At 36.9% G+C, this 72,089-nt stretch overlaps 1 protein-coding gene and 2 pseudogenes across 1 annotated transcript; all 3 read left to right on the top strand.

Annotated features, from left to right (window-relative positions):
* Positions 1–26,234: 26,234 nt before the first annotated feature.
* LOC123849027 (U4 spliceosomal RNA) lies at positions 26,235–26,389 on the top strand (annotated as a pseudogene).
* A 1,818-nt stretch (positions 26,390–28,207) lies between these two features.
* On the top strand, positions 28,208–36,367 carry PABPC4L (poly(A) binding protein cytoplasmic 4 like). Its single transcript, XM_045880445.3, has one exon. It carries the CDS (start codon positions 29,065–29,067, stop codon positions 30,175–30,177), a length of 1,113 nt encoding a protein of 370 aa, XP_045736401.1. The 5' UTR covers positions 28,208–29,064; the 3' UTR covers positions 30,178–36,367.
* Positions 36,368–65,368: 29,001 nt separating this feature from the next.
* Positions 65,369–67,081, top strand: LOC123847536 (alpha-enolase-like; annotated as a pseudogene).
* The last annotated feature ends 5,008 nt before the right edge of the window (positions 67,082–72,089 follow it).

Genomic DNA, 72,089 nt, shown 5'->3' with positions numbered 1-72,089 from the left:
TATACTGTATATTCTACTGAGCACCTTAATTTAGTGCAGTGACTTGCAATAGAATGCCTTTACTCCAAAGTACTTATTTCAAAAATCAATTAGCACTTCCTCTTTTTAGTCTCAATTGATAAGCTAAACAAGAAAATCCATCTTGACACTGCATATCTACACAATGTTTTATTATCTCAAATTATGTTACCTACTTTTTTTTTTTAAGATTTTATTTATTTATTTGACAGAGACAGAGATAGCAAGAGCAGGAACACAGCAGGGGGAGAGGGAGAGGGAGAAGCAGGCTTCCCGCGGAGCAGGGAGCCTGTTGTGGGGCTTGATCCCAGGACCTTGGGATCATGACCCGAGCCGAAGGCAGACGCTTAACGACTGAGCCACCCAGGCGCCCCTATGTTACCTACTTTTATTCTCTATCTTATTCATACTGTAGTCACTAAATTTAGCTTTTTGTATATTGGTACTATTTATAAAATTCAAACAACACTCAAAAGCTACAAATGTTAAATGCTATAGCCCTGAAAACATTCCTAAGAAAGTTCTTTTTTTTTTTTTTAAAGATTTTATTTATTTATCTGAGAGAGAGAATGGGAGACAGAGAGCATGAGAGGGGAGAGGGTCAGAGGGAGAAGCAGACCCCCCGCCGAGCAGGAAGCCCAATGCGGGACTCGATCCCGGGACTCCAGGATCATGACCTGAGCCAAAGGCAGTCGCTTAACCAACTGAGCCACCCAGGTGCCCAAGAAAGTTCTTAATATGCTTTGAAAACTGACAGTATTACCATGGACAAAGGAAAAGCTTCTCAGATCACACATTGAAGTAGAAAATATCTACCCATAATTATTAGATGTTTCTGAAGAAGGCAATAAAATTTTGTTTACTTATATTATGCCTGTGTATGAAGAGTTATTATTTTTACACAGTTTCTGCTCTTTTTAGACATATTTTCCTCTCTTTTTATTACTTTCCCTTTTACATTCAGCAAAACAAATGACAACTAATTCCAAATTAATATCAAGTTTCACTTGTAATAATTTCCCTGTTCCCATCCTCAATGGATGGGCCAAACCTTAAACAATTTCCTTTTATTTTAATAATATTTTATTTTATTTTATTTTATTTTCAAATGTATAAAGAAAATGCAACAATAGTGTATGGAGCTCCCAGATACCCTTTACTCAGATTCACTAATTCTTATACTTTGCAACATTAATTTTGTCTTTGTCTCTCTCTCTCTCTCTCTCTCTCTCTCTCTCTATATATATATACACACATTTTATTTTTTTCTTAACTATTTGGGATTAAGTTGGGAATCTTATACTCCTCTATTTCTCAATAGTTCACATGTATTTTATAAGAACAAGCAGATTCTCATATATAGATGCATGATAAAAGTCCAGAAATTTTTTTTTAAAGTCCAGAAATTTAATATCAATACAATATTATCTAATCCACAGTGCATATTCCCAAAGTACCCGTGACAAATTACTAATTAATTGTGATGGGGAAAGAGCAACTTGACAGTGGAGAAACCTGACATGAACTACCCTAGAGAAGTGATTAAAATTAACATCACTAATAGTGCAACAAATTGTGCACAAATCTGACATTATGTGCTTCCTGAAATAATGATGTGCTATCACTTCTTGGAAATTCTGCCAGAAATGCAGCCTGAATCTAAATATGAGGATATATCAAACAAACCCAAATTGAGAGGCATTCTGCCTAAAAATTTGCTGTGTCTGTCAAACATGTCAAGATCATGAAGACAAGGAATAGGTAGCAAATTGTTCCAGATTAAACACTTACTATTAATTAAGTAGTAATTCTCTTAAGGGCAAATATGCTACTTCAGTTTTCCCTTTATTTATCCATATATTATTGGCTACTTCCTCCTCTCACTCTTTTATTTTGGCATACTTTTTTATTCTTGTTTCTTTTAATGGTCATCTTTATTAATTTAAATATAACACTTTTATATTCCTGTTTTGATTTATGTAAATGTTAGAGAATATTGATTCTCAAATATAAAAGAGGAGGGCATTTAGATAGTTAATATTCCTTTTTTCTCTCTATATGTGTTAGTTGTATTACTCTTTTTTTTTATCTTTTTAATTTAGGTCACATTTACATTCTGTTCTGTAGCTATAATTCAGTTTATCAGGATTGTTCTATGTGTTACCTCTAAAAATTAAACATTGATAAATAGCATTTATAGTAGTATGATTATATAAACATTATTCATTATAAAAACTAATTAATGTAATTGGATCAACTGCCATCTGCTTTCTCCTGGGAGTTTTTCCAAGCTTTTTTATATGTTCTTATTTTCTATGCCTCGTGGTTTTATTATTTTATTTACTTATTTCTTCTTTGGATATTTTCTATGACTTCCATATGACCTTTTAAGAGTGGAGTTGTTATATGTAACGAGTCTGATGGTTTGAACCAGAATCTTTTTTTTTTTTAAGATTTTATTTATCTGACAGAGAGAGAGAGACAGCAAGAGAGGGAACACAAGCAGGGGGAGTGGGAGAAGGAGAAACAGGCTTCCCACAGAGCAGGGAGCCCAATGCGGGGCTTGATCGCGGGACCCTGGGATCATGACCTGAGCCCAAGGCAGACGCTTAAAGACTGAGCCACCCAGGCGCCCCTAGAATCACTCTTTATATGCATTATGTTATTCAATTTTCTCAAAAATTCAATGATTCAATTATAAAGAAGTGGGAGCTTATACTGTGGTATTCTTTATAAAATAATTCCTATTTTGCCTTTATAACTTTAACACCTTCATCAGTTATGCCCTACCTGATAATCAAGAAAGAAAATGATAATGTAATTAGAAATATATTCATTTAATATATTTCTTATGAAAAATAATGGGGAACGTCAAATACCTGCAAGATATCTAAAATACCAAGGAATTTATTGAGAATTCCTGACACTGGGTCTAATATTCCTAATGAAATCAATAGACTTTATCAACCTATTTTTTTTCACTAACTGATATAGACATGGACTATATCTATTTCTTCCCTCAAGTTGTTGTTATCAACTTTTAAAGTCATTAAGATTTTCAAACAAAACAAAAGGCAGATAGTGAAAAAGTTAAAGAGTGAGAAAGCAACGGAGGGCAAGAGTAAGGGCAACTGGAGTGAATACAGAGATAGGTAGATAGTTATTAGACATGGATCTGTATGTCCAGTGGTTCACCACAGTTTCACTAAGATGTTAAACTTCAATATGGGTTTGATGTGAGAGCTGGTGGCACTCATCCAAGTGTCTGGTAGAGATCTCCTGGGATTATGACTGAATTAACATCATGCAGAGATGGATACCTTTATAACTTTTGAAGGTGAGAGGATCCTTATTCAGAGCATCATTGCATCTTGTTAGAACTAAGTTGTTAGTAGATGGAAGTGTGAATATGTGTGCATGGATGCCTGTGGATACTGAACAGCAGGGGATGGCCTGGGTCCTCCTCTTCCTGTTGTCCCAGCAGTAGCAATCAGGATTCACCATTGAACTTACTTTGTTACTCCTCGAATCAGCCTCATCATGTCTTCTGAGTGTTTCATGGATGTAAAATAATTTCATTTAAACAATTTCATTTAAACCAATAAAGATAACCATTAAAAGAAACAAGAATAACAAAGTGTGCCAAAATTAAAAAGTGTGAGGTGTAGCCAATTAATAGTACATTGATAACTAAGGGAGAAAACTGAAGTATCCTATTGGCACTTATAAGAATTACCACTTAACCAACTGTAGGTTAGTACTGTACTTTCAGAGGCCTGAGCCTCAACCCCATGGGAACTCTTCTCCAAAGAACTATTATTGCATTTCTGTAAAACTATTCAAACAGCAATACTTAATGATGATTTTTTTCAAAATTTTTCCATTATGGAGATTTTTAAGAATATCAATGACTCAGTAATAGTATCACCTTAGCAATTCTAAATTTTTTGAGAGTGGTTTGTCTCCAAGAGAGGTATTTAACTCAGTTGAAAGACTTTAAAACCAGTTACTCAAAGGCAAAAGGTCGCATGGAGACAAATACTTCAGTCATAAAAACAAAGGTCAAACATCAAATTGAATTTGTATTAAATCTGTAACAACAGTGGTTTAAATGTTGATCTATTTCATTCTGGGGCATGTTGAAAATTCACATATTAAAGTATTTTTGTGGAAGATAAATGAAAAAAAAAAGAGTTATGTTTCTGAAACTCAAGTTTAGAAACTTCCAGTGTAAAAGGAAACTTATAACAAACTTCTTATTTCTCTTTGGCTTCTTTTATCTACTCTAATTCCTTGTCAACTATCTTGCAACAAGGATATTTATGTCTCATTTTGAGTGGATTGCTCTGCAAATAGTTACTGCACACAGAAGCAAACATAGTTTGGTGATATTAAATTAATATTTTATTTTGTTCCTCGTTCTGTGAAAATATTGCTAAATAAAATCTTAAGTGAAAAAATCACTAAAACCACTTTAAAAATTGAAAATAAGTATATTATTATTTAACTTACAGACTGGCACTGTTTACATACTAAAGTAAATATTTCTACACCTCTCAAAAATTCCATCTATACTGCTGAATATGTCAAATGTAGGCATCTATAACCTAATCAATTCTAGAAAAAAATATTTCAACAGTAAGTACTTAGTTTTGCAAAGTTGATTGAATTTTGAAGTACCAGTTTGGTTGCATTAAGCATAAAAAGCTCATCTAAGAGCAAGCTAAACTCTTTAAAACTGGAAAGAAACGTATTTCAGTAACTATACTTCATGTCATTCCACAGAAGATATGATGTGGTTTAAAAAATGCATAATATATATATATATATATATATATATATATATTATATATATTTTTTTAAGATTTTATTTGTTTATTTGACAGAGAGAGACACAGTGAGAGAGGGAACACAGCAGGGGGAGTGGGAGAGGGAGAAGCAGGCTTCCTGCCGAGCAGGGAGCCCGACTGACATGGGGCTTAATCCCAGGACCCTGGGATCATGACCTGAGCAGAAGGCAGACGCTTAACAGCTGAGCCACCCAGGTGCCCCACGTGGAAAATATTTTTAAAGAAACATTAAAATGTAAAGGAATTTCAGGTGAAAGAAAATAGAGATAGAAATCTGGGAAAACTAAGGATAAGTTTAGCACATAAGAAACCATAGCATTTTGTCCTAAATGGTTTGCTAGAGATAGGCCAGTTATTTATTTCAATTTTATGATTCTTTGAGCCTTTCTTTCTGTCTAGTATAGGCTGAGGATATCACCTCCAGACTCCAAAGATCTGAAAAGCATGTTACCTGAAACAGTTATACCCATCCTACACAACTCATATCCTAGTTTCACCTCTTACATTTTAGACAGTTACCTAGCATAAATGGAACAAAATCAATAACCGTTTGGTGTTTTAGAAGATCGTCTAAATTTTAAGCTAGTGTAGATAAATAAGATTATATAAATATTTGCAGTTGAAATTGTAAAGTTATCCTATTTTCTGGATTGCCTTTTTTCTCTTCGGACATAAATGAACTCAAGAGAAAAGTTAGAAAATGAAGATTCATGCTTGAATATTATACAGGATATATTGAATAGGACTTTCCTCCCACCCCATCCCTCACTCCAGTATATCAAAATGCATCTTTAGAACACGTTTTTAAACTTTTAAGAATAAAAAATACAAAAAACACTCTCTCAATGTTATATTCCTCATTCAGTTAATAAATATTATGTCCTAAAACTTGTTTTTGTTTTTTTTTTTTGTTTTTAATATTTAGGATAGAGGGGGAGAAAAGAATGTGGAGATTCAGATGTATAAAGTTGTTGAACAAAATAGAATATCAACATTATTAACATACCATATAAAAGCACAACAATACTCAAAAATACAAGAGTTGCCTATTATAGGGAAGTGGAGAATGCAGTTTGGATTCCACACAAAAATGGAGCTTCCTTGTGTTTTCCCCCTCCACCATCCATCCACCAAACCCAATGAAGTCTAAATTATAGGATTCTCTTGTTGCAAAAATTGTATCTGAGTAGAAGACACTTATCTGGACAGCTGCGTGGGGGACTGAAGGAGCTAATAAATTTAGCAGAGCAGAAAGAACAAAAGAGGAAAAGAGGAAAAGAGGTTGGACCTGTCAGAATCCTAGCAAGTTTCACAGAATTAGATAACAAAGGATTTCTGGTGGCCCTGGAGAGAAAGAAACAGTTTGAGCTGTTTCTGCTATTTAGATTTATTACAAATTTCTTTCTTTTTTTTTAAGATTTTATTTATTTATCTGAGATAAAGAGAGCACAGAGGGAGAGTGAGAGAGAGAGAAGCAGACTCCCTGCTGAGCAGAGAGCCCCACGCTGAGACCCTGAGATCATGACCTGATCCAAAGGCAGACACTTATGGACTGAGCCACCCAGGCACCCCTACAAATTACTTCCTATAGGTATACACACACTTCATGGGATATGTGTCAGTGGATGTCACTTTCTCACCAATTTCACAATCAGATCAAGAATTTCTCCTTCCATAAGAGGGAGCAAGGAAGTGTGTAGACGAGGAATAGAACATATCTAGGCCAATATGAACTCTCCTGAGGAGTGGAATCTAAGCCCGCTATTCTCTAAAATAATGAAAGATGGAGGCAATAATTGTCCCCCACCCCTACCTTCACACAGAACAGCATGATCCTTTCATCAATTAAGTATATTATGTTTATTGGAATGAGGGAACAATATTATAAGTTCCTTTTGATGTTATGTATATGTCATATTCTGAGGCATTGGGGGAAAATATTTTTAAAACACATTTAACCTTTACTTATTTCTTTTTTTTTAAAGATTTTATTTATTTATTTGACAGAGAGAGAGCACAAGTAGGCAGAGCTGCAGGCAGAGGGAGAGGGAGAAGCAGGCTCTCTGCTGAGCGGGGGAAGCCCCATGTGGGGCTCGATCCCAGGACCCTGGGATCATGACCTGAATCGAAGGCAGACGCTTTACCAACTGAGCCACCCAGGTGCCCCTAACCTTTACTTATTTCAAATAAAACTTAAGCATTTTAAAATGTCACTCAACTTAAAAATAAAATTTCACTTGATTATTAAGTAAGGCTCTAAAATACCATATTGTGACAAAAATTATTTATTTTAGCAGACCTGTTCCAAAGCAGAATATCAATTTTTTAAGTGATGTTGACAAAGTGTTCCATCTGGAACTTCATTTTGTAGTTAACCTTGAAGTTAGGTAATATACAGGTGGGACTTACCATGGAACAAGACAAGCATGGACATCCTGGGGCATGAGTTCTTATCCTGGTCCTGTAAAAACCTGGCTAAACTATGTGATATAAGGCATTTTGCTTTGCTTTACATTTAAAAAAATAATGAGTTGAAGATGATCTCCAAAGTCATCTACAATTTCAATATGTGGGTTGAGACATGTGTCTTAATCATTTTGATTATTAAAAAAAATACTTGATAATCGTACTTGTTAATGTTTTAATTTTTTTCTTAATTTTTTCCAAGAATTAAGAAAGATATAAAATAAAAATGAAATTGTCTTCTTTCTAGATCTCTATTCTCAGAATTCTATAAAGCAAAGAGACTGGGATAAGAAGAATGGTAGTGTGTGAAACATTACTGTAACAAAAATTTAATTAATTAATGATTTCTGGCATCTTATAAAATGTAAAGCTTTTGAGTCAATATTAATTAAAACTCCTGTTTGCGATGGAAAATCGTAGAGAATGGGACCGATGTGAAACAAACCCCCTTCTTACATCAAGTGCAGGGGAAGGGAGTATTGAGTTCATTGAATTGTAGTCACATAGTGTGGCCATTATGGTAGACATAATGCATTCTGCTTTTCAAAGATGCTCTGAAATCTAACTCTATTTGATCTGGAGATTTGGAGGTGACAAGCCATAGTCAAATTATGCTGGGCATAAATGCCATGGCAACTTTCCCCAGGCAAATTCAGCCAGACGCTGAGAATACTTTTTTCCTGGAAGCAAGAGAAGGGGAATGGGCTTCATGTTACAATTTGACTTTCTTTCTCCAAAGTCCCAAATAATAGGCTTATTTCCTATCTGAAAATCCTGGTTTGAGTGACAGATAAATTAATGTGTTTGTGTTCTTTGTGTTTGTATTTGGTGGGTTTACCCATAATCTTAGTTTCTCTTTTAAAATGAAGACCCTTAAGGTGACTGAAGTTAAGGATGGTTCTCTTTTGACTGCATTCTAATATACAATATTGTGCATGTAACAAGTTTTTCAAGAATCTCCTGGTCACATAAAATCATTTTCTAGTGATTATTAGAATAATCAATGCTAGATGAGCACAGACAAAACTCAATGTCTACATACTCTACCATTTTCATAAAGCAGGAGGGAATAAAAGACTTTATATATTCTGTCAAATGGGTGTCTGAACTAAAATCCTTCTAAGACTAAAAGGATAAAGGGCGCCTGGGTGGCTCAGTCGTTAAGCGTCTGCCTTCAGCTCAGGTCATGATCCCGGAGTCCTAGGATCGAGCCCCGCATCGGGCTCCCTGCTCAGCGGGAAATCTGCTTCTCCCTCTCCCACTCCCCCTGCTTGTGTTCCGTCTCTTGCTGTGTATCTCTCTGTCAAATAAATAAATAAAGTCTTAAAAAAAAAAAAAAAAGACTAAGAGGATAAATAATGGTACACTAGTTTTTCCCAACAAACCCAGTCTTTTCCATACTCTCAGTTCTCTTATCTCCTTGGTCTCCTGACCATGTCCCAATAGTTGTAGCTTTGATGAAATCTCCGTAGATTACCTGGGTCCCTCAGGGTCATTTCAGCTGCACCTTGGCATTGTTTTCCCCACCCAGTTTCTCCGTCTCCCATGAAATTCATAATTAGAAGTGTTGCAGGACAAATAGACATATTGATGAGATTAGCTCACTTTAATTTTCAGTAGAGAACCCCTACTCCCTCTGTTCTGCCTACCAGCCGCTCCACAGGTTGTTAGATATTGTATTCAAATGCCACGTGGCTAGATTTTCAGTGAGAGCATGTAGAGAGAGGAAATACTTTTTAAAAGAAATATATAGATGTATTGAATGTTTCATATATGCCAACCATATTGTATGAGTTAGGAAATGCTAGCAGCAACTCAGTGTTACAAATTAAGAGAGACCTAAAGAAAGAAATGACTTGCCTGTGATGACATGGCTCACAAATGCCATAAACTAAGGATTTTCAGAGCTCCAAGGAGTCAGTGGTTGAGAAAAACAGAGTTAATTCACCTATCCCTGGTATTCCATAGACATTTTAAACCTGGCTATTTGAACTAAAACTTTATAATTTAGGAAAAAAAATAATTAAGTTGTTTGGGAAATCATAGATTTTAATTGCCACAGTTTCATCACCCTCCCAAATAAATTACTTCTAACTTTTTATGTTTCAATTAGTCTTTCGGCCCTTAATGTCTTCATTAAATAAATATCAGATGGCTAAAAATAAACAATTTCAGCTGAGTGGGTTGGGAAGAATGCTGGAGAAGAAGAGATTTCTACAGCATTAAGAAAAATAATATTTGGAATTTATAATTTCTTTCCTAGCCAGTGTTAATTTATGTAAGTCAATAAGTCAGATACATTTACGTGTTTTTGCTACAGGGAAGAAACTCTCACTTTCTTATTTATTTGAAACAAGTTGCTTACGATTATTTTCAACTTATAATATACCATAGTTTATAGACTTAATATTTTAGAGCAGATATTCTTACATGGGAAATCTAAGTGTTATGCTTCAGAAACCTCTTCTTACCAACAGATTTGTAATACATTAACCAATAAAAACTATGTCTTTATTTATTTTGATTAACTGATACTGTTTATCCAATTTGCTGAATATAAAGATATTGCATTAGTAAATTAGCAATTTATCTGCTCACTTAAGCGACAATATTTCTTAGACATTCACTTTACCTAGATCATTCAAGTAAGCACTGGCTGTGATTATAACAGATGAAAACAAATGAAGTTTCTATTACCATTTGAGAATGAGTAATAGGTACTAATAAGGAAGTAATACGCATTAATATTTTATTGAAACTTATTTATTTAGATATTTATATGTCTGTTTCCCTCCTTCCATTATGCTGTATTCACCTGTAGATAAGACCTGTATCTAGCATCACTTCCACCCCCCAGCATTTAATACAGTGCTTGGCAAGTACCAAGCAAATGTTTGTTGAAAGCATGTCTGAGTTGATTACTACCATTTTACATATGTATTAAAAATCACCTGAAATAGCACATCCTCAAATAAAGGAGGATTTGACTTTCAGATACACTTGTACATTCCCTACATTTTTTTACTCTCTTCAACATAAAAAATATAAACACAAACATTTAGCTATATATAATCCATAAATATCTGTGCATAAATATATATATATATATATACATACATACATTTGTAAAGAGTTTCAGTCTTCTAAACCCAGAGTTTATACTTGAGACAAGAATTATACTAATTGCCCTTGCAAAAATTGAGCAGAATATTTACTCAAGTAATCTGAAGATATTTAAATGCAGGTCCTGGGAATTATAGATATTGGCATTCCTCCCTGGTATATGTGAAAGTGAAGAAAACAAGTGGAAATAAAATTTTGCTGCCGTATTTTAATTTTAACAATAGTTATTAATGTTGCTTTTATCAATCTTTAAAAGAAAATATTTCTATGAATATGCATCTGTAGTTTACTGAAAAGACTATGGACAAAGAAAAAACATAGCAAGGAACTAACAATAAACAACAATATGTACTGATTACCTAAAACTCTCTTTAAAATATCTTTCTACTGTAATTACTCAAACAACCAACAGACATGACAGTCTTATACAGAGTTTAAACGTTTACATATTTTGAGCATTGATTCTAATATTTTAATGTCTCCATAAAATTATAAAGTATACCATAAATAATAAAGTAGGAATAAATCTTACTGATCATCTATTCCAACCTCCTATGAAGTAATCCCCTTTATCACACTTCTGTTGTGTATTCATATAGCTTCTGCTTGAATACTTAAACTTATTACTACAAAAAAAAACTAATTTTCATTTTTAAACTCCTCTAATTTTTAATGAATCCCCAAATTATGCTAAATTGCTCCTTATCTAAAGTCACTAGTCCTGCCCTTTAACATAAACAGATTAAGTTGGAACTCAGTTTCTCAAAATGATTATGAGATTCTCCATGAACTTCCTGTTTTCCAAGCTAAATTTCCTTGTTCCTCCAAATATGTCTTATGAAAAACCCTATTTTTAGCTTGTTCTACTCTTACTTATAAGTAAGGCATGAAGACTATTTAATGTTTCTTAGTAGAAAAATAAAAAAGCAATTTTGTCACCATTTAGTGCTAAACAAAGGGCAAATATCAACTATAATAACTAGACTGTGATTTCCAAAACAGCACTTTTTTAATAGCACTTGTGAGCTTCATAAGAGGCACATGAATTGTTATTACAGAAAACACTTAATATCACTTAGATAAGACATAAAATATGGTTCACAGACAGAGGAAGGAGAGGTAACATTAAGGTTGTTAGAGAAAGGGAAATATGATAGGAATGACCAGGGAATTTTTCTTTGGGAGTTAAATTACTGAGTTTTACATCTTCACCACAAATTGCATTGCAGTATGCAGGATGAGGTAAGTCTATGATCAAGAAATGGATTTTGTCTGTGTGTGTGAAGCAAGTGGAAATAAACACCACTCAAAATGAATACTCTAATGGCCATAAAAGGATTAAAGTACCAATAAAACAAGAAGTACTTACTAATAATCAATAAAGGAAGACAAAATAAATTGTGGTTTACTAGAGAAAAAGTAAAAGGTTGAAATTTTTTAAGACAAATTATATTGGTGAGAGAAAAAATAGAGGGTTGTTGAGGACATTTTAAAATCCACATGACATTTAAAAAAAAAAAATCAATGAAAACTCCAGTTCAATGAAAGGTTGTCATAGCTTAGAAGGTCTGCCAACAGAAATTGTGTATCTAAGTCTTCTAACTACTCAGTTCTCCTGCAGTGTAAGCGTGGCTGAATGTCTGCCCTTGCCTAATTTTCATGTTATATGTGGAATGGGCATGAAGATTTTGGTAAGATTGAATCTAAGGGAATGGTGTGCAAAGTATTTTGGGCTAGAGAGTGTGAGGTGCGTAGAGAGTGATGTCTTCAGAGCAAGGGAAATCCTTCAGTGGCTCACCGGTGTATGGAGTAAGACGCCAGTCAAGTAATGGGGGCCAGAGGATTAAAAAGTATTAAAGAGCCATAGAAAGGGTTGTAGGCAAATAGGTAAACTAAATGAGTATTTGAGTCAGAGCCTACTGACTAATACTGACTACAGTGTAAAGGAGAGCTACCAGAGGAAACCAGAGACAGAGTAGACACCCTCACCTCACTACCTTTCCAGAAACAGCCTCAGAAAGGCCATTCAACAGTGTCTGAAGTAAAAGGTTTACTTCTACAACATTTCTCGTTAATGAAGCCAAGAACTGACCATAGAGTCAGGCAGTCTAGATTTGTATCCATATGACCTTAGGCAAGTTATTAAAAGTTATTGTGCTATCATCTTCATCTATAAATGGAGCTAAGAATAATATCTACCACATACTGTCATAAAAGTTAAATGAAATAATTCACGCTTATAATAGAATATGGCTCATATCAAGCACTCAGTAATTGTTGGCTTTCATTATTATATCAGATAATTTTGCATTCATACATATGTCACAACTTCTCCTTCACTAATGGAAAAATCAATTCCAGAAAAAAATTCATAAAGATGATTAGCCTTACATCACCAGAGAAATAACCTTTTCCTCAGGTTGACCTAATAGGATTACAAGTGCGTTTATTTTATTTCTGGAACATAGCCATTTTTTCAATATCATGTTTTCTCTCTCATTCTGTTTTCTTCTGATCATCTCCCCCGAAAATTTCCTGAGTAGAGACTTTTTGTGGTTCATCTAAAATTAGCCTGTATCTCTTCTGGGGACAGAACACCTGAGAGGATTTTAGCTGTGTCGGTGTGAAAATTCCAGAGGGTCAAGGAGATCCCTGTGGGGCTTATTAGCTCAAAGTCCCTGTCTATCAAAGTGGCACATCTTCCCAGAATCCCCTGATACCTTATCCATGGTCTGTTGATGCACTTGTCTTCATTGTCTCTTTGACACACTGTCTGTTAGGAACTCACACAATATGGTCTTGCAAATTATTTAATTAGTTAGCTGAGGGGAGGAAAAGAATCGGTAGCAAGATATAAAGGGAGAAATACCAGGAGTAGAGGCATAGAGAATGAAAACAGAATATTGTAAATGGCTCCTGGATTGAGTCAACAAGTGGGAATACAAATTCGAGTGATAATGGAAATGGAAAATTTCTTGAAGCTTTGTTTTTATTGGCTTTTGTTTTCAAAATGCCTACTAGACTAAATTAGTTACTGTTAAAAAATTAGAAATGGACAACATAGAGATTATAGTCAACAATAATATATTATAAGCTCCAAGGTTGCTAGGAAACTAGATCTTAATTGTTCTCACTACAAGAAAGACATGATAGAGGTATTAACTAATGCTACCATGGTAATCATATTGCAGTATATAAATATATCATCAAATCAACATGTTGTGGTACACATTAAGTTTACACAATATTATATTCAATTAAATCTCAATGAAAAATTAGAGACACAAGTATGTTCACTGAGACATCAAAAATATATTTAAAGTTAAAGCTACATAAGCAATGGAAAGAACATGAATTTGGTAATTAAAGACACATAGATTAAAATCCTCACATTCTTCTATCCCAATTACAGTAGTCTCCTCTAATCTGTGGGGGATACATTTCAAGACCCTCAGTAGATGCCTGAAACTGCAGATAGGACTAAATTCTATTTATACTGTGTTTTTCCTATACATATATACATATGATAAAGTTTAAATTATAAATTAGGCACAGCAAGAGGTTAACAATAGCTAATAATAAAACAATCATAACAATTATAACAATATATTGTAATAAAAATTAAATGAATGTGGTTTTTCGCTTTGTCAAAATATCTTATTATACTGTACTCATCCTTCTTGTGATGATGTGAGCTAATAAAATGCCTCCATGATGAGAAGAAGTTAACTGAATGACATAGACATTGCGATGTAATATTTGGCTACTATTGACCTTCTGATGATAAGTCAGAAGAAGGATCAGCTGCCTCAAAACTGTGGTTGATGGCAGGTAACTGAAACCCGGGAAAGGGAAACTTCAGATAAGAAGGGACTACTGTACTGGACAACTTATGTAATGTTTCTGCATCTGATATCCAAATCTAAAACAGTGGGAAATATATCTCCCCTTTGGGACTATTGTCAGAAATGAATAGGCAAGAATATATAAAACTGATAGTAATGAAATAATATTTTTCTTTATATTGTAACTGTTGGTTGAGCTCTTAGTCTGTGCTCAATACTTTATATACAAATGTACATTTTGGGGGGCATAGATGATGTGCAACAGATAGTGGCTTTTATTAGTTAAATACTAAAATTTTATTAGAGTAATTTTAGGAAAAAAATTTTAATTCAGATTACATACCAGTTTGATCTCTGGTATATATAACAACTTTAAGCTATTTTAACTCCCAATGCCACTGTCTTAAGCCCAGGTCATCACTAGTAATTATCCAAATGAGGCTCTCTGTTGCTTTAAGCCCTTGTTCTTCCTATCCTCATCCGTGGTGGAGCAGTTTCCTTAAGAATGAAACATTAAAGTCATATTATGTTACTTTAAAAAAATATTATGACAAATGACAGGATTTTCATTATTTCATTATTTTTATGGTTAAGTAATATTCCAGTGTGTGTGTGTGTGTGTGTGTATAAAAAGTCATTTACTACTGTCTAGTAAAACCTTAGTCATGAGACCTATCAGATATAGGCCTATATATCTGATTACCCTGAATCAAATTACAGTTGTTAGAATCTGTTAGAAGCACCGTGTGTAAGATTAGTTGTAGATATAGACTAGAAAGTTATAATCCTATGACCCTCTTTGGGAGAGAGGAATCCGAAGGAGATTGATATCTTAGCACTAGGACAGCTGTGGACTATAGATTTAAAACAGAGAATTTCTGGGCGCCTGGGTGGATCAGTTGGTTAAGCGACTGCCTTCGGCTCAGGTCATGATCCTGGAGTCCCTGGATCGAGTCCCGCATCGGGCTCCCTGCTCAGCAGGGAGTCTGCTTCTCCCTCTGACCTTCCCGACCCTCCCCCCTCTCATGCTCTCTCTCTGTCTCTCTCTCTCAAATAAATAAATAAAATCTTTAAAAAAAAAATAAATAAAATAAATAAAAAAATAAAACAGAGAATTTCTAACTAGAAAGTCAGCCAAGACTACGCTTTCTTTTATTTATGTTTATTAGGATGATCCATACAGAGAATTTTCTCCATAAAATATTAGGAAAGGAAGCCCATGATGACTAATGCTAAGACTCTAGGCATTGAAGATATTTCAATGTCTCATTCCTGAAGAAATCAAGTGACAAGTAGGTGATGGTAGAGTTAATGGAAGAATCCTAGCCAATTCTAAATTGTACCCCACCCACCAAGGAACCATGAGCTTTTCGTCTCAGAAAGGAAATAATATAAGCAATCCAGATGCTCCTCAATATCCTCACATTGCAAAAGTCCAGGATTTTTGTAGGGCACCTGTAGCAGTGCTTGACTTTGGAGCCCAAAATGAAATGTTCCTGAGCCTGAAAAACAAGATTATGGAGACTTTAAAGGCCTTTGCTCAGGTGATGGCGGACAGGGTAAAAATACTCACCAGTAAATTTTTGATGGAGTATAAAATGCCAAAAATATAAATCCAAGTTGCTTTCAATTTTGTTGTGAGGTTAATGCTAATTTTGCAAAGGGCATTAGGGAAAAAAGGGGGCTAAGGAAATCCATTGAGACTCAAAATAGAGAACTTACAAAAAGAAAGGGACTGAAGGCCACATGCCAGGTAGCTTGCAACCTTACTGACTGCACTTAAGTGCATTACAGTGTGGTCGGTGGAGATGAAGTTGTGCTGAGTGCAGTGTGAGAATGCTTAGATATATTGGTAATAGAAAAGAAAGAAAAAAGGATGCCAGTGAGATAAGTGTTATCTTCCTTCAAAGTCATGAGAATTCCGCTCCATATATGGTAGAGGTTAGCCATAACACATTCATTTATTTGTTCAATGTCAACAACTGTGAAGGCTTTGATTTTACCCTACCTGCAAAGTGCTCTACTACCAAGTTAGCATCCTAGTTTCATGGATGCTAGCAGAAAACATCAAATTCCTGAATCAGATACAAAGCACTTCATCACTTACTGTAGTAGCAGCAGCTGGAGTATAAACATTTTCTTTTGCCAGTTCCCCAAGCACAATTGCCAAAGGGTTATACGAAAAGAGTCGGGTGATCCCTAACTAGTTAGTAGGTTACATTAATGGAGGGGAACTTGAGCTTAGGGAACTGCTATCTTTTAGAAAGGCTAGTAAGAATGCTTGGTTTTGCTTTGGATAGAGACACTATCTCTGTCTTCCAAGGCTGTTCACTGTATAAACCTCCCAGAAAAGTCTGGAAAAATGGTAATCTTTGTCGCTCCTCACAATTCATGTAGAGACACAAAAGATCCATGGAAAGTAATTCCTTATCAATATCCACCTCTTCTATACCATCTTGTCTTCTGGAAAATGTACCCATGAGTATAGAACTTTGTTGGCCACTCTAACCAACAGAGGCTGGGAACAGATCCACTCAATTTGTCTCATATTTATTGTCAACATTAAGACTACTACCAACAGGACTCCAAACAACAGGATGAGACAAACTTGTAGTATTACTTTCAACCATTTACACTACACTTCCAGACCCAACCAACTGAAAAATTCCTATAGACCAACAGGTTCTACCTTAGATGGAGAATGACTTTCTTCTTATTTTTCTCTATTGACCTTTCTATCTGGCCTGAGGTACTAATCCTGGTATGGTAGGATATATATGTGATTGTACAGAAACTGCCTTGGCTTGCAAGGATAAAGTCTGGATAATTCTATTATCAATAACAAACTCGGACAGTGAATTGAAGCTGACCTGAATGTCTTTCAGGGTCAAAATACTGTTATTAATCACTTCAGATAAAGTCAGGAACAAATGTCATACCACTAATTCTAATTGGGTGACTCATATTATAGGGATAATTGTCCATAGGTTGCACATGAATTACAAATCACTTACCCTTCTGAAAAGATTATCCACGAATTTCCTCATTTTGGAGAACTCTCTACAGCCTTTGACAGCTACATGACATACAGGTGGTATTTCCTTAAACACCTGGCTGTCTCTTATGGCCATTTCTAAGGTGAAAGCTACCATGTTTTCAGGGGAGAGGCAAGTGAATGCCAAGCTTCTAAACAGAAGTACAAAAAAATAATAAAAAATAAAGAAAGAAATAAACAGAAGTACAGGGCTCCTGGGTGGCTCAGTTGGTTAAAAGACTGCCTTCAGCTGAGGTCATGATCCTAGAGTCCCAGGATCGAGTCCCCCATCGGGCTCCCTGCTCAGCAGGGAGTCTGCTTCTCCCTCTGACCCCTCCCCCTCATGTGCTTTCTCTCTCACTCTCTCTCTCTCTCATTCTCTCTCAAATAAATACATAAAATCTTTTAAAAAAATAAATAAACAGAAGTACAATCTCACAGTCCCACATAATGCCCCTAGAAAGAAAGTGTCATTATAGTTTTTTGTGCCTTACATCAGTGGGGTCGGTAGTACCTCTGATGTGTCCTCCTCTCTAGCTGGTGCATCTTAGCATTCCTAGTTCAAATAAATATTTGTTTGTTTGTTTGTTTGTTTGTTTTCTTTTGTTTTCTTTTGTTTCTGAGGAACTGTCTGGCAAGCACCATTCCAACCTATTTTTTCAGTCTGTGCCAACATCTGGGTGGAATTCATCTTCTGCATGGAATGACTGAATAACAGTAATGGAAAAAGGAGAAGGCAAAACAGCTGAGATGTTGACGGGAAGTGAAAGAGCCAAGATGATCTCTTGCTGTTTTCAATGGCCTTTACAATGAGTTTAAGGGTAATGGCATTTGAGTCAAGGTCAGAGCTATGTGAAAGGGGATGGGAGATAAAGTAGTCGATTAAATTTAAAGTGCTCTCCACAGGTTGGTAGCAGTACGCAAGCATGTTTTTTCTTCATGAGCAAGTGTCTGGTATGATTCTGAAGGACAGAGATCATTGATGTTCCTCCCTTCACCATACCTCCTGGGGTCTGAAATATTCCCTGGGCACACAGATTGGTGCTCTCCGTCTTTTTGCCACAAACTTGCTGTGTCCCATTTCTGCATCTATAACTTCACCCAATACTGAATCATCTTTTACTTGTACCCAGACCTTTCATCCATAAAGGCCAGGTAACTGAGAGCAAATATTCCCTATTTTGGTTGGCATGGTCCACAGTAAAGGGACGTGGCAAGTACAGTACTTCTGAATACTAGTAGTAGTAGTATAGTGTACAACTGTTAAATGGTCACTATTCTTATGGTCTAGAAATATGCCAGTCTAAGAAAGATATCCAGGTCGCTGCATTAGAAGAGAGTTTGAATCCTTGAACTCCTTTTGGCCAGGCTACTACTTGGAGGGTATATTAACTGGTCCAGCCTGGTGCTGACATTAGGGAAAGGAAACACCAGCATGGTCACAAATGGACAAAGTAGAATGCCACCTATTCCTAATAGGTCAAAAAAATCCACAGCTTTGATCCTGATCATCACTCAGGAAGTGGCCAAATGAGATGATCGCTGCTGTGGACGGCCATATTCAGTGATTAAAATCTCTGACTGAAAATCTGGACCAAGAGGAGTTGAAGAAAGTAGAGTCAGAATCATTTTGAGTTGATTTTTGGGAAGGACATTCTAATTGTCTATCTACTAGGTATCTGTGGGTAGTGCAGGCTATGAAAAACCTATTGAATATCATGAGTATCAGCATATTGCTTAGTGGCTTTTTGAAAAAAACGTATTCCGTTGTCAAGCTGTAAATATTCTTGGTATAGAAAACCCCGCAAACATATGAAATTTTAGCTTCAGAGGCTACAATGGTGCAGGTACAATGGTGAAGACTGGACTTGAACGGTACCACTATAACCTGCTAAGTGTGTCAGTGGCACGTGTACTGCTCCAAGAGGGGGTAACCCCAACTGAGATATCCAGGAGTGGGCAGAACTCAAAGCAGTGTGACCTTTCTCACTTCAGAAACATAGTCATGAAATATGAAATATAATGATGGGCTCAGACAACACTGACAGCAATCTGAGAATTACGAGTTCAGGCATCTGCTTGATTGCTGTCAATCTCATGAGTGAATGACCCTTAACATGGACATTGATAGGAGGGGCCCAGATGTTTCAATAAGGAACAGCTATTTATGTCCAAAGTTCAATGCTCCAAAAGAGGATTGTCTTTAATCTGCCAAATTTATAGGAATGTCCACCTAGCACCTAAGTTACTAATATAAATCCAGGCGTAAAATCAACAGAAACAGTACATGTTGCTGTCCTAAATGATCCACAGGGTACATTCATCTTTTCTTCCCTACTATGAATAATGCCCAAACCCATCAGTTGGGTTGGGGCCCTCACTTCTTCCTTCCAAGGAAACAGATAGGATTGTGATTTGGGCATCAATATCCAACAAAGCCATTGAAATTTGACTTTCTCCCTTCCCCTAAAATACCTCAACATGCTTGAATGGTTCTGCTTGGTATCTGGTTTCCCTCTGGGGACAGGGGAGACTTGGGCCACTCACCAAATATCTTTCTCATTAAAGTGATTGAGGTGGGGGGTAGAGGTGGAGAAAAGGATCAGGGTTTGCAAATAAGGAAAGCTGCACCTTGCCATAAAATAAAGCTTCCCATTTATTATCAGGTTCAAGGGGTGTGATAGTAGGTTGGGATTCAGCTAAATGAATTTCCAGTATTTTTAGCCTGCTCAAAGATCTTTAACGGGCAGTATGTTTTTAATGACTGACACCATCTCTTTCAGTCTTGGGGGAGACTTATTTAACAGCCACTTGCAGTTGGGGCTGCTGGGTTTGTGTGCTTTAGCCAATTTGGGCTTGCCTAATAGAGTAGTAGCTCCTTTAAAGGAACAATTCTGAGGTATTTGTTGCTCCATTGTTATAATGATATTTCTTAAGTCTTCACCTTGTTTTAATATAGGAGCTAGCGCACTTTTCCAGAAGAGTAGAAAGGGGTTTACTGTAAGATTTTGTATGCATTTAATTTAATCAGTGATTTATTCTTCAGCGGCTCACCTTCCTCAAATCCCATCAGGACAGTAAGAGCATGAATACCGGTCAATTATTCATCTGTAGTTTCCGACAAGAGTTCTTCTGTCTCAGGAAAATCTGGTGGGCCAAAGCTGCTTTCTAGTAGTTAGTACCTGCCGAAAAACAAAGAAACACAAATCTGGAGACCCTTTACTCTTATCTTCAAATGAATCTGAGGTTGGTATAATAGACTCCAAGAGCAGCTGAGGCAGGAGATGGCAGGCTGTTGCCATTCTCCCTTAACAAGCCTTACATATTCCACCCATCCTCATCCACCATGAGAATCAGCCAAAGTTCTATTGATTTTCTTGTTAATGCCTACAGTGCACATGCATTTCCTTCTTTTCACATTCAGCGGAGGCACAAGTTTCTGCAACTGTTGTCCAAAAAATGTCAGAACAATGTGCCAACCTTGGATTAATTTTAGTATTAGTGGTTTCAAAGGGATGGGCCCAAGGCTGACTCCCAGAGTAGTGAGGAAATCGCCTCCCCAAGAGGTTAACAGCCAGGGCAACATTGGGGCAGCTGCCTTTATATCTATTTCCCTATATTACCCTGAAGCAACCTGCCCAGTTCTTCCTGATTAACAGCCAAGGAACTGAAGAGCCATTTTTTTGTCCAATATAGATGATATTATTTGGCCAATGTTTTTTGCTGCTGAATCTCATAGACTTCCCTCAAATCCCATTAGCTTACTCGTGAGGCCCTTAACCTTCCTTTCCATAAAGCTATGGCTATGTCAGTAGTCCATCCTCATCACTTAAACTGTCAAGAACTACGAAAATTCTGAGCTCCCACCTTTACTTGTAAGCCACAAGTTTAACTTGCCATAGTTTCATGGATACTGGTAAAATAAACAATGCTCCTGGGTGAGAGACAAAGACTTTATTATTCACAGTAATAACAGTAGCAAACATAGTAGTGGGGTGTATGTGTGGGGTGTGCATGTGTGTGTGTAACAGTTCTGCAAGCCCAAAGTCCCATATGGTGTTGTGTGAACATCCGGCTTACACCGGCACCCACAGTCGGTTTCCTAAGAGGAGAGTAACCCAGTGCTTAGTAAACCTGAATATATTTTTTTTTAAAGACTTTATTTATTTATTCACGAGAGACAGACAGAGGCAGAGGGAGAAGGAGAAGCAGGCTCCCCGCGGAGCAGAGAGCCCGATGCGGGACTCGATCCCAGGACCCTGGGATCAGGACCCGAGTTGAAGGCAGACGCTTAACCGACTGAGCCACCCAGGCGTCCCAGTAAACCTGAATATTTTATAACAGAGAGGAAGCATGCTTGTTCTGTGCTCCAAAGAGAGACAGTATCTCTATCTTGCTAGGCTGCGAATGAATAAACCTGCACTTTGCTTCAGAGAGAAACACTATCTCTATCTTTCTTTTTTATTTATTTATTTATTTATTTATTTATTTGAGAGAGAGAATGAGATAGAGAGAGAGAGCATGAGAGGGGTGAGGGTCAGAGGGAGAAGCAGACTCCCTGCTGAGCAGGGAGCCCGATGTGGGACTCGATCCCGGGACTCCAGGATCATGACCTGAGCTGAAGGCAGTCGTTTAACCAACTGAGCCACCCAGGCGCCCAACACTATCTCTATCTTTCAAAGCTGTTTGAAACATCATTTAAATTGTAGGGCCTTTATTGATAAGCTGTGCAGAAATGTAAGAGATCTATGAATAATAATTTCTACCAACGCTCAAAACATATGCTTTGAGAACTTATTGCATGCTAGCTCTTATTCTAGGCATTGAGGGTATGGTGGTGTCTAAGACACAATTTTCCCCTTCATGGAATTTACATTTTAGAGATGGTGGTGGTGGGTGTGCTGTCTGTGTGCACTGGGGGGCAGTGACAGAAAATAAAAAATACCAAACGAGTCTGCTTGAGTTATATATGTGGTAATGGGATTGTTAAGGAGGATATCACACAGCGAGTAGCTAAATAGGACGGTTCCTAAGCCAGTTGATTAGTTCTGACGGTTTGACATAACAGCAAGTATCAGCAAATACTGTAACACACCTAGGTAAGATCGCAGGAATTGCTACCCGAGGAAAAGATTTTGCTTTGAAAACAAGCTAGCAAACTGCAGGAAAGGGACTTTATAACTCAAAGACTTTTTTGAGTATTTGAGTTTGCCAGTTGCAGCCAGAAAACTGTGACCAGGCAGAAAAGTTGTTGCATCATAAAAATGTTTTTACCCAATTACAGAAATAGACCTGGCACAGGGCAGGGGGGGATGATAATTATCCACTCTAAACCGGTAATAGCCTGCTCGCATTACTCAATAAGGCACCCCTTCAGGCATATGAATGAAGAAGTAAAGGAGAATTAGAAGGAAGTCATTAATACCTAAAGATCAATTCCTAGGAACCCTGTCAATCCTGTACCATTTCTTCTACTGCACTGACTTCCATAGATCTTATTTTTTTTTTAAGATTTTATTTATTTATTTGACAGAGAGACACAGCGAGAGAGTGAACACAAGCAGGGGGAGTGGGGGAGGGAGAAGCAGACTCCCCGCCGAGCAGGGAGCCCGATGCAGGGCTCGATCCCAGGACCCTGGGATCATGACCTGAGCCGAAGGCAGACGCTTAACGACTGAGCCACCCAGGCACCCAACTTCCATAGATCTTAATGCAGAGATCTTTGAGTTTAAACTCATGGAAACTGGGGCACTGTTTTCTAGGTAGGAATTTGACTGACTAATTCTAAGGCTGCAGTGTAGATGAGTAAAGACTAGAATGATGAGCAGGAAAGACCTCTTTCCAAAGTAGATGACAGTTCCCCACAATAGGTGTCAGAAAGTCATCCCTGTGTGAATGACCAATAATGACATGAACATCTCTATGGAAGATGCTAGATCTTCCCCAAAATGAAGAGTAAGATAGTAGTCTTCCATCCCTCTCTGCATCAAGGTTAAAGCACAAAAGTCTCCCTTTTGCAATGGCACATGTGTTCCATTAAGAAAAGAGAGTGAACCAAGGGGTATTTTCTGACCCTTTCACTCCCTCTGTTCTTCCTTAACTTTAAACCCTGGTGACGTTGAGAAGATTTTGGCATAATGATACAACGGATTGGTGTTATGAGAAGTGATCAGCACTGATGATAGAGAAGTCTGATTGCTTTGTAGAGAGGAACTCTGAAGAATCTGAGAATGCAGGGTGAACAGTTTTCCAGGCTTTGGCAATGTGGGGCAAATGTAAGATGAAGTCAGAGTTCTGGAGCAAAGAGAGAAGGTACAAGTGAAGGAGGGAAGGCACAGTGACAAAATTAAAGGGCTTTGGGGACCCATCTGAGGGCAGTCAGATTACAACTTTAAATGTTTTTCACCACCAGTTTTGTCTTAATAGCCACCATATTCTCAGTTTCTAGAACTACTCTACTAGTGGTCAACTGCCTCAGGCAATGATTCAAGAAGACTTCAGAAAGTACTTCGGTCTAATTAGTATAAGAGATTTTTATTTTAAAATGCATTTTCATATGCAAAGTTGTTCATGATTATTCATCTTTACATTATTCCTGCTTCCTGTTTCCGTGACTCCATGACTTTCATATTATCTTCACATTACCCTCCTGAAATGCAGCATAAACATGTCATTTCGATCAGTTATTCCGGTAGTTCTCATTTAGAATGAACTCTGTATCATAGCCTAGCATGTGAGGCACTCTGGCTTATTGCCTCTTGTCTTCTCTTGCCTCAATCCCTGCCACTTCCTTCTTCACACTTTGTATTCCAGCAATATTAACTGGACACCGGTTGCTACTAACTTATCCCTAAATTTTCCTGGAGTTCACAAAAAAGACACCCAAATCTTCTTTAGCACCATCTTCTCTGCAAAGTCTTTGTTAACCTTCATAGAGAGAATTATTCAAATATCTCTTGTGCTACATTTCTATCTTACTTATTTCAGATTATTGATTTTACACTGTTTTAATTTTTTTTTCCTTAAGAGCTGTGAGACTTTTGTGGAAAAATGTTGTCTTATTCAGTTTTATCGCAATGATGCCTGATATTTTTACTAGTTAATGATATTTTGGATTGAACTGAACTTTTGATCAAGATCTACTAATAATCAGACATTACTTATTGTGTGTGACCTTTTGACATGCCCATATGGAGAAGGCTAACTCTGATATGTAAATCACATTCCTCATGCTAAAGAAGCTAACATTACATTTGGGTAAAAAAATATCAGAAAGGAACTAAAACTGAAAAGACACCATAATTGTCAAATGAAATTGAACCTAAATAATCTGAAAGAGACCATACATTTTAGAGTAAATAGTAAACACAGCACTTTCAAAGTATAATAAAAGGAAGTTTTATTCATGTAATTACTTTCAATTAAGAAACTAAAGATCATTTTGATCAAAATAAGGAAAATTTTATTAATAACTGACTACATCGGAGCAATGATTCAAGTCGATGTCGGAAACTACTTTGGTCTAATTAGTACAACATGTTTTTATTTTAAAATGCATTTTCATACTCAAAGTGGCTATTTATTAATTTCTCCAAAATAAATATCAAAGTAAGAAATGGCCGGCATTGACATCAATATCCGTGAATAGAAACACAGACAGTTTTCCTGCATTTAAGCGAAGCAGCCCTTTATTCCCATTTAATTCTGTGAGCCACCCACATAATAAATCTGTACACTGAAGGGACAATGAGCTGAAAGAAACATAAGGTAAGCAGAATTACAACTTACTTCGAAATGAGGCAAAATAGTGGCCCTTAATTGAAATACGTTCAGAGTAGTTGAGGAATTAAGAAGACATTCAAGTCAGCAATATACATAGCTGTAACAATGAGCTAAGGAAAGCATACGACAATATCATAGGTGATAATCAATTTTAAGTCAAGGTTCATCAAAGCCAATGAACTCATGCCAAAATTAATTTCATATATACCATGGATATGTTAAATAAATTGTTTCAGAAAAAGAAGTAATCAGTGCCAGTCAGCTGGCCTATTGAGAGAAAAAAAATGTTGGCACAAATGGAGCTGAAGGAAAACAGAATTTGGATAATCAAAGAACGGCATGTGCATATACAACAGATGAAGGACTAGCTTGACAGAAGATACATGTACCCATGATGGGACTGATTTTGCAAGTTTTGGAAGCCATTTGTTATTTTTCACTAAAATCTTATGGAAGAAATGTTAGCAAAATTAATTCTGGCAGCAAAATGCAAGGTGGACTGACACATAGGCAGACTGGCACATAGACACACTGGCATATAGGCAAAAGAAGACGAATGAATAAAACTCATGCAATAATACAAAAGGAAGTGAGGCAAAGACAGTGCAACTGGAATGGGAAAACAGGATAAATGGAAAGATGACCCAAATTAAGAAATGAGTGAATGAACACAACTGACAAAAGAAAAAGATGAGATTTAGAGAATTAAAGAGAGGGAAGAATCATAGATGCTTAATAACACTTGCATTGTTAAAATATAAAAATAAAAACAGTATAATGAGTAGAATAGACAGAAAGGAGCATGACTGGTGGTAATTTAACAGATTAAGGTTTGTACCTATTGCACATAGGTTGATTAGAGACAAAAAATATAGTACTAAATTCTGAATTTGGAAACTCTTCCTCATTTTTCACAATATGTTGAGTGAAGATCACATAAGGTAAACTGAAAAAAACCCATGAGTTATTGAAATATTTTGGTATCTTGCTATACCTGAATTACTATTGTACAAAGACCTAATGTGATCTTAGGCATTTTTCCTAGAAATAAAAGTCTTGAGATAAAATTCTCAGGAAAAATAGAGTTAGAAACTTTTTTCTAAAAAAAAATTGATAAGCTTTGCGCAGTGGCAGTATCATAGCCAATGAGGTTTATCTGAGGCGCGATTATTGCTAATTAAAAAAATTGATAATATTGAGTATGATGACAACTTGATTTACTTTAAACAATGCCAAAGTAGTGTCTGAATTTTTAAAGCATGCGCTGGAAATTTACTGATATCCATTGCTGTATCTACTAACTACATGACTGGTCTTTCTTCCTTTTGTATTTTTTTTTTTTTAATTTCTTATTCTCTTAAAGGTTTTACTTATTTGAGAAAGAGAGAGAGAGAGGATGAGCAGGGGGGAGGGGAAGAGGGAGAGGAAGCAGACTCCCCGCCGAGCAGCGAGCCGGATTCCGGACTCGATCCCAAGACGCTGGGATCGTGACCCGAGCCAAAGGCAGTTGCTTGATTGACGGGGCCACCCAGTTGCCCATCTTTCTATCTTTTTTAAATTGAAGCCTTGAAGATATGGTTGAAGAAAATATTATTTATTTGAACTAATGATTTTACAGGAGCCAACACATAACAATAAATTTCACGAACAGAAGCCATTAATCAGGATTAATTTGGGAGGAATCATGGACCCCTTACTCAATTTTACATATGTTAAAAGAAATTTGGATTTTATAATGAAAACCATGCTCCGGTTTTAGGGTTTTGTTTTTGTTTTTGTTTTTTTACGTATTACTAATTGCTAGAGTATCATTATATTATGAAGGAGAAATATGTTTTTTCCGGTTCTTACGTTAGAAAAAAAGCCACTATGGGGACTCACTAATTTAGCTTTAAGTCTTGTTATTTAGTGTAGTTCACAGAGCAACAGATTTTGCATCACTCAGGAGCTTTTTAGAAATGGAATTTCCAGTCCATTCCAAGTTTCTGAATCAGAATCTGCTTTCACACAAGATCTCCAGGTGATTCCTATCTCCATTAAAGTTTGAAAAGCACTAAATTAGCCTTATATAAACTGATCCGCCCAGTTCCATCTGGCGGGTAACAATCCTTAAGATGAGTTATGATACATGTTTGAAGGTTTTATGAGAATGATGTTAAGGAATTTATTTAATGCTGGGGGAAATAAAACCGTTATTACTGAAAACCTAGGACTGTCAGGTACTGTGTTAGACATTTCCAAATCTATTAATTCATTTAATTCTTAACAATATTCTCTGAGGTAAGGGCACTATCTTCATGTCTCTGGGCATGAAAAACAGCCTCAGGTTAAATACCGCATCTATTCCACAATCAATAAATTGAATAAATATTGAGCAACCCATTTCTGAAAGTCCCTGAGTTAGGCCTAGAAATAAAATGGGCATGGCCCCCTACTGTCATGGAATTGCAAGGGTAGTGTGAGTTTCTAAGAGGGAAATCTAAACTTTCCTAAGTTACTTAGGGAAAACTTCTATTTGGAAAGAGTATTTAAACTGATTTCTGAGAAGCACATTTTTGTAAAGGTGGCCCTGAACAAAACAAACAAACGAGTGTGTCTGTCATGGATTTTATTTTATTTATCTATTTTAAGATTTTATTTATTTATTTGACAGAGAGAGACACAGCGAGAGAGGGAACACAAGCAGGCGGAGTGGGAGAGGGAGAAGCAGGCTCCCTGCGAGCAGGGAGCCCGATGCGGGGCTGGATCCCAGGACCCTGGGACCATGACCCCAGCCGAAGGCAGACGCTTAGCGACTGAGCCACCCGGGGGGCCCCTGTCATGGATTTTAGTAAGGGGAACCAAGCAGCAAGTTGAGGCTGGACCTTGGCAGGAATACTGCAAAACTTTGTGGCACAAGGTGAGGCTGTTGGGCCTCATGCACGACTCAGAGGAAGCCACTGGAGGATCATAAGCAAGGAAGTGACAAGCCCTGATCCACGTTCGGGAAAGATCCTTCCGTGAGACCTGTGCAAAGCCCTGCGGGCGGGTGGGTTCATTAGGGCCACTCCCCTAGTCAGCCTTTCTCCACCCAAGTCACCGCCTCCCGCTTCTCAGCGTAACTGTCTGAGGGAGGTGGGAAATGTATGCGAGGGGCGGGGGGAAGAAAAACCTTCTCCAAAAATACTAAAAAGAAAGCGTCCCACTTGGCCGCGGGTGCGCGGGAAGTTCCGCGCGCGAGTTCCGGGTTTCCCGCCGGCCGCCAGCCCGGGTGAGCCCCCAGCCCCGCTCGGCCGCAGCCTGCTGGGCCGCGTCCGTCGGTCGGTCCGCTTCCCCTGCCCCCACCCGCCCATTCTCAGGCGCCGCGCGGGGCCGGCCGCGCCGAGAGTGGCCGGGTTTGTCAGCGCGCCCGCAGCCCGCGTTGGCCCCGGCCGCGCCTCGGCCGCTGCGCTTGCACCGCTCGGCCCGGGCGGGTTCGGGTCTCGCCGGGCCCTGCGCCCTCCGCCCGCGCGGCGCGGCCGGAGCCGCCGCCTCCAGCGCCACTTGTGGAGTTCTTCCCCCGGCGGCGGTAACTTTACACTAGCCTGAGAGAGGCCTGCTTTTATGCAGAAACCGGCGACCAGAGTCTATGGAGGACGCTCCGCTGGAGGGCCAGCCCGCCACTTGAGGATTTCTCCCAGATTGGTGGGGAAGGAACGTCTTGCCCTACGAGCCTTTCTCTGAGATTTCAGAATCCTGCGGCCATCATACAATTAGAGCGGAATTGGTTGCTCGCGGGGGCGGGGAGCTTTGGGATCAGCTGTTGCCCTAACCTGGCGGAGCCGACGCCGAACCCCACCTCTCGGCCTCTGAGCCCTGAGACCATCACGCAAAGCCCGGCCCAGACCGTGCCCTGGTCACCTTCCTGCTGGAATCGTTCCAAGAGCTGTTAGGGACAGGCTCGCTCACGGTGGGGAGGAGCAAAGAGATGAATGTAGCAGCCAAGTACCGCCAGGCATCCCTGTACGTGGGTGATCTCAATGCAGATGTCACGGAGGACCTGCTGTTCAAAAAGTTCAGCACCGTGGGGCCTGTGCTGTCCATCCGCATCTGCAGGGACCTGGTCACCCGCCGCTCCCTGGGCTATGCCTACGTGAACTTTCTGAAGCTGGCTGATGCCCAGAAGGCCCTGGACACAATGAACTTTGACATGATAAAAGGCAGACCCATCCGTCTCATGTGGTCTCAACGTGATGCCTACTTAAGGAAATCTGGCATTGGGAACGTGTTCATCAAGAATCTGGACAAATCTGTTGATAACAAAACCCTTTATGAACATTTTTCAGCTTTTGGGAAGATCCTGTCCTCCAAGGTGATGAGTGACGATCAAGGCTCTAGGGGCTATGCATTTGTGCACTTCCAGAACCAGATCGCGGCCGACAGGGCCATCGAGGAGATGAATGGGGCCCTGCTTAAGGACTGCAGGCTGTTTGTTGGCAGATTCAAGAACCGGAAAGATCGGGAAGCCGAGCTCCAAAACAAGGTCAATGAATTCACCAATGTTTACATCAAAAACTTTGGAGATGACATGGATGATGAGAGACTGAAGGAAGCTTTTGGTAAATATGGCAAAACCCTGAGTGTTAAGGTGATGACAGATTCCAGTGGGAAATCCAAAGGCTTTGGCTTTGTGAGTTTTGATAGCCATGAGGCTGCCAAAAGGGCTGTTGAAGAAATGAATGGGAAGGACATAAACGGACAGCTGCTTTTTGTAGGCCGGGCGCAAAAGAAATCAGAGCGGCAGGCGGAGTTAAAGCAAATGTTTGAGCAGCTGAAACAGGAAAGATTTCGGAGATGCCAGGGCATGAAGCTCTATATTAAGAACCTCGATGATACCATTGATGATGAAAAACTGTGGAGGGAATTTTCTTCGTTTGGGTCAATTAGCAGAGTCAAGATAATGCGGGAAGAAGGGCGAAGCAAAGGGTTTGGCTTGATCTGCTTCTCCTCTCCTGAGGAGGCCACTAAAGCAATGGCTGAGATGAATGGCCGAATCTTGGGCTCCAAGCCACTCTACGTCGCCCTGGCCCAGAGGCCCTAGGAGAGAAAAACTTACTGCACCAGCCAGTGTTTGCAGCAGGCGTGCGAATGATAGTGATCTCTGCCTTTGAATTATCCTCAGAAAATTTCAAATCCCAGCTGATGGCCGCTTAGTTTAGTAAACTTTGTGATAAAAGGTTTTGTATACAAAGCTATTTTTTCTTGTGCGGAAAAATAAATGAATCTTGGAAGCTTGATTCATTTTACAGAGGCACATCTTCTAATCACAATGTTACATATTTCTCTGTTTTTGATTTAGTATTCAAAGCAATAAGTATAATTAGATATATTTTTATTACATTTTGAACCATCTGAAGTGAGGTAATTATTTGAGTTTATTTCATATTTTCCTTCTTATTTTAATAATATTGCTAGCTTTAATTTCTTCTATGAAAATACGCTAAAAATAGTTCTTATACCTAAGGATCACAAAGTAATTTATTTTTACAAACAGAAATTTTCTAATTTCTCCTCTAAGCTTTTTAAAGAAACCAAAGATTTAAGAATTGCTAGTATAAATCTAATTTCATTTTGAATTAATGTTTAAAGTACTAGGAAATAGTTGAATTTCTTTTGAATTTGTATCCTGACGTGATTGTTTTTTTTTTGATGGCTGAAATTAATGATGGAGTTTTTTAATGTTGCCTACAAACCTGATTTGTAGGATATTTTGCTATTCTTTCCATTGGTAGACTATATATAATTCATGTGCTTGCTAGTTATCAAAACTGGGACTTGAATAGTAAAACCTTAACTTCTACATTCTTTAAGTTATAAACTTTTATCAATAAGATGACAAAAAGTTGGCTTGGTCTTAATTCTCTTCATACCTATACAAGTTAGTATTATGACTTAAGTTTTTACCAGACACCAATATTATAAAAGTCATATATAGAGAATATAGAAATTCTGTTTAACAATTCTTTTTCAATCTCTATTTTATATTGTTCGATGTAATGGTATTATCTCAGGGTTCAGAAAAGTATGTTTCTTTATTTTTATGAACTCATATCTCTTTTTATTAGAAACGAGCGATACATAACCCATTAAGATTCAGTTTTAGCCTCAATTTATCAGAAGCTCACTAATTTTCTGATAAATTGAAATTACATCAATTTGCCTGTTTTCTAGAATAATATTTTAGTCCCATTCCAGACTTCCCTCTCTCGCCTACCCTTGATCTATATTACTCAGCTTTGCTTTATACTTTTTTAAAAAGGGTTTTATTATATTGATTTTTACTATATGCTATTTGAAATCCACCTTGGAAACAGAGACAAGAATTATTCATTTACACTTAAATAATTACTTTTAAAATTCTGTTTTACCAAAGGTGTCTGGAGAATAGCTTTGCTGTTCTTGTTGTTGCTATTTTATTTTATTTTATTTTAATCTTATTTTTTTTTTTTACTCTGCTTAGAGGTTTCCTGTAACCATATATTAAAGTCTTCTATTTCTTATATTACCAGTACAAAAGATATATTAAAAGATTTTCTTTGGCAATACTTTAGCTATGAAAGAATGAGAAAATCTGTTTCTGTTTATTTTTGTATAGACTATATGTTTATTCATGGCACATTTTCTAAATTAAAAGTCTCTTTTAGACAATGAAAAAATTATGGACAATGAAAAACTTACAGCAACATATAATACTATTATGCAGACAAATCTTCTGTTAAAATTTGTTGCATATCCTCCCAATTTTTTATACATATACACATAATTTAACAAAAATAGAATCATTATAACCTTATTACAAATTACTTTTTTTAATTTTATAATATGCCATATCAATTTCCATATCCACAAATAATTATTTGCATTATAATTTTAATGACTTTTATTCCTTCAATGTTTGTACTATAATATAATGAATTTCCTCTTGATATGGATAAAGGTTGTTAGATTGTTTCCTACCCTCCCCTTTTTTTCTTCTGTCATAAACAACTGGGAGATAAACATCCTTGCAAATTTATGTATGCTGATATATCCAGTTATTTTCTTAAGAAAATGTATAATTCATTGGAATTAATGTTTAAAGGGGCAGTAGTTTTAAAAATAATTTTGATAAATATTGCCCAAATGCTCTCCAGAAAACTTGCGCCATTTCCATTTCCATTTTCTGTGTGGAGGGCTGCCCATTTCCATATACTCCAAGAACAAGAGATTATTTTGTTTAAGGTGTTAGCCAATTCAAAATGATACATAAAGCAAAATATTTCATGGTTACTTTTTTTTTTTATTACTACAAAAGTTAAATACCATTTCTTGTGTTTGTTGGCCATCTGTGTTTTCATATTTATGAATTAATGTTTCATGATCTTCATCTGTTTTCCTTTTGGGTTGTTTTTATTTGTACGGATTTGTTACATTTCTTTACGTATTAAGAACAAAAGTTTAGACTTTTTTCCCCAATATTCTCACTTTGTTTATAGTTTTGAGGGTCATTCCAAAGTTAAATTTAAACTCAGAAATTTCAGTCTTTTACTTAGAAGGTTTTGATGTTATGATTCAAAACACTTTGAACAACTCAAATACACACACACGCACAATTAATCTGTATCGTCTTCTACTACTTTCAGAGTTTTCTTTCTCAATAATTTCTAAGCAAAACTTTTGTCTGTGAAGTATCTTATCCACAGTTGTAGTAAATCTCTTAAAAGTATCTTGCTTTTCAAGCTTTATTAATATGTTTGGTAAACACCTACCTCCTGTAAGAATCCATGTGACACTCATATGCCAACTTGAATACATTGGACCTTTGAATCACTGTGTTGAGAAGTATTTACCTCAAAAGCAGAGAGTTTTTAAGAAGACTGGGCAATAGGACTGGGAAATGTAGTAGGTGTGTCAAGCCTTGACATCTCTTTCTGGCTAAGCCAGTCTATCAAAGTGTTCAAATATTTGAACAATATTTCATAATGCTTGTAAATGGATTGTTAAGATAATATCAGGGAACTGAGTGCTATGTGCACAAGGAATTAATAGGACATAATATCAGATGTCTAGATGAATTGTAGCTGTAGCTTCATGACACAGTATTCTATCATTTTAGTAGAAATTGCTTATTTTTATATTTACCGTAAGAAATGACAAAGTAACTTTATAAAAAAAAATATAATCCTGTGGATTTTCTTGATTAATTTATTTGAATTTTGCTCATTTTCAATTTTGTGTGTGTGATAATGTCAAGTCATCCTAGTTGGCAGTACAGGTTCATTCTTTGAAGAAAATTTAATCATTATGCCCAAGTGCCTTGATAAATAAGAAGAATCTTTACTTTTCTGATAAGCATTCCAGTAAGAGCTAATTTACATAGATGCCTTGAGCCACTGCTTCTATTCTTGCCTTCCTCTACCTACAGATATTGCCAAGTTTGTTGTAGATACCTGCTGGCATGCATCGCCAATTCAATAAATGTGCCTTCTAACATTTACCTAAACATAAAAAAATTTCTAAATATTTTTAAATTTTTAAATGAAAATCTTTAGTTAGTAAAAAGAAACATTTTAAAGTGGTTTAGAATTGGTAATTTCAGGGCCTCTGGGTGGCTCAGTCGTTAAGCATCTGCCTTCGGCTCAGGTCATGGTCCCGGGGTCCTGGGATGGAGCCCCGCATCGAGCTCCCTGCTCCGCGGGAAGCCTGCTTCTCCCTCTCCCCCTCCCCCTGCTTGTGTCCCCTCTCTCACTGTGTCTCTCTCTGTCAAATAAATAAAATCTTAAAAAAAAAAAAAAGAATTGGTAATTTCATTTTCTCAATATTTTATAATAAACCCATCGAGAAAAGATCAAATAAGGTTTAATCTTGCAATGGTAAAGACATGTCTAAAAATGATTTTTTATTTAATTTTTAAGTATTTCTAATTTTCTAAAGATCACTTTGTCTTAGGAATAAACTGAAAACAACTTGCATTTTTAAATCAAGATATTCTTATTTCATGTTTTAAAACACCAACTTCCTTATGAACTAATATTTCTTTTACAGTCACTCACAATTATGGGACCATGATTGAAAAGAGCCACTAATATAGATCAAGTTTTCATGAGGAATAATTGACTATTTTTTAAAAAGATTTTATTTATGTATTTGACAGAGAAGAGAGAGCACAAGCAAGGGGAGTGGGAGAAGAAGAAAAGGTTCCCTGCTGAGCAGGGAACCCAACGCCAGGCTGGATCCCAGAACCCTGAGATCATGACCCAAGCCCAAGACAGACGCCCAACTGACTGAGCCATGCAGGCGCCTCAATAATTGACTATTTAATTGTTAAAGTAAAATTCAGCTAACATGTTGAGGATTTGGAATTAGCTTACTTGTATTTGGAAAATATGCCTCCTAATGTAATTTTTTTAAAAAAACATAGATAAAACATTAGATAAAAAAGATTTTTTTAATCTACATTTTGAAGAGTAGAACAAATTAAATATCCTTATGATATCTTTGGCTAACAGAAAATTCCAATTCACACTAGAAACGGAAATTTTAACTAACAAAATATTCAGTTTAAATATTTTCAGGCATAGTATACTAAGACTTCTGTAACATTTTGGAGTCTCTTGGCTCTTCCTCCCTGCCCCCCCCATCTCAGCTTTATTATCAGGCAAGTGGCAAGATGGCTGTAGGAATTTCTGTCATCATACTGAGACACAACAACATTCAGAAGGTGATATCTTTTCTAGAAACCTTTTAACAACTTTCTGCCTCAGTTCTTATTGTCCATTATTGGTATAGAGATTAAACAAGATCTGCCACTAGAATTGAAGAAGTAATCAACTTTCTTTTTTTTTTTTAAGATTTTGTTTATTTATTTGAGAGAGAGAGAGAGAGCACATGAGACGGGTGGAGGGTCAGAGGGAGAAGCAGACTCCCCGCCGAGCAGGGAGCCCAATGCGGGACTCGATCCCGGGACTCCAGGATCATGACCTGAGCCGAAGGCAGTCGCTTAACCAACTGAGCCACCCAGGCGCCCAACTTTCTAAGTTCTGGGCAGAATACACTTACGACAGGAAGATAGAAGAGTAAAAATGGATGTAGGAGTATGCATCCACTAAACCCTGGATATTTTTTACTTATATCTAATTTTGAATTTCAGTACTTATTTGATATTTTCTTCCTTCTTTTAACTTGTGCTTCCAAACAGTTCTTTTTTTTTTTTTTTAATGTTTTATTTATTTATTCATGAAAGTCAGAGAGAGAGAGAGGCAGAGAGAGAAGCAGGCTTCCCCCCTAGCAGGGAGCCCGATGTGGGACTCAATCCTAGGACCCTGGGATAATGACTGAGCCGAAGGCAGACGCTTAACCATCTGAGCCACCCAGGCACCCTCAAACAGTTCTTAAAATTCCATTTTCTCCCTACAAATAGTTTTGACATGAGTCAAAAGGTGATTTTTTTTCTACCTCAAATTGAACAGTCTTAAAGGACAAATTATGCAATGTATTCTGTATAAAATTAAATTCATTTTTGTTTGGTAACAGGACTCGTGTTTCTACATATCAAACTCTATTAGGTCTAAATTAAGCATCTGCTGAAAATTCTAACTGAAAAGGTTAGATTCAATTTAGTCACCCAAATGGGTTTCCACCAAAAATAATTGTCAAGAGATTACAATTGGTTTCTTAGAGTAATACTTGAAAATAAATCTACATCTAATAGGCATTGGTTTCTTGAGTTTTACTATAAGGTAGTCTAAGCTAAATATGTTTTCATGCATGCTCACATTTTAGAACCATACCACCAGAGAGAAGAGACTCTTAATTTACTGTGTATACAGGCATACCTCATTTTACTGTGCTTCACAGATACTGTGTTTTTTACAAATTCAAGGCTCATGACAACCCTGCATCGAGCAAGTCTACTGGCACCATTTTTTCCAACAGGATCTGCTCACTTGGTATCTCTGTGTCATATTTTGGTAATTCTTTCAATACTTCAATTTTTTTCATTATTATTATATTTGTTATGGTGATCTGTGATCACTGTTTATGACTTACTAAAAGCTCCGGTGGTTGGGGCTCCTGTGTGGCTCAGTTGTTAAGCGTCTGCCTTCGGCTCAGGTCATGATCCCAGGGTCCTCGGGGGTCTTGGGATTGAGCCCCACATCAGGCTTCCTGCTCAGCGGGAAGCCTGCTTGTCCCTCTTCCACTCCCCCTGCTTGTGTTCCCTCTCTCGCTTTGTCTTTCTCTGTCAAATAAATAAATAAAATCTTAAAAAAAAAAAAAAAAAGCTCCGGTGGTGGTTAGCATTTTTTAACAATAAAGTATTCTTAAATTAAGGTCTGTACAGGGGCGCCTGGGTGGCTCAGTCGTTAAGCGTCTGCCTTCGGCTCAGGTCATGGTCCCAAGGTCCTGGGATCGAGCCCCACATCGGGCTCCCTGCTCAGCGGGAAGCCTGCTTCTTCCTCTCCCACTCCCCCTGCTTGTGTTCCCTCTCTCACTGTGTCTCTCTGTCAAATAAGTAAATAAAATCTTTAAAAAATAAAAAAAATTAAAAAAAAATTAAGGTCTGTACATTGCATTTAGATATGATGCTATTGCACACTTAATAGACTACAGTATAACATAGACATAAATTTTATATGCACTGAAAAACCAAAAAAATCATTTGACTCACTTTATTGTGACATCCACTTTATTGCAGTGGTCTAGAACCAAACCCACAATATGTCTGAGGTATTCCTATATCACCAACTATTGTGATATTCTATATGAAAAATTTTAAAAGAAAGTTCCTACTGACAGTGTAACGAATAAATCTTGAGAAATATCTAAAATGTTATATGCGTATAAAATGTCTCCAATATATAAAACTAACAACCACAAAGATAAATTAATAGGTGCTCATTTTCTTTACTAAAATATTAGTTATTAGGTTCGTTAGTACACATAAATTATAGGAATTAACAAAATTGGACTTACCTAATGCTTACCAATTTATTTTTGTATACACAATTTGGTATAATCCTCATACATTTTAACCATACAACCTATATTAAAAAAAATACAGATATGCTAAATTCTGAGTTACAATTACATTTAGATTTAAATCTAAGGTCAGATTATTCTGCAAGTTTCCTCAGAAGAAATATTTATAGCTATGTGTTGGTTTTGTCTCATGGCCATATCTTATCTTAGTGTTCACAGAATCTCTTAACTATATTGAAGTTCCCTGAATGAAACAATTGAATCCATCAAGCAAGAGAAGAAAAATGATTCTATTAGTAGCCTTCTTTGCCATAGTAAAGAAAATGCTTAGCTTCTGAGAGATATTGGCAGTTTGTACAATGATATTGCATCAGATTTTGTTAACCCATTTATATTTACATCACTTATGTATTAAAAATACTCTCAGCTTGAAGTTCTGCCAAATACTAATAGCACATTTGAGTTCCAAAGGCAGTGTCACTGAAATGGTGGATGTTATTATATATTTTTTATTTATTTATTTATTTATTTATTTATTTATTTATTTATTTATTTGCTTTACGTAGAGTGAATATTGGTCATGATTCATTGTGAGTGGTGTGTATGTGTGTGTTTAATTTGGTATTTCCATTGGGACTTTCTTATCTCAGGAAACCATATCTGACAGTCTATAGTGAATCACGATTTTGATTTACCTTCCACTTTATCTTTTTACAGGCGCCGGTGACATACCAAGGCACCGCAGTTTTGACATATTGCCAATCCTAGGTTCTTGAAATTAAAGTAAGGCTCTATAATAGTAATTCCAGCAAGCCTTTGTTAATCAAAGAAGTACCTCAATTTGAATGCAAGCCAAATATCAGAATTATAACTAGACTATTTTGACACATCATTATTTTACTGAAATACCAAGGGAGGTGTTAGAAATTATAACCTAGTTTTATTCACCACTCTCTTCACTAATATTTCACGCATAGTATTTATACAAACGACATTTATATTGTATAGATTACAATTGGTAAAAAGCAATTGGCACTGAGGTTATGTGGACATTTATTTATTTGGACATTTGTTTTGATTTCAACGAAAATGAAACTGTCAAATGCAAATTTGATCATGTCATTCTGCTTAAGAACCTGTCATGGCCTTCCATTACTCTTAAAGTCAGGTGTAAATCTTTACCATGGCCGAGGAGGCCTTGCATTCTTTGGTCCCTGTGTGTTTTTCAATCCTTTTCTTATGCTACTATTTACCCCCTTAGTCGACTCGCTGGAAATAAATTGGTTTTATTTCAAGTATCAAGTATGAAGTTAATCCCTGCCTCATTCAGAGCTTTAACTTTTTATCAGATAGTGTGCTGTCTATTGCAAGGGGTAAGAGAAGCCTTCCAACTGGTTTATGAAAAAAAAAAAATGATGAGGGGAATTTATTGCCAAATCAAAGTTAAGTAAGAGATCTTCTTTTCAAAATGGAAGTATTTTTCTTTTCTTTTTTCTTTTTTCCTCACAGGGGCCAAGGAAGACTCCCTCTAGGGTGTTACCCTACAGAGGCAGCAGTACCTTTTTGAAATTATCCCACATGGCACAGTGTTGCAGGGAGAAAAAGCAAGTCTTTTGAAAAGGTCAGAGAAGCTCACCTTCAACCATTTGGAATGTTATTTTTAAATATTTCTTTCTTTTTTTTTTTTTTTTAACAAAAGCTCATTATCTTCCCTACCTATGCTTTTTCATGTCTTAGGATATAGAATGGTTATGTTTCTTTGTGGGAGATCTGATTTTATTCTAGAAGGAACCTGAGATGGAAACTGTGCTGCCAAAAAAGTAAAGCAGGTCCTAAGTCCTTAAGAAGATGACGTATGGGGTTTGGGGGTAGAGAAATAACACTCAGCAGCAAGTCATCACATCTCACCAAATTTCTTGTTGGGTATTGGCTTAGGAAGTACACACATAACAGTGGCATATTCCTAAGAAAAAGTATGGGTGAAAAAGCGTGGAGGGGGGCGCCTGGGTGGCTCAGTTGGTTGGGCGACTGCCTTCAGCTCAGGTCATGATCCTGGAGTCCCGGGATCGAGTCCCGCATCGGGCTCCCTGCTCGGCAGGGAGTCTGCATCTCCCTCTGATTCTCCCCCCCTCACATTCTCTCTCTCTGTCTCATTCTGTCTCTCAAATAAATAAATAAAATTAAAAAAAAAAAAAAGAAAAGAAAAAGCGTGGAGGAAATCTACATATTGATGAAGTATATTTAGTTAGTTTTTTGAATTATTTTAAATTTGTATTGAAATATAATGTGTACATAGAAAAATGTAGAAATTTTAAGCATATAACTTGATGAATAATACAAAAATAAGTATATTTATGTAATTACCGCTCAAGCCAAGAAACAGAACATTACCTATAGTCTCCAACTCCCTCCCAATCACTTTCTATCACACTTATTCAATTGTAATTTCTGTCTTGACGTTAAACTCTGAAGATTAATTTTAATTACCTTGAACTGTACTCAAATTGATTCATAGAACATGAATCCTTTTGTGTCACTTTTACTCAAGATCTTTTAGTGAGATTCACATACACTAGTGTAGTAGTAATGTGTTCATTGTTATTGGCATATACTATTCTGTTATATGACTATACTACAAATTATTTATCCTTATACCATGAATGGACATTTAGGTTGCTTCCTTTTGGGGACTATAGTGAATAATGCAGCTATGAAAATCATCATGGATGTCTTTTTTTTTTTTTTTTTTTTTTGAGCTAATTCATGTACCATGAAATTAACAATTTTCAAATGTGCAATTCAGCATTTTTTAGTGTACTCACAAAGTTGTGCAATATCACCGTTATCCAATTCCAGAACCTTTTCATCACTCAAAAAGAAACACCATGCCTCCGGGGCGCCTGGGTGGCTCAGTTGGTTAAGCGACTGCCTTCGGCTCAGGTCATGATCCTGGAGTCCTGGGATTGAGTCCCGCATCGGGCTTCCTGCTCGGCAGGGAGTCTGCTTCTCCCTCTGACCCTCCCCGCCTCATACTCTCTCTATCTCATTGTCTCTCTCAAATGAATAAATAAAATCTTAAAAAAAAAGAAACACCATGCCTCCATTAGCAGTCACTCCCCATTCTCTCCTCCCCCAGCACCTGGAAACCATAATCTAATTTACGTAGATAAGGATTTGCCTGTTCTGAACATTTCATATAAATGTTATCATATGTGACCTTTTCTCCCTGGCTTCTTTCACCTAGCCCAATATTTTAAAGTTCCATCCATGTTGCAGCATACATCTGTACTTAATTCCTTTTTATGGAAGAATAACACTCACATTGTTTATCCATTCATCATTTGTTAAACACTTATGTTGTTTCTACTTCCTGATTATTGTGAATAATATTGTTGTGACATTTGTGTGCAAACTTTTCTGTGAATATCTATTTCCAATTCTCTTGGGTATATTCACAGACAAAGGTATATTCTCTTTTTCTTTATAAATCTTTTTATTTAAAGGAATCAACTTTTGGTTTCATTAGTTTTCTCCATTATTTTTCAATTTTTATTCTTTTCATTGTGTTTTATTTATTTTCGTTTTAATCTTTCTTATTTCCTTTCTTCTGCTTGCTTTGGATTTAGTATTCTTAGAGGAGACAACAGGCTCAAAATGGAGTCATTAGTGCTAAGCTCTACATCAGCAAACCAAGACTTAATACTTAACATAACTGGAGTTTCAGCTTCTCCCAGGATTGTAGCCTTTAACCAGCTGATCTGGAATTACCTACTCTGCACTATTGAGGTAATCCACCTGATAGACCCCTTTCCATCCCGAAAAGGAAGGTGACCTCACCTGAAACAATACACTTTTTTCCTTGTCTTGCCCCCTTTCTGCTTTTAAAAGCCTTCCATTTTGTATAGCTCATCAGAGCTCCTATTTGTTAGATGAGATGCTGCCTGATTCATGAATTGTTGAATAAAGCCAATTAGATATTCAAGCCAAATTTACTCAGTTGAATTTTGTTTTTTAACAGATTTGGAGGCAACATCAGGACAGAAGGAGATTTCCCACAGCTTTGGGAACAATGAGAAACACAGTCATGGTACCCACAAACCCTTTTGAGTTCTGTGTCTTTCTTGATGTGTCCAAGGACTGTGGGTAAGTTCCTCTTGGTTCTGACCTCTGCTCTCTTTGCATTGAGCTCCCAGTCTTATTGGCGTTCCAAGCAGGTCCCCCTTTGATTGGAATTCTTATTCCTTACTGGGAACTGTTAGTAGTTCAGACAACAATTTTCCATTTGATTGGAAACCCCAGTCCTTCGTTCTATATCCAGATTCCATTTTGGGAAGTGTTAGCATTTTAGTCTACAATTCCCTATTTGTTTGGAATCCTTCCCCAAATTCCATATTGGGTACTGCTGGGGACAGGTGCAGTTATCAATTTGAAAGATGAATCTGTGGCGGACTTTAAGCCGGTTTGGAAGCTGTCTGTTTATGGCATTCCAGATTCCATATGGTAGCTGCCTTATTTGTAAATGGATTATCTCCTGAGATTAGTGGGTTTATAAAAAGGCAGAAAATAGGATACGAGACCACCAGTCTGACAGAATTTATGACCATAGTTGAACACTTTGAAAGGACTTTGGAACAAGATCATAAACACAAGTCCATGAAACTATTGGCTTTACAACTACAACAGGTCCAAGGCCAGAGACCTTAGTTAACATTGGGCCTCTCACATCGCACCCCCTAGGGGTCCATCATCAAAACAGTGCCCCACAGATGGATGTCTGATTTGTTATTAACCCCAACACTGGGAAGAAGACTGTTCTCAAAGGTCCTGTATAAATTCTTCAGTGCATACAGAGTTGAATGCCCTCATGTCTACCCCCAAAGAAAGGCCCCCACATGAGTCCCTCCCAGAGTTGTTGGGACTCCGAGGGGTTATTCTGTAAACTGGTACCAATAATTCCCATAAGTGGCTAAGGGGAAACTAAAATTAAAATCAATGGGAAATCTGGCCAAATTCTAGTAGATATTAGAGCCCATACTTGCTACTTTAAACCCCACTCTCATGGGACAACAAATCCTTCAGGGGGAAAAAAAAAATCCTTCAGAGTGAAAAAGTTTCCATAGTGAAGGTATCTAGTAAAATTTTGAGCGAATTTCTGTCTCAACCAGTACAAGTGACTGATACCTCTTACTAAAAAAAAAAAAAAAAAAAAAAAAGATTTTATTTATTTATTTGACAGAGAGAGATATAGCGAGAGAAAGAACACAAACAGGGGGAGTGGAAGAGGGAGAAGCAGGCTTCCCACGGAGCAGGGAGCCCGATGCGAGGCTCGATACCAGGACCCTGGGATCATGACCTGAGCCGAAGGCAGATGCTTAATGACTGAGCTACCCAGGCGCCCCTGAAAAACATTCGTTTTTGCTGTGTGATAGAACCCCAGTCAATCTATTAAGGTACAGACAAATATTCTTTCTAAATTAAAAGGGCTAATACATTTTGCCTCCAATGGAGACCTTACCTTAGAGTTTCCTGACCAGCCTGAACCTGAACTTTCATGTTCCTTACAATCTGTCCTTGATAGAAGAGGAAGGATTCCAACAAAAGTCCCCTAATTTAATCATGGTGCCTGAAAAACTGGGCTACTTCTAATATTGATATAGGGAGAATAAAAATGCAGAACCTAGAAAAACTTAGTCATAAGTAAACCTCTTCCCGAGTTACTTCAATATCCATTAAAGCCTGAAGGTATACAGAGATTCACACCAATAGTAGAAGACCAGATTGCCCAGGGGTTCACATTCCCTGCAGGAGCTCCTCTAACGCCAGTCTTCCCAGCCCAAAAACCTAATGCCTGGAGGTGGTGATTTGTCCAGGACCTAAGATCTATTAATAAGGTAGATATTCCCTTATTTCCCAGTTGTTCCAAATTTGAAAAGCTTTTTGTTATAAGTCCCACCAGACTCAAAATTGTTCACTGTTACAGACCTTTGTTCAGCGTTTGTCAGCATCCCTGAGGACCCTAACAGCCAATATCCATTTGCCTTTACTAAGAACAATCAACAGTGTATCTGGACAGTCATGACTCAAAGGTTCACTGAGACCCCTTCTTATTTCTCTCAAGTACTCCATAAGATTTAAAGAAAAACCACCCTTTTCCAATATGTAGACAATCTCTTGCTATGTTCAGTTACCGATCCATAAAGGATCCCATTTATTTGTTTATAACAGTTAACTGAAAAGAGACAAAATATCTAAAGAGAAATTGTAAGTATTTAAGGACACTGTTTATTACCTAGGTCATAATCTAAGTGCTGAGGGATTCCTGCTATCGCCAAAAAGGATTAAGCTCATCCAATTATTTCCCAGGCCCACAACTAAGGAATAACTTCGTGGATTTCTAGGTCTTGCTAGCTACTGCAGACCATGGGTTCTTTTTTTTTTTTTTTTTTTGCTGCACTCTATGAACTTACTAAAATTTCAGTCCCTGAACCTCTTCCTTGGGAACAGAAATATGAGCAGGCCTTTATAAGACTAAAACCAGTATTACAAGAACTGCCTGCCCAAGGGTTACCTAGCCATTCCAAACCTTTCACCTTAATTGTGCATGAAGGAGATAACCATGCCCTGGGAATGCTCACATAAGAACATGGTAATAAACATAGCCCTATTGCCTATTATAGTGTACAACATGATTCAGTTGTCTGTGCATATCCGAACTGCCTAAAGGCTATGGAACTCCAGCTGCAAAATTAGTAGAAGCTTCAGTGGATTTAACCCTAGAAAATGACATTTACTTATAAACTCCACACGCTGTCCCAAAGTCTTCTTAACTCTGAATTGACTCAACATTTCTCTGCAAGCAGACTAACTTCCTATGAGATCTTTCTGCTTTCACCATTTAATCTAAATCCTTAACGTTGCACATTCCAAAATCCTGTTACATTTTACCCTTGTCTGACGAAGACCAGCCCCATGACTGTGAGGTAATAACATCCCATTTGGTGACACCACCTTTTGATTTACAAGACATGTCTTTGACAATCTTGATCTAATCGTTTCTGTTGGTGGATCATACTGTAAAAATGAAAAAGGGGATTTCCAAACTGTAACTTGGAAAATTGCTAGTATGCTGTTACTGCCCAATATGAACTACTTGAAAAGGGAAATTTCCCACAAGCTAAATCAGTCCAACAAACAGAACCCCAGGCCCTTACCAGAACATGCCAATTATCAAAAGGGCAAACTGTTAATATTTATACTGATATACCTTTGGAGTCATCTATGACTTGGGGATGTTTTAGAAACAAAGGGGTTTTCTTATTCCCACTGATACCCCAACCAAAAACAGACAAGTATACAACCTTCTTAATGTTATTCTCTTATCTTCTGAAATTGCTGTCATCAAAATTGAGGCAAAAGACCAAACCTGAGTATCAGGAGACTGCCCTAGCTGACTTTCATGCAAAGGCAGCAGCAACAGAATCTATAAAGGTTGTAGCAAATGTAATTGAATTCCTTTCTGTTTTTGCAAAAAAAAAAAAAAAAAAAAAAAGACATCATGTTGTCAGACTTTTGCCACCTTAATGTTCTTGCAACAGGGCAACAGTTTAGTCCTGAATCAGAGAAATTAAGAAAAGCAAAACAACGGTTAAATTTCGATGAACAGTCAGAGCTATGGGAAACTTGAGATGGCTTGGTTCTTCCCAGATCCTTGGCAAACCCCATTTTTCAGTGTTTACATTCCTTCACCCACTGTGGTGCATTTAGGATGACTCAAATTATGAATAAGCATTGGTGGGGAGACTCCTTCAAAAATGTAAAAACAGTTTACCACCAATGTCTGATCTGTCAGTTCCATAAACCTGGAAAAGCTATTTTTTGTCCCCAGAGGTATCAAACCTTCTCCCTCTGGACCCTTTGAGCACCTACAGTTGGCCCTCACTCAACAGGCACCCAGTATGGGTTATCAACATAGTCTTGTTATTGTATGTATACATTCTGGATGGGCTGAAGCCTTCCCCTGCCACAAGGCTGATGCCTTCACAGTGGCAAAGAAACTGTTAGAAAATGTTTTTCCCACTCAGTATACCTCCCACAGTCTCCAGTGATCAAGGCACCTACTTCAGTGGACATAGGAGCCTTAGCAAAAAACCTTGCAAACTTCTTGGAATTATCACTATGCCTATCACTCTCTATCATCAGACAAGGTTGAGAGAACTAATGGGACTGTCAAACTCAGTCTCTAAACTTGCTGAAACTACTGGACCCCCTTGGCCTAAGGTATTGCCTCTGGCCTTGCTGACAGTTCAGAGACCTACTTTGGGAAACATAAACTCACTCCACATGAGGTAGTCATCAATAGGTTAATGTCTATTGGAATACAACTCTCTGCTGATCCTTTTTTGTGTCATGCTGATATGACCAGCTCCTGTAAGTCTTTAATGCCTTATGCCAAAGCATATCATCAACAGCTTGAAGAAACCTTGCTGGAACCCAATTCAGAAGATCCTGTTGGTCATAGTCTGGAACCTGGTGATTGGGTGTCCGGAAACCATATCAGAAGAAGACAGCCTTAGAGCCCTGCTGGAAGGGAACTTCCAAGTGCCCCTGACCACTGGCACTGCTGAAAAACTAGAAGGCATTGAGTCTTGGATACATATCTCACAGGCAAAGAAGACTCCATATGACATGTAGTTCTATACAGACACTGGAGACTTCCAAATCAAAATGACGGAAGAGAAGTAGCTGACAACCATATAGAATGCTTCTACCCAAGATGCTGGATGAAAACTTCATTATTTAACTAAACATAAAACCCTTTCTTTTCTTTCTTCCCTTTACTCTGGCATTGGCCTGGAAAGATAAGGCCCTCATCTGTGTCACCCAGGCCATTGCTAAGGGAGGTAACCTTACAGACTGCTTGATCTGTCATCAAAGATTCCAATCTGTCCATGATGCTAGAGACCTCCTTATTCCCCCAATGGCCAATTTCTCTTCAATTCCCAGTGTCACCATAAACTCTGATTGACTGCCCTTAGAAGTTTCTTCAACATAAGTTCAACTCTTATGACCAGAACATCCAACGCTTTTTTATCCTTTCTCCAATTATAACTATTCTTGCTCAACTCAACACAAATACCTATGTAAATCTTAGTACAGTTGCACCCCCACATTCCCATGATTGTCTAAATCAAATCTTCCCCCAATCACACACACACACAAAAATCTCAAAAGCAGCACCTATCTTTGCAAAATATTTAGAATAACTCCTTATTTCAGCTGGGGAGACTTACTTTCTAAATGTGCTGAAAACCTAACTGACCCCTGGTTTGAACAGGCAAGTGTAATAATCCCTGTGAATTAACAGGAATGGCTTGTGCACTGACAGGGTTTATGTTTGTGATGATTATCATTTTCCTTGGACCTGTGAATGCCTAGATATCTGGCACATAACCAGGCAATGCCTTTTAGGATATCCAACTATGCCCCTAACAGTTCACAAGTGAACTAAGACAATTCATTGGTCAACTCCCCTGAATTTACATCACCAAGTTAGACAGGACTTAACCAGGAGGCTTTTATGCTTCAGGATTCACTTCATTTGCCGGAGCCCTACTTTCCTGGCTAGGTGTAAATGTAAATGGACTATGATCAGGAAGCGCTCCTTAACTCTTGAAAATATTGCAGAATCTGCTGCTAGAACAATAGCTGCCCAACAAAAATCCTTGGACTCTCTGGCCAAGCAAGGTTCTTGATGATAGGATAGCTCTTGATTATCTTTTAGCTGAGCAGTGAGGTATCTGTGCTGTGGCCAGCACTACCAGATGCATCTGGATTTGGAGGGAAAGGGAAATTCGGTTATATAAGATCAATGAGCAAGCCACTTAGCTTAAAAAGATGACTCCTCCAGGTGGGGTCTTCTTACTTGACTTTCATTGGTTTGGGTCTAGAGCACCATGGCTCCAGAGCGTACCCCAGACATTGAGAATTATCCTACTTGTAATAATCATAGAATTTCCTGAAGGCAATATATTTTCTCAAAAGTTTTAAATGCATGTTCACAGCCACTAACCACCAAGCAAATGCTCTCCCTAAGAGTGGAATGCCAAAAAAGGAATGAAGAAAATAACCAACTTAAAATTGTGAGCCTGAAGTCATGACCTGTGAATACCACAGAGTCAGCAGAAAACATCATGACTTGTGAATATCACACAGATCAGGAAAAGCTGCAAGAACTACAGAGCAATAGCTGAGAGTGGTGCTAATGCCTTAAATTTTCATCACATCTCAGGCCAAGAGTCTGATCAAAAGAGGGAAATTGCTAAAAAAGAAACAACAGGCCCAAAATGGAGCCATGTGGGCTAAGCCCAACATCAGTAAACCAAGACTTAATGCCTAACTTAACTGGAATTTTGGCCTCTCCCAGGATTGTAGCCTTAACCAGCTGATCTGGAATTACCTACTCTGCCCTAGTGAGGCCATCCACCTGATAAACCTTTCCATCCCCAAAAGAAAGGTGACTATGCCCCAAACGATACAGTATTTTCCTTGTCTTGCCCCCTTTCTGCCTTCCATTTTGTACAATTCTTTGGAGCTTTTTTCTATTTGTTAGATGAGATTCATGAATTGTTGAATAAAGTCAGTTAGATATTTAAATGTACTGATTTATAAAGGAAAAAATCAGATTGACATTAGAATTTTCAACAGCAATGTTTTGTGCCAGAAAAACATGTAATTCATTTAAGATTCTAAGGGAAATAAGTATGATCAAAAGATCTACTATCTAAATTGACCTTCTAGTCTGAAGACCATGGACAAACTTTAAGAATATGACAGAACTCAGGAAATATTTTTCCCATAAGTCCTTCCTGAGGAAATTTACTAGAAAATTATATTTAGAAAATGAAAACAATTAAAGGTATCAGCTTAACACCGGTGATAAACATTGAATATATATTTATTTGTAAGAAGTGATAAACATGAGGAACACATAAAGCACGCATTGGTTAAGTGGTCTGATGTTTTAAATAAAGTAACATAATTAAAAGTGGTTTAGAAAAATGAAAGAGAATGTGGAAAGTAAAATCAGTTCACTAATTGCTTTATAAGTATTAACTAGGAGTAAGAGACATTACTTCAAATTGAATTTGGAGAGAAAGGGAGATGAGGAAGAAAAAGTTTCTAGTTAAATTCAATATTGCTAATAGAATGGAATAATGGACAGAATCCAAAAAAGTGAGAAGACTGAGAATATTCTAAAAATTATTAGTATAAAAGTAACCATTAATCTAAAACTACAAATCTTTATAAATACCAAAATACATGATGAGAGAATAAATGATCACATATTGATATACCTCTATGTAAATAAATCCTTAAAAATACAAGAAATTGGATGCTAAATATACTAATTGTAGCAACTTTTTTTTTAATATTTTATTTATTTATTTGAGAGAGAGAGAGAATGAGAGACAGAGAGCATGAGAGGGAGGAGGGTCAGAGGGAGAAGCAGACTCCCTGCCAAGCAGGGAGCCCGATGCGGGACTCGATCCCGGGACTCCAGGATCATGACCTGAGCCGAAGGCAGTCGCTTAACCAACTGAGCCACCCAGGCACCCGAAAAAAGTATTTTCTTATTGGCTAAAAATTATGTCAAAAAAATAAACCAACCTTAAGAAGTGATAAAAATTAAAAAGGTGTGCCAATACGTTCTATCCAGATGCAATGGAAAAGAAAGTACAGGCTAAAATCTTGATATTTGAAAAGAAAAATCTTAGCCCAAAGGAGTATAAAATGATGAAATTATAATTTTATAATTTTATAAAGTTAAAAAAATATTTCTCTGTGAAACTATAATGGTCCTGAGTTTTTCTGTAAGCAGTGCAATGATTTTCACTCAACAGCAACTATAGCAGGCACAGGGAGAAATAGACAAAAACAATTAATAAAAATAAAATTTGACATATCTCTCTAGATCCAAAGCAGATCAAATGAACAAAAATTTTGAAAACACATTGAAGTACTGAACATTTGTTATTGATAATTTAGACTTTACATATTGAAATTTTAACCCAGATAAAGTTACTACACTTCTCTTAAATGCACAGAAAATGTTCATGAGAATTGACCCTTTTTTAATGCCACAAAGGAAATCTTAATACATTCTAAAAAATAGTAGTAAGACAAAGGGCATGGAGGGATGGGGTAACTGGGTGATGGACAGTAAGGAGGGCATGCGATGTAATGAGCACTGGGTATTATATAAGACTGATGAATCACAGACCTATACCTCTGAAACCAATAATACATTATATGTTAATTCATTAAATTTAAATTTAAGAAAATAAATATAAATTAAATTAAATTTAAAAAAAGACAAAGAGCATCCTCTGAACTCTTTTCAATAAAACTAGGAATTTATAACAAAATGGAAAAACAAAAAGTTCTTCTACTTAGAAATTAAACACGTAGTGTTAAACAACTCTTGGATGAAACTGGAAATGCGTGTCAGACTGAAACACTTCTCAAAATGTAAACAAGACATATCAGTATCTGGAATATAACTGAAGTATTTATGAGGGGAAATTTGATAGCGTTAAAATATACATTAAATATATACATCAATAACAATTAGAAAAATAAAGTAATTAAACACTAAACTTTTAAAAAGTTATTTAAAAGCCAACAATAAATTAAACCAAAAGAAAATAGAAGAACTTGGGGGAGTTGTCACCTAAATTAAAGCATGCCTCAGCACTGTTTTAGGATATTGGTACTAAAGCAGTGAATAGAGTTCCTACCCTTTTTCAGATGGTTTGGATACAAAAAGTCAGTTTGGGAATGCAGGTTGTTTTCTTTTCTCCCCAAAGTTGTAGTGTTAAGGTAGCAATTATTAACGTAATATGGCCACAATTTGTAGGAATACAAATCTTTAATATTGAACTATTTAAGGTTTTTCAATGGACATGGTATTTATCAATAACCACAAAATAAATCCCGCATTCCATATCATACTAATAATTTACAATGTGTTTACAGTATATTTCAGGAGAGTGTTTCTCTTTCCAGAACCTACTGAAATTTTTTTTCCTGTGCATCCACATTCATAAGAACATTTTGATAGATATGATGGTTTCTGTTTGATCAATATTAATTTAAAGCTGCTGGATATCCTTGGAGAGCTAATCAAGAAGGTAGAAATTTTTCCACATTAGTGTTGTCAAGTGACAGTAGATTTAAGAGGTAATGAACATTATTTACTTAAAAAGAAAATGTTTTCCCTTATGCAATTACTGTTAGAGGAATCATTAGCCACAACAAAAGCTCTATGAATCAGTTAAACATATGTCTCATTCCATAATTTATACTTCTTCTTAACAGTCTGTGATCCCTTGGGTCAAGATTACTTTAGAAATACAAAGAAAACCCTAAAACTAAATAATTTCTATTATAAAACGAACATGTAAATTATCTGCTAAATTACTTGTACTTAATTAGTAATTTTGCATAATGACATACATTCTCTTTGGGTCTCTTCAGGCTCTGACAGATAACATTTTACAAATGTTACTTAAGTTCCAATTACAGCACAAACCTTGTAGAAATGTACTCTTGATCTAAATATGCAAACGTGAGCAATCCTGGTATTCCTTAGGCAAACTATAATTCAACATTTCTGCTAACTGGTGCCTTGGCTCATTCTGAAGGAATATGTTTCTTATGTTGTTGTTTCTTATGTTGTTGTTTCTTATACCAGAGACTAAGAATGTCAATGTTTTAAGGTTTGTGATTGTATAACACATTGTACAATTATTAGAATAAACTCATTTGACTCAGTTTAGAAATTCAAATTATAAAAATACTTATTTTTTGATGCTAAAGCTGTCTTTTTTGGTAGTTAACATTAAAACAACCATGTAAGTCATTTTTACTACTAATCACTCTGCAGTGTTCAGCTTGAATTGTTCTAATCTTGTCGTAATTACATTGTGTCTTAAGCTATTACATAGAATTCACTGAGAAGGGCAATACATGTAGTTGAAATAAAATGCTCAAAATATAAGTTGTTTTATTTATTTACCAGGTATTTATTGAGTGCCTACAAGACTGTCAGGCTCAGTCTTGGTGATGGAGCAATGAGGAAGGCAAAGTTCCCATTCTCAAGAAGTTCACATTCAGTGTGTGTGAAATGGGTGAGTGTTATGAGTGTAACTATGTCTGGATGTGTGTGAAGAGGGGAGGAAATAGATAATGACTAGAGGGACAAAATAATGTATTATCAGAATTTATAAAGTGATATAGAAGAAATAAACAGGGCTATTTGATAGAGGGAGAATGGGATAAGATGTCTGCTTTTTTTTTTTTTTTTTAAGATTTTATTTATTTATTTGAGAGAGAAAGAGAGCGCACAAGCAGGAAGAGTGGCAGGCAGAGGGAGAGGGAGAAGCATCCCCGCCCCCAGCAGGGAGCCCAATGTGGGGTTCGATCCCAAGACCCTGGGATCATGACCTGAGCCGAAGGCAGATGCTTAACTGACTGAGCCACCGGGTGCCCCTGCTTTTTTTTTTTTTTTTTTTTTTTAAGATTTATTTATTTATTTGAGAGAGAGAGAGCAAGAGAGAGAGTGGCAGGGAGAGGGGCAGAGGGAGAGAATTTTCAAGCAGAGACTCTCTGAGCCAAGATCCAGATGAGGGGCTCAGGACCCTGAGATCACGACCTGAGCTGAAACCAAGAGTCGGTTGCTTAATCGACTGAGCCACCCAGGCATCCCAAGGTGCTTCTTTAAATAGAACCTAGAATTGCCTTCCATTTTACGCATAAATAAAAAATAGATTTTATACAACTTCTCTGTATATCAAGTGGAGCTACTGGGTACATTTTGGGGAGATTATACTTTGATTTGTTTAGAACTTAACCAAAGGTAGTTCAACATTTTGGAAAATCATTTTACCATGGCAATACCACTTGTGGTATATGAGTTGTTGACACAACCCCTACACTGATATACCTGTATGTGATGATATTTATACAATAAAGGTAATTTTAGATCTTATTTTAAAGTGTTTTATAAATAGAGAAAAATGTCTCTATCATTCAGTTGAATATTTATTCTTGGGTTTTATCACTTTATCCCAAAATGATCAACATGGTTATATTTAATTGACTAACATATTTTTCTTAATTAAGCAACAAAAATGTTGAGAATAAATACAAATTAAAATAAAACACAATAACCATATAACTCTGAAGTTTAAATAAATTTTCAAAAGTGTTATTTTGTCAGAATGTTTAAAAACTCTTAAATCCATAACTATTAAGGTTTCTTTTTTTTTCGGATAAAAAGCAAAAATAATGCAAAATATGATGAACCATACAATATTAGAGAAAAATTAATCCTGCTGTTGTATGTGAACATATTCGTACTATGATGAAAGGTAGTTCAAATATGATACAATTTATTCCTTTCCACTGAGCAAAGATACTATTTTTAGATGATTCAATGAGCAGGTAAATGAAAATGAGGTATATAATAAACTGAAATTACACAATTCAAAAAGAATTTTTAAAAAGTGACAGAGGAGATGTCATACTGTATTACACAGAGCTTGTCAATATTTGAAACCTTTAAAATTAGTTTATAGGAAAAAATATTCTCTTTTCCAATGACATTGCTTATACAACAGACGGAACACTAACGGGTTAGTAGGTAACACAGGTTTACAGACAACTTAAATAAGAAACTCCAGGTGTTTTAGCAAATTATTGCATTATTAATCAACAACATTTGTTGCCAAGAACTTTGAAAAAGACTTCAAAAATAAATGAAGTTACTAGGCTCCTAATACATAATTTTAGCAATAATGTGAAATAAGTAGTAATTTCTGGAATGAGAGGTTATTTGGTAAACTTTTATTGTCCATATTGAACTATGATTCTTCAAAGAAACTTGTCTTTAAATACTTTCCACTGTTTCATTGCATTTTTTTATTCAGCTAAAAATTAAAAATTGTAATTAAATTATGAAAGTTATTATAAATTTTTCAGATATATTTGCGAAGTTAAGGAAGGGTTCTTAGGCTACATGGAATTGAGGTATATCCTACTCAAATATAGGGAATGATCAAGAAATTACTAAAAACTACATAATACAAAAATAACCTTATTCATGAGAATTTTTTTAAAGTTTTATCTAAATTCCAGTTAGTTAAAGTACAGTGTAGTATTACTTACAGTTGTACAATATAGTGTTCCAACACTTCTCTGCAGAACCCAATGCTCAACATGGCAAGTGCACTCCTTAATCCCCATCATCTATTTTACCCATACCCCCACCAACCTCCCTTCTGGCAACCATCAGTTTGTTCTATTCATGATAATTTTTAAAGTTTCCCATATTGGCTGAAATTTTATGAAGATAGATTTAAACAAAATGATTTAGAAACATCTTGCTGTTACTGGTTGCTATTAAAAAAGTAATATTCTAAGTCAGCATGAACTTGGAAAATCTTACTGAGTAATTAAAATTCCAGACTCTATTAATTAACAAAAAAATAAAAAATACTATGAACACTATATCACGACTAAGAGATGAAAAGGAAAAAAATTAGTTAAAAATAGTAAAGCAAAAAGCTATAGGAAAGTTGTGAGGCACACTGATAGATATAAATTACATATACATTTGCAGCTACATATTTATTAAAAATAATTTTTGATAGTTTTGTTATTATAAATAACAAAATTGCAAATACATAGTAGGAGATTTGAGAGGACTTTTAACAGAATTACTTTTAAAGAAAATTTGGACAATATTACATTAGCAGAGACTCATGAAAAGTAGTGGTCATATTGATATTCACTAATAGAGTTTTTTAAAAATATTTATTATCATCCTATGTATCTTTTATTTTCATCCAAAAATGGTAAATCTATCTTATGTAAATAGCATATTGAAATTATTTTTTTAATTTTCCTTTTTTTTTTCTTTTTTTTAAGTACAATCACAGCTTTCCAATAGCTTTTGAATAATAGAACTAAAAAATTTAAATTCTAGTCCTGGTTCTGCTGTTTTCTATCTTGACTGAGTGTATGAAAGTTCTGTTAACTTTCAAGAGTTTCTATTTTTTTAAATAATGTGATACTATTTTGTCTAGATACAAGAGTTGCTGTGAGAATTAAATAAGAGAATAAAGAAAAAATGCTTTGTATAGATAAGTATTCAGAAAATTAAAACTATAATTATTCTTATTATTAATTTGAGAAGATATAAGTATTAGGATGTTGATAGATATACATTATTTTCATTAAAAAGTCTGCTCTAGGAATACTGTATTATTATGTATATAATGAAATATAATTAAGATAATATTCTACTGAGGAAAACATTTTTAATCTCATTGCCTATATCAAAAATGTAAATATTTGAGAGACTAACTCATAATCACAGCAATAGAATTACACTTAAAGAAAAGGTGTGAAGAGATAGAGGTGTTAACTAACATTATTTTGCTGTTCATTTTCCAATTCTATGTGCATCAAATCATCACACTGTATACTTTTTTTTTTTAAGATTTTATTTATTTATTCATGAGAGACAGACAGAGAGAGAGAGGCAGAGGGAGAAGCAGGCTCCCAAGGAGCAGGGAGCCCGATGTGGGACTCGATCCCAGGACCCTGGGATCATGACCTGAGCCGAAGGCGGACGCTTAACCATCTGAGCCACCCAGGCGCCCCATCACACTGTATACTTTAAATTTACATGTTATATGTCAATACTCAATGATGCTGGAAAAAATTAGGGAACAGTTAGATATATGGTATATTTCTATTATTAATTTTAGAAAGGTCAAAAAAAAAAGACAAAGGCAGAGATTCGAGTGATGTGTCATAATCAAGAAATGCCTGGGGCCACCAGAAGCAGGAAGAGGCATGATGAGATCGTTCTTTAGAGCCTTCAAAGGGAGCATGGCCCTGTGAATACCTTGATTTTGGACTTCCGGCTTCTAGAACCAGTGATAGAATACATTTCTATGTTTTAAGAAAAAAAAAAAAAAAGAAGATATATCTTAGTGGTGCTATTTTACATTTTTGAGACTCACTTACCTCCAGAATGCAGGTATGTGAGTGGCATTTTTATTAATTAGATGCTTCCTTATTAGATTTGGACATAGAAATGAGCAACACAGAGGGGCAGCTACATAGTTGTTTGAGCAAGCATACAGGGACGCCTGTTATTCTAGGACTGCTGTGCGGCACATCTGTGGCGCAACTAGTCCTGAGAGTCATACATGCAGAGAGAGAGAGAGTTGACACATGTGGTTTTATTTGAGTTGGAGAACTCCAGCGCTGTGTTAATTTTCTCCTGAATTCAATCAATCTGCTTTGTACCTGGTTGTAAAATAGCCAAGATTAACCATCAGGCACTCCTGAAAAAGTTGTGAGATGGGTAATTTTTTTTTAAGGAATTATTTTCTGCTTAGGGATGCTACGTGGAGGCTGTAATAACAAATTGCTGGTTACCTAGACTCATTCCTCCATTTCTTGATTTACTTAATGAGGTGGTGACCATTGGCGTGCTGCTATGACAAAATATTTAGCACATTTGTACAATCACCCGACTTACTTTCTATTTCATCTTACAAATATTTCAGAAAGGTTTTGTTCTTCATTAAGAACAAAACTTAACTTCGTTAAGTTTATAATTTTAAACTATAGAACTTTCCCCTTAACTCCACATACATGGTATAGAATTATCTGACCTAAGTTTCTTTACATATAACCTTGCGTTCTGTAAATAACCTAACTTCTAATAGCCATATCATTATTTTTTTTCTTTAGTTATCAGGATTTAAAACACATTCTATTCTAGCCTGAATGTGAGTGTACTGTTACTGGTCTGTAGGAAGATTCTGAAGATTAAGATCCAAAAACACAGATTTACAATATTATGATTTATTAATGGAAATTACAGAAGTAAGTTTTGTGAATGGACTTGCAAAGAGAAGAAAACTTCATGAAACCAAATTTGTACCACTTACTAATACTTCAAGTATATGAACAAATGGATTTTGTTTTATTTTATTATATCCCTTGCTCAAATCAATTTAATTTGATTCATATTCAGATTATGCCTTTTCAGGAATTTTTTTTTCCATGGAGTTCATATCATCCCTTTTTCTTGGATTTTTAAAAATAGAAATACATTCTCAATTATTTTCCTAGGTATAGATGCATAAGAACTAAATACTCTCAAACTTTTCATGTCTGAAATAATTTTTAATATTTTAGGTATTTTTTTTAAAGATTTTATTTATTTATTTGAGAGAGAGAGAATGAGAGATAAAGAGCATGAGAGGGAGGAAGGTCAGAGGGAGAAGCAGACTCCCTGCCAAGCAGGGAGCCCGATGTGGGACTCGATCCCGGGACTCCAAGATCATGACCTGAGCCGAAGGCAGTCGCTTAACCAACTGAGCCACCCAGGTGCCCCAATAGTTTAGGTATTTTTAAAATTTTATATTCAAATGGGGTGCCTGGATGGTTCAGTCAGTTAAGTGTCTGCCTTCAGCTCAGGTCATGATCCCAGGGTCCTGGGATACAGTTCTGCATCGGGCTCCCTGCTCAGCGGGGAGCCTGCTTCTCCCTCTCCCTCTGCCTGCCGCTCTGCCTATTTGTGCTCTCTCTCTTTCTGATGAATAAATGAATAAAATCTTTAAAAACAATTAGTATTCATAGTATGCCCCTCAATAGTGTTATAGCTTTACCCCAGTGTCTTATAGTGTTCTTAGGCCCTGAGGAGATTCTATATTAATTCAGTTCTGATTTTCTTTTAAATTTTATTTTATTATGTTATGTTCATCACCATACAGTACATCATTGGTTTTTGATGTAGTGTTCCAGGATTCATTGTTTGCGTATAACACCCAGTGCTCCATTCAATATGTGCCCTCTTTAATACGCATCACCAGGCTAACCCATCTCCCCACCACCTCCCCTCTAGAACCTGGTATGTAAATGGGATCGATTCCTTAATTTCTCTTTCTTCACTTACATTGTTAGTGTATAGAAATGCAACTGATTTCAGTGCATTGATTTTGTATCCTGCCAAGTTGCTGAATTGCTGTATGCGTTCTAGTAATCTGGGGGTAGAATCTTTTGAGTTTTCCACATAACATATCATGTCATCTGTGAAGAGAGAGCATTTGACTTGTTCTTTGCCAATTTGGATGTCTTTTATTTCTTTTTGTTTTCTGATTGTGGAGGCTAGGACTTCTAGTACTATGTTGAACAATAATGGTGAGAATGAGCATCCCTGTTGTGTTCCTCACCTTAAGGGAAAAGCTTTCAGTTTTTTCCCATTGAGAATGATATTTGCTGTGGACTTTTCATAGATGGCTTTTATGATATTGAGGTATGTTCCCTCTATACCTATACTTCGAAGAGTTTTAATGAGGAAAGGATGCTATAATTTGTCAAATGCTTTTTCTGCATCCATTGAGAGGATCACATGGTTATTGTCTTTTCTTTTATTAATATGATCTATCACATCGATTGAGTTCCGAATGTTGAACCACCTTTGCATCCCAGGAACAAATCCCACTTGGTCGTGGTGAATAATCCTTTTGATGTACTGTTGGATCCTATTGGCTAGGATCTTGTTGAGTATTTTGATATCCATGTCCATCAGGGATATTGGTCTCTAATTCTCCTTTTTGATGTGGTCTTTGTCTGGTTTTGGGATCAGGGTAATGCTGGCTTCAAAGGATGAGTTTGGAAGTTTTCCTTCCACTTCTGTTTTTTGAAACAGCTTCAGTAGAATAGGTATTATTTCTTCATTTAATGTTTGGTAGCATCCCCTGGGAAGATACCTGGCCCTGGACTCCTGTTTCTTGGGAGGTTTTTGATTACTTCAATTTCCTTACTGGTTATTGGTCTGTTCAGATTGTCTATTTCTTCCTGTTTCAGTCTTGGTAGTTTATAAGTTTCCAAGAATGCATCCATTTCTTCCAGATTGCTTAATTTGCTGGCATATAGTTGCTCATAATATGTTCTTATAATTGTTTGTATTTCTTTGGTGTTGGTTGTGATCTCTCCTCTTTCATTCATGATTTTGTTGATTTGGGTCCTTTCTCTTTTCTTTTGGATAAGTTTGGCCAGAGGTTTATCGATCTTATTAATTCTTTCAAAAAACCAGCTTCTAATTTCTTTTGTCTGTTCTACTGTTTTTCTGATTTCTATTTCATTGATATTGCTCTAATCTTTATTATTTCTATTCTCCTCCTGGGTTTAGGTTTTATTTGCTGTTCTTTCTCCAGCTCCTTTAGGTGTAATGTTAGGTTATGTATTTGAGACCTGTCTTGTTGAGAAAAGTTTGTAGTACTATATACTTCCCTCTCAGAACCACCTTTGCTGCATCCCACAGATTTTGAACAGTTGTGTTTTCATTTTCATTTGTTTCCATTAATTTTTAATTTTTTAATTTTTTAAAGATTTTATTTATTTTTTGACAAAGAGAGACACAGTGAGAGAGGGAACACAAGCAGGGGGAATGGGAGAGGGAGAAGCAGGCTTCCCACTGAGCAGGGAGCCCGATGTGGGGCTCAATACCAGGACCCTGGGATCATGACCTGAGCCAAAGTCAGATGTTTAAAAACTGAACCACCCAGGTGCCCCTCCATGAATTTTTTAAATTCTTCTTTAATATCCTGGTTGAACCATTCTTTCTTTAGCAGGATGCTCTTTAGCCTCCATGTATTTGAGTTCTGTCCAAATTTCCTCTTGTGATTGAGTTCCACCTTCAAAACACTGTGGCCCGAAATTATGCTGGGAATGATCCCAATCTTTTGGCACTGGTTGAGACCTGATTTGTGACCCAGTATGCGGTTTATTCTGGAGAAAGTTCCATGTGTACATGAGAAGAATGAGTATTCTTTTGTTTTAGAATGGAATGATCTGTATATATCCATGAAGTCCATCTGGTCCAATGTGTCATTCAAACCTCTTGTTTCTTTGTTGATCTTCTGCTTAGATGGTCTGTCCATTGCTGTGAGTGGACCATTGAGGTCTCCTACTATTAATGTATTATTATCAATATGTTTCTTTATTTTGGTTATTAATTGGTTTATATAATTGGATGCTCCCATGTTGGGGGCATAGATATTTATAACTGTTAGATCTTGTTGTATAGACCCTTTAAGTATGATATAGTGTCCCTCTACATATCTTACTATGGTCTTTGGTTTATTTATTTAAAAAAAAAAAATTTAAAGATTTTTTATTTATTTGAGAGAGAGAGAATGAGAGAGAGAGCACATGAGAGGGGGGAGAGTCAGAGGGAGAAGCAGACTCCCTGCTGAGCAGGGAGCCCGATGCGGGACTTGATCCAGGGACTCCACGATCATGACCTGAGCCGAAGGCAGTCACCTAAACAACTGAGCCACCCAGGCGCCCTATTTTTAAATTTTTTTTAATAAAGATTTTATTTATTTATTTGACAGAGAGAGACACAGCGAGAGAGGGAACACAAGCAGGGGAAGTGGGAGAGGGAGAAACAAGCTTCCCACTGAGCAGGGAGCCCAATGCAAGGCTTGATCCTGGGACCCTGGGATCATGACCTGAGCTGAAGGCAGATGCTTAATGACTGAGCCACACTGGTGCCCCTGGTCTTTGGTTTAAAATCTAATTTGTCTGATATGAGGATTGCTACCCCAGCTTTCTTAAGAGGTCCATTAGTGTGGTAAATGGTTCTCCATCCCCTCACTTTCAATCTGGAGTTGCCTTTAAGTTCAAACTGAGTCTCTTATAGACATCATATGGATGGGTCCTGCTTTTTTATCCAATCTGAAACCTTGTGTCTTTTCATGGGAGCATTCAGCCCATTTACATTCAGAGTAACTATTGAAAGATATGAATTTAGTGCCATTGTGTTTCCTGTAAAGTCCCTATTTCAGTAGATTCTCTCTGTTTCTTTTTGGTTTATGTGACTCTCAGGGTTTCTCTTTGCTTATAGAATCCCCCTTAATATTTCTTGCAGGACTGGCTTGGTGGTCACATATTCTTTCAGTTTCTGCCTGTCCTGAAAGCTCTTTATCTCTCCATCCATTCTGAATGACAGCCTTGCTGGATAAAGTATTCTTGGCTGAATGTTCTTTTCATTTAGTACCCTGAATATGTCTTGCCAGCCCTTTCTGACTTGCCAGGTTTGTGGACAGGTCTTATGTTATTCTGATGTTCCTCCCTCCATATGTAAGGAATCTTTCTCCCTGGCTATTCTCAGGATAGTTTCTTTGGCTGTAAAATTTGCAAGCTTCACTATTATATGTCAGGGTGTTATCTATTTTTATTGATTTTGGGAGGGGTCCTCTCTGCCTCTTGGACTCAAATGTTTCTTTCCTTCCTCCGATTAGGGAAGTTCTCAGCTATGATTTGCTCAAATATATCTTCTATTCCTCTCTCTCTCTCCCCCCTCTAAGGGATCCCAATAATTCTGACACTGGAACATTTCATGGCATCATTAATCTCTCTGATCCTTTTTTCACGTGTAGTAGCAGCATATCTCTGTTTTCCTCAACTTCCTTCCTTTCCATAAGCTTATCTTCTAGATCACTGATTCTTTCTTCTGTCTCATTTACCCTGGCTGATAGAATATTCAGTATAGACCTCATCTCATTCATAGCATTTTTTATTTCAGCCTGATTAGATCTCAGTTCTACTTAGAGATTCTATATTGTCACTAATGCTTTTTTCAAGGCTAGATATTGACTTTAAGATTGCTATCTTGGATTCTATCTCTGACATCTTGATTATATCCATAGTTCTGTGGCAAAGGACATTATCTCTGTTTCTTTTCTTTGTTGAGAATTCCTCCTCCTAGTCATTCTGTCAAGGGATGGTTAAGTAAATGAGCAGAGTCTAAAATATCAACCACGACCCAAACAAGATGTACCCTAACACATTCTGGAGTGGTCAGAAGCCACCACCAAAAAACAAAGCCAAAATGAAACACAATAATAAAATTAAAAAAAAAAAATTAAAAAGTGGGGGGAGGAGAAGGGGGACTATAATCTCTCAGTGTGGACAAAGCAGGGGGTTCCAGTTGTTCCTGGGTGTATTTTAGTCTGTGTGTTAAAGGATAGTACATCCCAAAATTACAAGGAAAGTAAAATTTATATATATATAAGTTAAGACAAAAGGTAAAATTAAATAGAGTGAAAAAAGGAATAAAATAAAGCATATATCTATAAAAAATATAGATGTGGAAAAATCAAGTTAAAAATCGACTATGAAATATAAGTTGATATAATAAACATATAGTTGAAATAAGGAAAAGGTAAAAAGAAAAAAAAAAAAAACAGAGAAAAAGCATAAGAAAAAAGAAAGAAGAGAGAATTTTATCTGAAAAATAAACAAGTCATGAGGTCACACCTGGAGCTCAATATACTATTTTCCTGTGGCATTAGGATTTTACAGTCTTATGGGATCCATAGGATTATTGTCCACCTGTTCTTCCAGCCCATCTTCTGGGAGCAGGGCCTGCTGTGCTGTTTCTTAGGTAACCTTGTCTGGGTGGAGTTGCCCCGCCCCCTGTCAGGGGGATGGGCTCAGTGGAAACTGGCCCTCTGTGTGCTTTTGTTCCCTGGAAGCTTTCTTTGCCTCTTCCAAGGCTCAGAGCAAAAATGTCTGCACCCAAATCTCTGGCCCAGAGCAGAAAAATCACAGTCAGCTCTCTTTAATAAATCTTCCAGGACAAACAGTCTCCACTTCTGTATGCACCATGGAAAACTGCAGCTTCCTGCAGTGCACGCCCACAGCACCTCTCTCAGAGGTAGTTCCAGAGGCCCAGGAGTGCCACTGCCTTTGTGATTCTTAAACTGTGAGCAGCTTTGGGCTTGTGCACACACCCGAAGCTCCTGGACCATGTCTGGGTGCCACTCTAATGTCCTTTCTGGGCCACTACTGCCCTGCGAGTTTTTGCCAAGTCTCGGGTGCAGGTTCCAGATTTTTTCAGGCTGCTCAGGAAAAGTGTGATTGTTAACTGGCCCAGCTCACTTTTTATGGCAATCTGAGCTGAAAGTCCCTTCCTGGGATCACTGACCATAACCTGCTTCCTGGATCCACTGCTTGGGCACTCTACTATTTCAGGCATCCCCTTTTGCTCTGTGGTTCCTCGTATCCCGAGACTACAATGCCCTACCTAGAATTCTGCCTTTTCATTTCCAGAGCCACTTTCAGAGAGGGATGTCTCTCACTAGAGCAGATTTCTAAGGGTTCCAATTTTGTGTTCTGGTGTTATATCACTTTCCAGGAGCCAGCTTATGGAGGCTCCTTCCCCCTTCTGTTTATCTTCTTATATCTCCCATCAGATTCACAACTCCATATGTCCTACCTTGCAAAAAGCAGTCGTTTTTCTGCTTGTAGAGATCCAGATATATATTCTTACATCTCAGGCTGATTTCGTGGATGTTCAAGATGGTTTGATAGATATCCAGCTAAATTCAGGGGACCAGTTGAAACAGAGTCCCTTACTCCTCTGCCATCTTTCCGCCCCTCCACCCCCTCACTTTAAATCTGGAGGTGTCTTTGGGTCTAATATGAGTCTCTTGCTGACAGCATATTGAAGGGTTTTGCTTTTTTTTTTTTTAAAGATTTTATTTATTTATTTGAGAGAGAGAATGAGAGACAGAGAGCACGAGAGGGAAGAGGGTCAGAGGGAGAAGCAGACCCCCCGCTGAGCAGGGAGCCCGATGCAGGACTCGATCCTGGGACTCCAGGATCATGACCTGAGATGAAGGCAGTCGCTTAAACAACTGAGCCACCCAGGCGCCCCAGGTTTTGCTTTTTATCCAATCTGCTAACCTGTGTCTTTTGATTGGGGTATTTAACTCACTTACATTAGAGTAACTATTGAAAGATATGAATTTAGTGACATTGTATTGCCTGTAAAGTGACTGTTACTATATGTTGTTTCTGTTACTTTCTGGTCTATGTTACTTTTGGGCTCTCTCTTTGCTTAGAGGACCCCTTTTAATATTTCTTGTAGGGCTGGTTTGGTGATCACAAATTCTTTTAGTTTCTGTTTGTCCTGGAAGTTTTTTTCACTCCTTCTATTTTGAATGACATCCTAGCTGGGTAAAGTATTCTTGGCTGCATATTTTTTTCATTTAGCACCCTGAATATATCATGCCAGTCCTTCCTGGCCTGCCAGGTCTCCATGGGTAGGTCTGCTGCCAATCTAATGTTTCTCCTCTTGTAGGTCACAGACCTTTTGTCCCAAGCTGCTTTCAGGATTTTCTCTTTGTCAGAGAGATTTGTAAGTTTCACTTTTTATATGTTTGGGTTTTGACCTATTTTTATTGATTTTGAGGGGGGTTCCCTGTGCCTCTTGGATTTTGATGCTTGTTTCCTTCTCTAGATTAGATAAATTCTTCTCTATAATTTGCTCCAATATACCCTCTGCCCCCTCTCTCTTTCCTCTTCTTCTGGGATCCCAATTATTCAAATATTGTTTCACTTTATGGTATCACTTATCTCTCGAATTCTCCCTCCATGAACCAGTAGTTGTTTATCTCTTTTTCTTAGCTTCTTTATTTTCCATTGTTTGGTCTTCTATATCACCAATTCTCTTTTCTGCCTCATTTATCCTAGCAGTAAGAGCCTCCATTTTTTATTGCATCTCATTAATAGTCTTTTTTATTTCAACTTGATTAGATTTTAGTTCTTTTATTTCTCCAGAAAGGGTTTCTCTAGTGTCTTCTCTGCTTTTTTCAAGCCCAGCTAGTATCTTTACAATTGTTATTCTGAACTCTAGTTCCAACATCTAACTAATGTCCATATTGATTAGGTCCCTGGCAGTCAGTACTGCCTCTTGTTGTCTTTTTTTGAGGTGAGTTTTTCCATCTTGTCATTTTGTCCAGAGAAAAAAAGATGAATGAACAAACAAAATACTCAAATGGCAATAACGATCCCAGAGAAATATACACTAAACAAATCAGAAGAGACTCGAAACCAGGAAAGAAAAAAAAAATAAGTAAAAAGAGAGAGAGAGAATATAATCAGACAGGTGAGCAGAATAGAGCAATACACTGGATTCTGTGTACATTTAATAGGTCTGTTTTTTAGAAAACTAGATCCTAAAATTGTAAAGAAAATAAAACTTATATATGTATAAAAATAAATTTAAATACAATGAAAGGATAAGATGTAATTGTAAAAATGAAAATTAAAAGACAAGAAAAAACAAAAGAGAAAGAAAAAACCCACAACAACAACAACAACAACAAAAGGAAAGGATATAAACAGACAAGTGAACAGAACAGAGCAATACACTATCTCCTGAGTTTATTTTGTCAATTTGTTACAGGAAATGACTCTCAAAATTGTAAAGAAAGAAAAACTTAGGGGCGCCTGGGTGGCTCAGTCACTAAGTGTCTGCCTTTGGCTCAGGTCATGGTCCCAGGATCCTGGGATTGAGCCCTGCATTGCGTTCCTTGCTCCACAAGAAGCCAGCTTCTCCCTCTCCCACTCCCCTTGCTTGTGTTCCCTCTCTTGCTGTGTCTCTCTGTCAAATAAATAAATAAAAATCTTTATTAAAAACAAAATAAAGAAAAACATATATACAAAAATAAAATTAAATACATAGAAAGTGTAGAATGTAACTGTAAAGACGAAAATTAAAAAAGACTTTAAAAAACAAAACAAAAAAAAATGAAGAAAAAAAGAATATAATCAAACAGGTGACCAGAACAGAGCCATATACTAGATTTTGGGTGTATTTTGGTCTGTTAGAAGAAACTGCATTGAAATTTACTATTAAAGTGCATGTGTTCTGGGGCGCCTGCTGGCTCAGTCGGTTAAGCATCTGCCTTTAGCTCAGGTCATGATCCCAGGGGCCTGGGATCAACCCCCACATCAGGCTTCCTGCTCAGCAGAGAGTCTGCTTCTCTGTCTTCCTCTACCCCACCCCCCATTTGTACTCTCTCAAATAAATAAATAAAATATTAAAAAAAAATAAAGTGCAAGTGGTCTAACAATTCTACATGTGTTGACAGAGTAGACAATTATTATCAAGATATAAAGAGCTTTATATTATAAGTTTCCATTTCAAAATAAGATGATCAGGTCTCTGGGAGCAGGACAGGACATTGGGGCAGACAGCACAGAGAAGATTTCATGGGAAACTTTGTGCACACAGACCTTGCACCTTAATAGTCACCCTTGGTGACTGCAGCACCCTTTGTTTCTTTCCCTCTATCATGAGATCTGGCAGCCAGAAATGAACCATATCTATTCTCAAGATATATGCCAGAGAGATCTTTCACCCTCATGGGAATCTGACTATTTAAGTTGATCTCTGTACCTCAAAAGTGACTCAGCTGGTGTTTAAGAGGCCTGAGAGCTCCTAGACAATGATAAAACATGCTATATGGTGAATGGTGTCTCAAAGGCTGTGAGCACATCTATAAAACTATTGCATCTACTCTGATTAGCAGGAACCTAAATAGGAGAAGAATGAGAAACTAATGATAATGACAGATAGAATGGAAAATAAGTCTAAATGTGATTCTCACTCCTTCCCGGGAATTTCTCTGGCTGTCTGCAAGGCTGGAGCCATTGAGAATGAGGTGCCCCTCTACCTCTACATTGCTGTCTTGGGTGACAACTTTAAAGTCATAATATGATCAACAGTGTTGGCAATGAACTGGCCATACAGGAGTTTACAATCCTCTCATTTGGTGCATCAAACCTCAAGAAAGCCATGTGCATCAGAGCAGAGGTTCACCACAATCTGAAGAATATCGTCAAGAAGAAATATGGTAAAGATGCCACCAATGTGGAGCATGGATGCATGTTTACTATTAACATCCTAGAAAATAAAAAAGCAGCTGCTGAAGAATGAGATCAAGATAACCACTTACACCCATAAGGTTGTCATTGGCATGGACATTGCTGCCTTGGTGTTCTCCTGGGCAGGGAAAGTGTGATCTGAACTTCAGGTTGTCTGATGACTCCAGTAGGTACATCACAGCTGACAAGCTGACCAATCTGTTCAAATTCTTCATCAAGGACTAACCAGTGATGTCTATAGAACATCGCTTTAAAAAGGTGACTTGGAAGCTCAAAAAAAATTCACAGCCAGGACAGGAATCTAGGTGATAGAGAATGGTCTCAACAGTTACCAACTGTTTGAGTTTGAGTTACTAACTGTTTCAGTTACCAACTCAATACAGATTTCCAAGATTTCATAAGTGAGAAAGTTTGCAACTACCTCCTGCTTAAAGTAAACCAAATTGGCTCTGAGCCCAAGTCTTTTCAGGCATGCAAGTTGATCCAGTCCAATGCATGGGACTTCATGGTGTTTTATCTCTCTAGGGAGACTGAAGACACATTCATTGCTGGCCTGGTGGTGGGGTTCTGCTCCAGGCAGATTAAAACTGGTACACTTTGCCGATCTGAGCACTTGGCCAAGTACAAGCCAGCACCTCAGAAATAAAGAGGAACTGGTCAGCAAGGCTAAGTTTACTGGCAGGAACTTCAGAAACCCTATGTGAACATTAGAGCTCCTGAGTCCTTCCGTCACTATTGGAATGATTAGACCTTTGCTCCTGATGTTCCAACGGACAGCTCAAGGTCCCAACTGATAATTGCAAGGCCCTTAGTAGTTAACTCCCCTCTTTCATCCATGTGATGTTCTCTCACTGATTCTTTAAAAGTGCTATAGGCCAATTTGACCATCTGGAACCCTCTTGGAAACTCTAACTCTGTAATCACGTGATTGGCTCAACACTCTTTTTCTCACCTTGCTTCTCATCAAGTGTCTGGAGCCATGTGTATCCACAGTGTAATCTCAGAGGTGTCTACGGGCAAGATCCCCAATCATTTTGTGTACAAAAAAAAAAAGAAAAGGCCTCAGTGACCAATTAAAAAAAAGAAGAAATTCAATTAGGTTATGAAAAAACATATTTAATTAGTACAAATTAATTTCAGAGAGAAATTTCAAGTAAAACAATTTTTACTCAGTACTAAAAAAATCTAACCATGTTTTGAGACATAATGATTTGCATGTGCAACTGTGACATCTTAATTTTTTAAATTTTTTATTGTGAGTTGTAATATAGATGAAACTATATAGACCACAACCATACAGCTTCATGATTTTCACACAAATTCCTGTGTAATCACAAACAGGTCAAGAATAGGTCTTTACCAACATTCTAAAAGTCCCTTAATGTTCCTTCCAATCACAGTCTCCTCTCTTTCTCCAAAATAAACACTATCCTGAATTCTAACGCAATACTGTAGTCGTGGCTGCTTTGTACTTTATCTAAATAGAATTATATAGTATCCATTCATTTGGATCTAACTTTAATTACTTGACATGCTATTTGTATGATCCATCCTCATTTCTGAGTTGTTTCTTTTAGTTCATGTGTTTTCATAGCTATATAATGTCTCATGTAGTAATATATCAAAATTTATAAATCCCCTCATCTATTCATGAACACTTGGGTTATTTGGAATTTTGGCTATTAAGAATATTATAAAACATCAAAAACATCAACATAAAACATCAAAAAACACTCTTGAATATGAAATCCTCATACATGTGCATGTATTCCTGTTGTTATAGGATTTAATTAACTAATCAAATCCTATTGCTAACTCTAACACAAATCATAAGATTCTAGGAATGCAAAAGTGGGGAGATTCTATACATTGAGTTGAAATTCGGAAGATCTATGCACCAGGAATCAAAGTGAACAGAAAAAAACATGGCCATTAAAGGGACTGTAGCATAGCTTTGAAACATCTCCCATCCCTGAAATAAGCTTCATTGTGTTAACTGACCAAAATTATCTATCAAATATTATCAGTACAAGCATAATTGACAAAACAACTCAGGTCAAAGTCCTACAGATAGGCCTACATAAGTGAGCAAAGGTATCACCTGTTTAGTAATTGTCACTTTGCCAAAATACCAAATAATAAAACCAAAACCAAATAAAAAACAGAAAACAATAAAAATCCTATATCCTATCCTTAGTCATCCTATTGCTTACATTTCATCCTAATGAAAAGAAAAGCCATAATAACTGGCTTGGTAAATAGGCCTGGGCCTGACAACACAGGCTCCCTCTCACTGAGTCTGTAATATTGCCACTGAATGCTGAATGCTCAACCAATCCCCAGTAGAGACTAAGGTGAGCCTTAGGTATGGCGCCATCCTTGGAGGAGTTCAGCTAGCCAATGTGATAGATTGTGATAGATTGATTACATTGGATCCTTCCTACCCTTGAAGAGTAAATAATTCATCTATTTTGGATTGTTATATGTCCTAGGTGATGAAGACCTACCTTAAAGCTGCCTCAGTTTGGCTATTTAGACAGGTTTCTTCCAGACTATAGGCCCCTGACCTACCTTTTTTTTTTTTTTTTATAACATTTGCTTTCAATTGTAAATTTTGTTTTGTCCCTTTGAAATGTGTGTAAATTTTCTCCCAAACTCTTGCCAGTTTTTTGACTCAGGAAATGTCTGTCTCAAGGACTTAGAAGAATCTCTTTGAAATGTAAACATCAAAGAAGATAACACTCCTATTACCTAGTCTCCAAAGGAGGGTAGGAACCTAAATTCAATTGCAACAATCAGCAAATGTAGATAGCCTGATCCCAGAGAAAAACTTTTGCAAACTCGGGAATAATTCAATGTGCTGGACATATACCACTGATAACCCCAATCCCAAGGTCCTCTAATACATTTCCACTAGCTCATCCCAATCCTTAAAAACTCTCCTTTTGTTTTAGTGGACTTGAATTCAGTCCCCTTCCCTATTGCAATAATTTCAAATGAGGTCTTCCTTACTTGTTTAACATTGTCTGGTGCAATTTTTGCTTTGACATGGGTGTGGCTATGTGTTGTTTTCCTTCTCTGTCTGTGGTGTCTTGGCCAGAAAATTTACTCAAGGACAAGTTTACTGATTTATTATAATGGGATTATGAACAGTGCCTTGGGAAAGCAATCCACAATATGGCAAAGGTGGTAAGACAATGAACACAAAGTCCATGGATTCCTTTGAACTTAATACCTATAATATTCCCAGTATATAGAATACCTTTTTCTGAGTGCCCTTTCACCATTGTTCCCAGTGACACAATTGAGTATTTTTTTTTTTGCCTCATTTAGCAGCTTTTGGCCTTATTGACTAGAAGTCCTAGTTTGGAGAGAAGGGAATGCTTTTACCCAAGAACATGTGAAGGATTTCATGAAACTTAAAATTATTGACTTAACTTAGTTATTTTGAGCTCCTTATGCCAATAAAACAACAATCAAAAAGAAAGTTAACTATACTGGCAGAGATAACTGACCACAATTACAAGGAGGTTGTGTTGCTGCTGTGTAATGCAGGTAGGGAGAGATATATCTGGAGCTAAGGAGATTCCTTAGGGGACCTCTTAATGCTTTCATTGAATCATAATCTTAAATGGCAATCACAGGAAACACAATCTGATGAAGACATGATAACCAAAGGAACCCTCAGGCATGAAAGTATGATTTATCAGATGCACCAGTACTCTTGGCTAGCTGAAGTGCTGACTCAGGTTGAGGGAAACCTAACATGAGCAGTAGAAGAAGAATATAAAGAATATCAGCTGTGGCCAGCCTCAGAACCAACTGCAGCAATTGGTTACATCTTCTTGTAATGTGTTGTTGTTGTTGTTTTGAATTGCAACCAACCTTTAAGGAACAGTAAAATTAAGAGAGCTGAGCATTTAATAACGTAAGGTGAAGACAGTGGTTTTTATTGCTATGCCCTGCCCAATACACAAGTAGTTCAGTATATTATGGTTAGTTTCCAGTGCCAATCTCTGCATCCTTGTGCCTTAGGACTTTTTCTGGAAGCACAAAAGTTGTACTCTGTGAACTTTTAGTGCTGGAAATGTTCAGGGGCTTCACAACACTCTGGGATGGATAAATGGATAAATATACAGTTCCCTTGCATCTCAAGTGAGATAATTTTTGAGGTGTGATTTTATACCACTTTCTAGAGTTTTCTCTGTGGATTGAATTGCATTTGCTGACCACAGTAGCTAACCAAAACATACCCTTATGACTACCTTCTCTTCCTTGTAGTTTTCTCACATTTCAAACATGACACTTGTGCTTCAAAATAATTATTTCCACTCAAATTTTTATCTCAATATCTGCTTCTAGAAAACAAACAAAAAACAACAATAACACACACACACACACACACACACATATGATATGATCTCTGACCACTGAATGCCAAAAGGAAGGGGTAATTTTTAAATCCCCATGATATTTACAATGCTGGGTATTTGTATAAGATCCTCAGAGAATGGTATTTCTAGATCAAATTGAATTTCCTTGCCTCTTTTAATTCATGAATATAGATACAATAAATGTGTTTTTATATAAATCTGTACAAACATAATTTTCTATATAATAAGCAAACTTTCACAATAAGATAAACTTTATCTTGATACTTGATTGACCTTAGTTCCAGATAAATTTCTCAAATTTCATTTCTAAAAATACTAGCAAAATAGTTTAGTCCTTGGTATTGTGTAGGATCAGAAGTATATCCTGGGAATAAGTTAAAAGAAATTTAAATAAACACCATGCAACATTTGTTGCCTTTACTTTAAATTCAAACTAAGAATCATTCTCATGTAAGAATATTTACTACTTATTATTTCACTTATTTTTAAAAATGGAACTGAAAAGTTTTACATTGGATCAGCACATGATTAACAATATGGAATTATGTACACCAATAATGAAGCAGCAGAAGGAGAAATTAAGAAAACAATCCTATTTACAATTGCACCAAAAAATAATAAGGTACCTAGGAATAGACCTAACCAACGAGGTGAAAGAGCTGTACTCTGAAAACTATAAAACAGTGAAGAAAGAAATTAACGACAACACAAAGAAATGGAAAGATATTCCATGCTCATGGATTGGAAGAACAAATATTGTTAAAATATCTATACTACCCAAAGCAAACTACACAGTCAATACAATCCCTAGCAAAATACCAACAGCATTTTTCATAGAACTAGAACAAAGAGTCCTGAAATCTGTATGGAACCACGTAAGTCCCCAAATAGCCAAACCAATATTCAAAAAGAAGAGAAAAGCTAGAGGCATCACAATTCCAGTCTTCAGGTTACATTACAAAGCTGTAATAATCCAAACAGTAGAGTACTGGCACAAAAATAGACACATAGATCAATAGAATGGAATAGAAAACCCAGAAATAAACCCACAGCTGTAAGGTTGACTAATTTTTGACAAAGTAGGAAATAATACCCAATGGGAAAAAGAAAGTGTCTCCAACAAATAGTGTTGGGAAAACTGGTTGCAACACACACAAAAAATGAAACTAGACCACTTTCTTATACCATACATAAAAATAAATTCAAAATGGATTAAAGACCTAAATGTGAGACATGAAACCATAAAAATCTGAGAAGTGAGCAGAGACACTAACTTCTCTGATGTTGGAGTTAGAAACTTTTTTCTAGATAGGTCCCCTGAGGCAAGGGAAACAAAAGTAAAAATAAATTACTGGGACCCATCAAAATAAAAAGCTTCTGCACAGCAAAAGAAACAATCAAAAAAACTAAGAGGCAGCCTACAGAATGGGAGAAGATATTTGCAAATGACATATCATATATATTTGATGAAGGGTTAGTACCCAAAATATATAAAGAACTTATAAAACTCAACACCCAAAAAATGAATAATCCAGTTAAAAATGGGCAGAAGACATGAACAGACATTGCTCCAAAAAAGACATGCAAATGGCCAACAGACACATGAAAAGATGCTCATCATCAAGGAAACACAAATCAAAACCACAGTGAGCTATCACCTCATGCCTGTCAGAATGACTAAAATCAACAACACAAGAAAAAATGGATGTTGGGGAGGATATGGAGAAAAAGGAACCCTTGTGCATTGTTGGTGGAAATGCAAGATGGT

Source organism: Mirounga angustirostris, unplaced genomic scaffold (genome assembly GCF_029215605.1).
Source record: "Mirounga angustirostris isolate CCGP_5_RB_7025 unplaced genomic scaffold, mMirAng1.0.hap1 SCAF_2, whole genome shotgun sequence".
In the NCBI taxonomy this organism is placed as follows: Eukaryota; Metazoa; Chordata; class Mammalia; order Carnivora; family Phocidae; genus Mirounga; species Mirounga angustirostris.
This window is presented reverse-complemented; position numbering and strand designations above follow the sequence as displayed.

Coding starts and splice junctions, on each gene's coding strand:
- PABPC4L (XM_045880445.3), top strand. CDS start 29,065: ATGAATGTAGCAGCCAAGTACCGCCAGGCATCCCTGTACGTGGGTGAT.